Consider the following 72,089-nt stretch of genomic DNA (forward strand, 5'->3'; position numbering starts at 1 on the left):
TGCAGTATAGGCCCAGGTGGGTCAATGGGATATTCCTGGCATGCTGCATCTTGCATAATATAGTAGTGCAACGCGGAATACCTGCAATGTATAGGAATTGGGAAGTACCCCTTTAATTAGTTGGGAAGCTATGTAGTGGGCCTCCCCATCTTCTATTTCAAAAGCTACTGAGTGCTTATGGTATGGAGCAACAATGTATATATATGTTAAAAACATTTATTTGGAACACAACTGTGTCTATGTGGTTTCCTCATAGTCTTAATGTTGTGTAGAGAGGGAAGACACATCCTCTATCTATAATGTTGGGAGAAGCCGGGTGCATTAGGGGATGTTCTCTGCAAACCACTGCTCATTTTTGTGTTTTAGATTTTTGGGCTGGTGGCAGTAATCACAGCATGTCTGGAGCACTGTGCCAGGGTGCAGGGCCTGCTTGGAAAGATGGGCTGGGACGGGGTCAGCCAACCCTGCTCTGACCTTGCATTTACGACTGGGTCATTACCATATAGAAGCAGGGCTGCCAGAGATAGATTGGTTCAACTGACCCTGAGTAGGCTGCTGGGAGGCGGTCAGGGTTACAGAGCCAGGGGTTAGATTTACAAAGGTGATTATGTTCCAGGGGGAGGAAATAGATACACAAGAGTGCTAGGATGTGGGTAAGGACTGGTAAAAGAGAAGGGATCAGGTGCTTTGGCATGGCCTGAGAAACAGAGGTACATGGGAGCTGAGGATAGGTATAGGTTCTTGGTGGGTTACCGGGCTGTGGCACATTGTAGGGAAGGATTGGTTTAGGGCATGTCCATACAGCAAGTTAGCACATGGCATCCTGGGGTGTAAATCTACAGCACTCCAAGATGCCACACACTAACCAGGGCCGGCTCCGGGCACCAGCTTCTCAAGCAGGTGCTTGGGGCGGCCGTTCCGGACAGGGGCAGCAGTTCCAGGTATTCGGCGGCAATTCGGCGGACGGTCCCTCACTCCGCCTGGGAGTGAAGGACCTCCCTCCGAATTGCCGCCGCAGATCGCGATCGCGTCTTTGTTTAGATCGCGATCACGGCTTTTTTTTTTTTTTTGTTTTGGCTGCTTGGGGCGGCCAAAACCCTGGAGCCGGCCCTGACACTAACTGTCCACGTGGACCTTGCTGCTGAGCACTAAAAACTCCCTAGTGTGCTTTGCATACTGCTGTTTCAAATCAGAGTAGCTCAAAGTGCACTAGGGAATTTTTAGTGTGCAGTATCTGGGTCCACAGGGACAGTTACTGCGCAGCCTGCTGGAGAGCTGTAGATTTACAATCCAGCTTGCAGTGCTCTAACTCTACCTATAAACAAATCCTTAGTCTGCAGGAGACGTTGAGCGGTGGTGACAGGCTGGTTCACTGATGGACTGTGTTGGGGGAAGAATGGGCCAAAGCAGGAGCATGTGCTTGATGCTGAATCTATGCATGGATGGGTGCCCCATCAGGAAAAACACACGACAATAGGTACAAGATGGTTAGTAGCGTGACTGGGTCTGTGATATCATCCAGAACCTCAGTCTGGCTCTCCTACTTATCATGCATAGCAGTAATGGCCTGTCACACCCCACACAGCTGACCACAGATCTGACCCTTGGTTGCATTAATAGTCCTGATTTTGATCTCACAGTGAGTTCTCATTTACACTGGTGTCTGAGCAGAATCAAGTCCAATGTTCTGAGTCCACAGAGAACACAACTGCCTTATAACAGAAAAGCAACCTGACTATAGGAAATATCCACTCTTCAGGACTGCAACATGATCTGATCATCATGAAAATCAAACTGAGACTGAAAAATGTGCCACATTGAGACAGCCATGGTCACCTGATTAAACATCTAGTGAACGTTATTTGCTTTAAATGAGTTTTCACACAATCTTTTTTTTTTCTATTCAAGATTCTTTTCTATCTAAGCAGAAGGGCTAACTTTTAAAACTGGAACGTGAGAACTTAGTTGCAAAACAACTTCCGTCTTAAATAGCAACACATCCTAGAGTCATGACCACAGGAAAAAACAGTACTTTGCCTTTAGCCTGCGGTATTCGGTTAGTCTATCCTCCCATTTCTGCATGCAGTCATTTCTCAAGTAGGCATTAACTCACGTTAAAGGTCTGTTGCAATATTGCCAGCCCCAGGTGTTCTAAAACCAGGCCCCCAACTCATGACAGTGGCTTAATAATCATGAGATTTTAAACAAATAATAAATTATGGGTTCTTTTTATTTGCCTTCTGCTTTCTGACCCTTTAAGGTTCATCTTTTTTGAGCTTTTCTCCATAACCAGCTGGGCTAGAAACTTACTTTTTAAAAATTAATAAATAAAAGCTGAGATTATCACGAGAAAATGATTCCCCAAGGCCTCGGCTTTAAGAAAGCCAGCAAATATTATGCGGGTTGGTAACATTTTGTTTGAATGGGCCTATAACAAGAGTTTAACTTTTTCCAACATATGAATGGATCGGGGACATACAATTCCCTTTGTATATTAACTCTGCTGTAAAAAGTCTCTGGCCAGCTGACTTCATTATCTTCAAAATGAAAATTTTCCAAAGGCTGAGAAATAGAGACACTATTACCACACAAATGATATTTACCCCTGTTACACTTACCTTCAGCATAGAAAACAGTTCCTTTGGTGGTCAATTACTGCACAACAGAGTCCACAATAATGTGAATTAAAGTAAGCTGTAATTTTATGGTACCAAATTTATAGTTTTTAGATAATGACAAATATGTGGTATATAGAAAAATACACATCAGAAAATGTGCCTGATTTACTATTGCATTACTGCAGTTTTACTGACATAATTCAAGTGAAATCAGTGGCCAGATCCATTGATATACTCTGGCTGCTTTGTGCCGAGCAGCAATGCAAAGCATTGCAATCATGCCAGTGAATCTGGCTCAGTGGAGTTACAACTGTATAAAGCTGGAGTATTGCAGTGGTAAATCAGGCCTCGGGTGTTTAACATGTTTGTACAAAGGGTTTATACACATTAAATACATGTAAGGGATACACAGTGTAAGTTGTAGTACGCAGGTTACGAAACCAACTTGGTTCATGTTAGCAGATATCTCAGGTGAAACTCTGGCTCCATTGAAATCAATGTGAATTTTACCATTGACTTCAACAGGGCCAGTATGTCACTCCTCATTTCTCCATCTCTACCTTATGTTGTTGCTTCAGCTGGAGCACGCCATTGTGAGATGTATCATATCCAAAGATGAGAAGGCACAACTAATTGTATCACATCCGTATAACTTCCATGCCTTGGAGGCAAACAACTTTTCTTTTGCAAGGGGTATTTTATTCTTTACTGAGCTAGTGGACCTAGTACCTCAAAAGCCCTGTCTGCTCTCTCAGATCCTCAGTACATGTAAATCAATGTAGCTCCATTGACTTCAATATGCCATTCCAGTTTACACAAGCTGAGAAACTGGCCCGCTGTATTTACTTCTATTAAATGTTTTTTAAGCTGACTGCAATCTAACACTGACCTCTATTTAATAATTCCACTCACCCACTAGATGGTGCTCTGACTCCTCTTCATTACAAACTGAAAAACTGATCAGTTCTCAGAGATGAATGTTTCTATTTTATTCCAACACATCTTTCTGAATATTCTAATGAAACACATACTTTGGGATACATACATGACAGATATCTGGGGCAGGATTCTCTATTTGGAAATAGATATTAAAGAAAAGGGGAGGGTAAATTTGCCAGGGATCCAATCAAACAGGCACAAACTCAGAGGAAATCTGATCTACAACCAGGCTGAATTTGTACATTTTCAGCTAAGGCAAATTAATGTCAAACATATTGTCAAATATAGTTGGTCGGGGGAAAATATTCCACCAAAAATTTTCACCAAAATAGCTGAAAATTTAGACTTTTTGTCAAAAAAAAACAAACAAAACAAAAAAAACCTGAAAACCCATGGTGAATTTTCGATTAGCTCTACTTAAAAAAGCAAGTAAACTATTATTTATAGATAGAAACAAGTGTGCTGTCTTTCCAACATTCTGACCATTCAAGAAAACCCATTCACACAAGAAAACCCTTCTTATCAATGCAGGGGGAAAAAAAAAAGGACTTTCAGGCTCTTCTGTGAAGAACCTTATAACAAACATGCTTTTTCAATCGCTTGTAAGAATTTTTCTCTTATTTTCTGCATAGCTTCCTCTTTCCCATGTTCACATGCAAGGACACACATAAGAGGCCCCTATCTTCTTGCAAGAGCTGAAAGAAGTCATTGCTTGATTTTCAATTAAGCAAACCCACAGATTCTTCTCTGAATTTTACAAGATCTTGCTGGATCAGAATCTGGAATTATTCTTGCAAACTCTCATGAACCTAAGAGAAAAAGATACCTGAAACAATCAAGCATACAAAATATCCCATTTTACTTCAGAATCCAATATCAAGCACAGCCACAATATTTAACTATTTGCAATGAATTTTGTTGATTATTTTGAAAATGTAGCAATTTTCATTAAAATCATCTTTGTGTAAATTTAGCTTTAAAATTTTAATTTTTAAAACATGTTTACAATACAATGAAAGTACACTGGAGTGATATTTTCATTTCTTTTTTGACATTACAGAGATAATAAATTCACTTCCTATATAAAGAATGTATTTTTATTCACATTTCAAATTTTTTATTCCAAGTATTCAAAAATACATAAGCAGCAGCATCTAAAGCATTTCTTAATTATTACTAGTATGTTGATATAATTTTATTTATAATGGCATCTCATTGTGTTATAGGAGCCTCCCAAAACCAGAAGAGTCCCAGTCCCTGAGCTGAAGAGCTTACAAACTAAGCCTCTGATCCTGCTATCAGATACAAGTCAATGTAGCGCCACAAAGATAGTAGAACCTAGAATTAGAACCAGTATTAGATATGATATAGTGAGATAAGACAAGAAGGAGCATTTAGGGGATGAAGATTAGAGGGACCACCAGTTAGACCACATGATTACTTCACAAAATGATGGAGTAAGGAAGAGGATTTTAGTTTGTTGCCATTCTTTTAAATTTTATGTAGAGTAAGAAGGATCTATATCAGGGGTCTCAAACACGCGGCCCTCGGGGTGATTTTCTGCGGCCCGCGAGCCTCTCGCAGCCCCCCTGCCCTCCCCCAGTGTTTACCAGAGCGGCTCCGGCCGGACATGCACCGGGAGCAGGGCAGGCTCCGTGCCTGCCTGCTCTGCCCTGCTCCGGGAAGAGGCTGGAACATGGGGAAGGGGGGGCGGAGGGGCTGTGTGTGGCTGTTGCTTCAGACAGCGCCCCCAGCAGCTCCAATTGGCTGGGAACGGGGAACCGCGGCCAATGGGAGCTGCTGGTGGCGGTGCCTGAAGCAACACACAGCCCCTCTGCCCCCCCCTTCCAGCCTCTTCCCGGAGCGGGGTGGGGGCAGGGGCAGGGCAGACAGGCAGGTAGGGAGGGAGCCTGCCCTGCCCCCGGTACGCGCCGGACCAGATCCTGCCCCCCGAAGCCCTCCTGCAGCCGAACCCCCTGCCCTGAGCCCCCTGCTGCACCCTGCACCCCGACCCCCTGCCATACCCTGCATCCCTCCTGCACCCCGACCCCCTGCCTCACCCCACACCCCTCCTGCATCCCAACCCACTGCCGTACCCTGACCTCTGCCCTGAGCCCCCTGCCGCACCCTGCACCTCACCCCCTGCCCTGAACCCCCTGCCGCACCCCGCACTCCTCTTGCACCCCAACCCACTGCCCTGATCCCCCTGCTGCACCCTGCACCCCTCTCGCACCCCAACCCCCTGCCCTGAGTTCCCTGCCGCACCCTGCACCCTGACCCCTTGCTGTACCCCTCACCCCTCCTGCACCCAACACCCCAACTCCCTGCCCTGAGCCCCCACCACACCCCACACCTCTCCTGCCCCCCCCGGGGGCAGGGAGGGGGCAGAGTTGGGGTGGGGATTTCGGGGAAGGGGTTGGAATGGGGGCAGGGAAGGGGTGGGAAGTGGCGGGGTAGGGGTGGGGCCTCATGGAAGGGGTGGAGTGGGGCGGGGCCGAGGGCGGCAGGGGTGGGAGGTGTTAGTAATGCGGCCCTCGGGCCAATGTACTAGTCCTCATGTGGCCCTCATGGTCATTTGAGTTTGAGACCCCCGATCTATATCCTGATATTTACAGAAAGCAAACCAGAGCAGACAATTCAAACAGACAAAGTAACAGTGTTTAAGAAAACTACCTATTTACACTGCATGGTTGAGTTGTGAAGGCTTGTGTCTCAGTGGCATATGGTACCTCACAAGTTTCCAGAATTTAGAGTTGGATGCATGTGGGCATTCTTTGTGCTTCTCTTTCCATTTTATGGTACCTTGCTGCTTGATGATGTACCTGAGGGATTCTTGCAAGCCCGCATAGTTCCCAATTGTCTCCATTTCAAGGAGGATCACCTTTATGTTGTTCTGAATGAGGACACTGTATAAGGCAATCTGATGTTCATAACCAATTTCCTCACACTGAATTAGCTGTGGTGTTAGAATGATTATCAGTCTCCTGCTCTTCTGTATTCTCATTTCTAATGCATTGGCTGCATCTAATAATGTGCAAAAAAAAAAAATCACAAGATTGTGAGATTTCTTTTACAGACTCCTCTCTCCGCTCAATATATATTTTCACTGAAAATAACCTCTGTCTCACTTTAATCTGAATTAGTCTCTCATTATGAATAGAAGCTGAAAAACATACAGTAATCAAGGGTTTTATTTCAAATGCTCTCTTTATTTGAAACCTTCATACACTGAGGATTCTTAACTACTGGTGCCCACTATTTAGAGGGCATTTCTAATTTTGGTGCTTTACATAGTTTTGAAAAGCTAAGGTAAAATTCAATGGATAATTGAGAATTATATCAGAGGTTCTCAAACTGATTCTCATGGAGAACTGGCTGGCTATATGCAGCTCTGAACTGCATAATCAGCTTCTCACATATTTCTTTTCGGGAATGCAGACATATGGTACAGTCAGATTAATAGGCTCTCACTCCTTTGCTACTCACTCCTGGGATTCTGGGAATGATACAAGGATGTTGCAGCATTGGATATGTGATCCATATCATACCAGTCATTTCTATGCAGAACTCTCCACAATCTATGGGAAATTCTGTTTAAAAATAGATGGAACAATATGATCCAGTTTTATGAAGAAAGAAAAAAAATTGGTAAATGATCCAGTACACACACATAGAGCCATACTTTGCTCCTAATCTGTGTGTGTAATTTCAGTAGAAGTTGTGTACAGAGTTCAAGGACATGGTGTGGGCTTTTGTGAATATTATCAGAATTGGGCTGACAAAATGAACACAGACAAATCCATATTAGTGCAAGAAGCATGCTGTCTAGTCTACAAACATATGCAAATCCTAAGGAGACATGCAATAGCTGTGTTTTTTATTAACAAAATCACAGCTAAACTACTGTAGATCTGAGAGCTGAAATTTCATTTTGGAACATAGGATTTGTCAAACCAGATCTGACCATTGATTCACAAAGTCCAGGATCCTGTTATTATCAGAGATCAATATTTGACATTTCACAGGAAGACAATATTCCCCTGTCATCGGCTGGGGTCATCCATGTGTGCCCTCAGCTGGCCGAATATGGACCTATTGGTCCAGTCATGACTATACTTCTCTTCAAGTTCTCTTCAATTACTGCACAGAAACCTTTTTTCTGTTAAATAACCCCACTGCTGGTTTATTTATTAACATTAGAGATAACTCAATCCATCATCTTTAAAGCAGACCTTTGTCATCTCCTACTTCTCCACACCTACTTCTTCAGCCACTCAATTACCTTTTCTGGGATGCAGTCCTCAGTTTCCTTCCCAACAGTCAACTGGAAATAATGTTCTCCAATCACAGGAGAGGTGTACTCTTTTTTCCCCCCCACTATTTGAATCTCTGCCCTCTCTGGGCCTACCTTCTTTCCTGAAGGGTTTTCAAACAGCTCCCCACTGTTCTTTTTCTGGCCCCTTCTTGGAGTTCATCTTTCCATACAGCCTTTTAAAAGGGGCCAGACACCCTGTGGCACTCCCTATGCATTTGACCAATTATTCAACAGTATACTGTACTTGGATAAATAATTTCTTCTCCATACCTACAGAAAATGCCTTATAGAGTGCGATTTTATTGCCCTTATTTTATCAATCATATCTGTCTAAGATTACCAGCCAACAATTATCCAATCCTTGTTTTAAATCTAGTCATGGCATTTGACTTTTCCTATGCAACTGTATTTCAGTGATAGAGAGTGCCAATGAGGAAGGGATTGAAATCAACTGGAGTCTTACCTCAAAGTTTTCCAAAGACTAGTGATTACATCAGTCCTTTATTACATGGCCAATGAGTATTTGATTAGTGATTGATAGCCAGATCCTGCTACCCTACTCATGCAAGTTATCCCTCAGGAAACATCAGTGTGCATACAATTATGAGAAAGAGCAGCAGGATTGAATCCTAAACTGTTAGTCTGTGATTTTTCCCTTTTCGGTTTCTTGTAAAGCTGCTCACATTGGATTTAGCTGTGGCTTTGCCACAAGTCCTGAGTCTGCTTGTGAGGCACTGTCCCACAAGCAGACCATGAACCAGATTGTGCCTTTGAGTATTTCTACACTAGAGCTGGTGGTATAATTTCTGGTTTGGCTGACAAACCCGCACAAGCTGTGAGTGAGCTAGAGTGCTAAAAATAGAAGTGTAGCTGCTGTGGTATGAGCACCAGGAGAGGTTAGCCAACACAAGTACAATCCCATCCGAGACCCCAGGTATGCACTCTAGGCAGCTCATCCTGCCACCTGTGCAGCCATGGCTACACTGTTATTTTTAGCACGCTAGCTCAATCAGAACTAGTGTGAGTATGTCTGCCCAAACTGGAATTATACCTCTAGCTCCAATGTAGACACACCTAAAAGAGTCAAAATCTAGTTCATGGTTCCCCGTTTCTTCAGAAAGGTGGTAAATAATTTGTGCCTCTAATCTGCAGATTACTGTCCCTGGCACACCAGCCAGCAAAAGCTACATCCTGCGGCTCTGCCCATGTGCTCCTCACCCACCTGTGCAGAGGGAGAGTAGCAGCTCCACAGAGGCTACTCTCACACACTGCTGCCCACGATGTGAGTAACCTGCATAAGAACATAAAGAGACTCCTTACTCCCCAGTGTGGGCTAATAGCTAGGATCACAAACCGCCCCCAAACCACAAGTCATTCACCGCAAAATGGCTTTTGATCCTTACCTTCCCCAGGCAACATGTCTCGCCCATAAATACACAGTTTATATCCGTGTTTATTTTCTAGAACATCTGGCAAAATCTGGTGAACAAAATATTCCACAAAATTAGCTTCATTAGTGCGATTTTTGGGATAGATAACATATGCATCGTATATCTTCCCATCTGCAAGTTGAAACAAGGGGAAAGCACATTGCTGTTAGTGTGGATGAAAAGTAGTTATTTCAAGAGTTAGAAAAGAAAAAGAATCTTTTGAAATAGATTTAATTAGACCTTTCTGTTAAGCAGAAGCTTGTAAATCAACATATGGATATTTGTAAACTAAAAAAAATGTGCAGCAATATCATTGGTGTTTTACCATTATGGGTGTCATGATTTAGGCCCTGGTCCTGCAAACACTGACGCACATGTGGAAATTTACAGCGCAAAAGACTGTCTCCCTAAATTCAACAATCCAGACTAGTCATATAGTAAGAATTAAACAAACCAACACATGTCAGCATGAATCCAATATAATTTTCTGCATTTGTTCCTTTGGTGGCATCATAAGCCAGTAACATCCTTTGACATGCTGGGACCAACAGTACATTTGAAGTCTTTCTGCTTGTGGAAATTACCCCTCACTCCCATGATACCTCATGTATCTGTGTGAAGGTCCTGTTCACTCAAGATATGGTGTCGCAAACACAGCCAAGGCCTACTTCAAATTCTCCATTGTCTCTGTTATGCCAAGGGTGACTAGATGTCCTGATTTTATAGGGACAGTCCCGATTTTGGGGTCTTTTTCTTAGATGGGATCCTATTACCCCCCACCCCCTGTCCCGATTTTTCACACTTGCTGTCTGGTCACCCTAGTTATGCCCTTCATCTCCTTCAAACATCTCTCCCTTCATCTCCTTCTCCCCTCTAATCTTAGTCATGTTTGGTTTGTTGCCATCTCCTCAATCTGTCATCTACTTCCTCTCCTGGACTGGTCTTTCCTCCTTTGACTTCCTCCTAAACAGGGACTCTGTTTCCTCCATTTTCTTTTTTCCATTTTTAAGTCTCCCACCTGTATTTAACTGTAAATGTACTTAATGAACTCTGTATAGTGCTTTGGGATATAAAGGAAAGTGTCAAGCAAAAGAAAAGTGAATTGCCTTAAATAAAATAAAATTAGATAGAAAAGAAGGTGCATGAAATAAATGAAGACTTGCCAGAATTAACTCAGTGCATATTAACAGGTTGGTTTTACACAAATTTTCATTATGTTTTGCCATAGAGCAGCAATGACTATATCCTGAAGTTCTTCACTTACATTGCCTGTTAAATAAAAAGTGCTTTCTCAAAGGAACCTTTTAAAAACCAGTTACCTGTCTATTATTTATGTATATATTTTTGCTTTGATTTATAAAAGCTGTTCTTCTATTAACAGGTGCCCATTGTATGCTCTGGGCACGCTTACAACAATTAATATTGATAGTCTTATTTATCATATTTGCACTGTCCCTCTAGAGTATTAAACAAGGATTTTCTTTGGGTTGAAATGCTTTTTTTCATACTACACTAATAGTACTTACACAGAGCCCATGAGAACAAAGGGCTTTACACAGGGACTGCAGATGGTTAGGGAGCCTATCTAAATCTAACTGACCTCGATGTAGTATTTGTACATCAAAATACACCCCCCATACTAAATTTAGGAAACAGCCTTCATATTTTATAAAGGGCCTGGTTCTCTACTGCCTTGCCAATTAGATGGCCTTTCACACTTGTGCAAAGTGAGCATGCAACACTGTGAGATCAGAATGTTACCACTTTACCCTTATGTTGCCTGGGTATAAATGACTTCACAAGGAGTAACGGAGTGGAGAATCAGGCCCAAAGTATATGGGATGCAATAAACAGTTATGCAATTAAGCCATTTCAGAGCAATTTACCTCTTCTGCTTCCCCCTTCCCCCTTATCTTTTGCATAATTCTTACTCACCATCCTGGGTTTTGTAGGGTTTACATATTTGCTGACACAGTAGGACAATATCAATTCGGAAAAACTGGTAAAGTATGAGCAAGAGGGCTATTATACTTAACAAAACAAGAATCCCTATTGTTGTGTAGGTGCTGTGATTATCTCCTGCCAAGAAAAGAAAAAAGACAGTATTAGTATTAAAGATGCTAGTAGCTGGGCCCTGTCCTCTGCCTCTCACACAGACCCTGGATAGGATGTTAAGGAGTAAAGGGATTAAAAGAACCTCCCCCAGTGAGTGGTAGCTGATGCGTCCAGAAGACCCCACCTTCAGCTCCATTCCTGGAGGTTATGTCAGGGACTGTGTGGTGGGAGTATTATAGTCACTGCATTGAGGGGGCTCCCCACACTGGCCTGCCTCCCATATGCCATTTCAAGGCTGGGTGAGGTTTATAAGCTTTTATCTCCAAGGTATAAAGCAGCTACCATACTAAGAAGGCCCCCAACATTTGCCCTTTCCCATCAGAGGTGAGATCGGGGGTGGAGTGATTGTAGCTGCTTTGCAGAGAGGACCTCACCATCAGCCGCATCCCCCTCAGTTGACATCAGGGGACATGGAGTGGGGAGTGTGGGATGAGGAGACAGCAGCTGTGCTAAGAGAGATCCTGCCTTAGATTAATGTATTTTTTGCTATATCTCCCCTCAATACAAGCAGAATAACAATGCTGAGCTGCATCTAGCAGGGGTTCTCAAACTTCATTGCACCGCGACCCCCTTCTGACAACAAAAATTACTACACAACCCTGGAGGGGGACTGAAGCCTGAGCCTGCCCGAGCCTCACCGTCCTAGGTGGGGAGGGGACCAATGCCAAAGCCCTAGGGCTTCAGCCCCAGGCAAGGGGCCTGTAACCTGAGCCCCACAGGACTGAAGCCCTTGGGTTTGGCTTCAGCTGCGGGCCCCAACAAGTCTAATGCCAGCCCTGGCGACCCCATTAAAAAGGAGTAGGGTTGCCAACCCTCCAGGATTGTCCTGGAGTCTCCAGGAATTAAAGATTAATCTTTAGTTAAAGATAATGTCATGTGATGAAACCTCCAGTAATTCATCCAACCAAACTTAGCAACCCTAAAACGCGGTCACAATCCAGTGTGGGGTCCCGACCCACAGTTTGAGAACCACTGATCTATACACTCCATGAATCTGAAGAAGTGAGGTTTTTTTACCCACAAAAGCTTATGCCCAAATAAATCTGTTAGTTTTTGTTTATAGAATTTAAACTATTTTCTTGCTTTCTCTTTCATGAGCCTATGCTCTTCTGTTACATTTTAAGCTATAGACAAGGCAAATTTTAGTAGAACATCTTAGCCTTCTCCAAGGACATTGAGCCATAACTTTGATCCTAAGTCTTTCCAATCTTAGGCAGCATTCTGATTGCACTGAAAAAGGAGTGCTAGCTCAGTAAAGATTGAAGATTTGGCCCTTGGTATACAAGTTGCCAGCACAGATATATTTCTGCCAAAATAATAATAATAAAACAGACAGAAATTGTTAAACCACTTTCTAGTTCCAAATATTTAAAATAGTTTCCAATGCTATTTATGATCCACCATTTTTCATTATAACAAACATTCACTGGCTAATTTATATCGCTGTCAAGTTTTGTTTGTACTTAAATCTAATATCTTCATGCAGCAAATTGACCACGTTGTATCTAGCCAGTACTAAGTACCTGATTCTTCAAGAAACGTTGCACAGAGCGAGCGCCACAGCAGTCAATGGGGCTCCATGTGGGCACAGGGATCCATCCACCTGGCGCCATTGGGAGGACTGAGGCTTAGGGATTCACTTTCACCCCACCAGTCTCATGTACATTTTAAAAAATGATGGAAGAAACACTGTCATTTCCGAGGGCACAGTTACAGTTATAGTGTGTTTTGGGGGAGCAAATCTAGCCCCCCGGTTCATGTAGCAGAACTGGATGTACCTCATCTGCATGTCATGGAGCCCTAGCTCTACGGCAGTGCATAGGGGTGGTAGGTAGGAGAAAAATATAGGTCGGCTTTCCCATCCTACTTGCCACCCAGGGATTTGAAGGGATCTTGAGAATAAATATCTGGCACAGACTGATACAGCAATTAGGCTGACGTAGCCTTCCTGGAGCAGCTCCTCAGCCTGGAGCAGATTTGGTAGGCCGCTGGATCTGGATTTGGCTCTGAATTAATTAGCTAAAAATAAACATTTGAAATGGAAGAGCTTGTTTTATTCCTATTTACAGTTTCATGGTTTCTTCAGAAGAACGTGAGCCAGAGAAAGACAATGCACTAAGGGGCCATTTAGAGCAGGAAAGCAACCTAAAAGCATGAGCCCCTGAGAAAAACCATTCAAAAGCCAGAAAAATAAAGGGGCTGAAAGTACGTCATCCTTTGTCCCTATAAGGCTGGGATTTAGAGAAATCTGACATGGATTCTACACTCTTGATTTTGTTTTTAAGATTCCTACTGGGTACAAGGGACATGAAACAATCAGGCATCTAATGGCAACGATCCTTCTCATTAGTCAACAACAATACATAAAGATATCATATAAACAATATTATATACAAATATAAAGACTGTTCTGCCCTGAAGTCTAAATGTCTAAAAGACAGCTAATAAAAAAATTGGGCCCTAGCATCCCAGTTCAGCAAATACAGGGGCCTTATAAAGAGCTGTTGACATCTGTATTTGTGCTGGATACACAAGGACTGTTAAAAAGGTCATAAACTTCCTGTGTTTATGAAGTATACGTATCAGACAAATCTCCACATTGGGCTTCCTGGAACTATGGGTTCAATTCTCAACAGGGCTGATTCAGCTGATTCTTGTCCTTGTGGGAGAGAGAAACTGAGTTACGTGCAATTTCTGGGCAGGGTACTTGTGAAGACCTTGTACAAGACTATTTAGGTGTTTCTCATTACTGAATTATTACTTTACTTCATCCTGCTAAAAACAGCACATTAATAGGTTTTTGTTGTTGTTGGGCTTTTTTAAGTAACAGCTAAAAGCTGTGGGAACGTGGCATTGCTGTCTCTTTACAAAACAACACTAGGAGACAGGAGGTGATAAGAAGATAGATCAGGGGACTGGAGAGGGACAGCATAATGGAAACCAGCCAGAAGTTATTTTATAACGGCTTTTGCCTCAAAATTAGAAAGAGATCCAAGTAGCAAAGTTTGGATCCATGTCTGCAATTCACTTCCAAATCTATCTTCCAGAGATAAACCTGAGTGCCAGATTCAGTCCTGAACTTTCCCAAGAATTTGAGAAAAAATGAAGCTGGTGTTCTGGAAGTAGGCCCACTTCCACTCAGCATGATTTTGGTGTCTACAGAAGTAAATATTTTCTATAGCAGAGAGTGCACAGGGGAAAAGATTTTTTTTCCACATTATGGGCCTGTCTGTGAATGAGGATAAGAAGACACCAGATCAAGATGAAGGGAGAAATGGAAGATATCACTGAGGGCTGTCTATGACGGTAAAGCCAGAAATGTCCGGGGTTGAACATCTCTGAATGGGCGTGAGGGACAGAGAGATGCCAGAGGCAACCAGTCTGTGAAGAGACAGGGCATTCAGGTATTCAGGCACCCAGTCTGCAAACAGGAAGAGAGACTGAGATTGGCCTAACTGTGGAAGAGGAGCAGGAAAAGGGGATTAAGAGATGTGAGGAATAACCTACCATTGTAGGTGCTCAGAGACCAACACTCCATAAACAGACATATAGACCAGATAAAACATGTCTGTGAATTGACCTCAGAGGACATCAGAGATGGCTTGTCTGGGAATGGGGAGAACATAAGAACGGCCACACTAGGTCAGATCAATCGTCTAGCCCAGTATCCCGTCTTCCGACAGTGGCTAATGCCAGATGCTTCAAAGGGAATGAACAGAACCTTGCAATCACTGAGTGATCCAACCCCTGTCATCCACTCCCAGCTTCTGACAGTCAGATACTGCCAGAGGGAATCCTGAGGATGTGGTGATTGCCCTGTCTGGGACAAAGGAGAGGAAGATGGGAGCATCTGGAGGCAGTGGAGCAGCCTGTTGTTCCTGTGAAAAGGGGTCAGGAGACATCAGGAACGTCTTTTTCATAACCTGGGCTTGAGAGAGGAGGAATCAGAAGATATCAGGGACAAACCGTGAATGTGGAGTATGGAATGAGACTTGGTGTTGTAGTAGAAGTGTTTGGGCCTGTTGATTGCATGAGAAAGGAGTCTGGTGTTTGTGGGGTAAAGGAAGTAGGAGAGAGTGGGATGGAGGAAGGGAGCAATATTCTCGTGGGAGAAAGAACAGTGTGTATGGGGTGGATTAGAGATAGTGATGGAAGGGGAAGGCTAGCTTGGGAGGAAGAGTCACTTAGAGGAGTAGTAGTGGTAGAAGATACAGTGTACGCTGGAAGAGCCATACCACATAAGTAGAGGCAGATGGTGGTGAAGGCGGGGGGAGGAGGGTAGAGGAGTAGGAGGCAGAGAGGTGGTTGAAGGGACTCAAGATTCCCAGGAGCTCCTCATTAAAATTCTGGTACTAAAGTGGAAGGGCGGTATGGGCAATTTCCCTGCCACTGAAAGAGTTCACCCCCTTCTGGATACTTCCAAATCATCCCAGACAGAGCTGACTGCATGGTTTTATGTCTGTAGTGTTGTTGTAGCTGTGTTGGTCCCAGGATATTAGAGACAAGGTGGGTGGGGTAATATGTTTTACTGGACCAACTTCTGTGTAAGTTCAAAAGATTGTCTCTCGCACCAACAGAAGTTGGTCACCTTGTCTCTCTTACATGATTGTATGGTATTTGTAATACTATTATGTATAGCACCAGCAGTATGCAAGGATCTTTGGTGACATAAGAGGTGTCTGAAAAGCTGATTTATTGCTTTTGGAAGGCACTGGGTTGCACCATGCCCCGGCCATTAAACAAACTAAAAAAGAAAAATCTTTGGGACAGACACCCCAGACCCTCCTACAATTCTTCACATACACTTCAAATCTACATACATTGTGTATATTCCAAGGGAAGGAAATGCAAACATTTCCACTGAAATGAACTTAATCTAAGCATGTTTGCCAAGAGGTGTCAGCTCCTTCCTTGGCAGTGATAATGAGAAAGCACTTCTGTTTTACCTGGGGGGGGGGGGGCGGCAGCTGGAAGAATAGATTTCCCGATCCCTCCCCACTCCTGTTTGTGAGCACAACCCTAACCCCTTTGTCACCCTTCCACCTGCTAATGCAAATTAAGGGGGACATTGTATTTAAAGATAGTCTCGTAGTTAAGGCAATTGACTGGGACCGAGGAGATCTGGGCTCAGTTCCAGCTCTGCCACAGACTTCCTGTGTGACTTTGGGCAAGTCACTTAATCCCTCTATACCTCAGTTCTCTTTTTGTAAAATAGCACTTCTTTCCATCTTGTTCTCTGAGGCAGGGACTGTTTCTATGTGTTTGTACAGTGCCTAGCACAATGAGGGTCTAATCCTCCACAGAGTCTCTCAGCACTCCTGTGATACAAATAATAATTGTGAAAATGGCAGCACATCACCGGCAGAAGGGGACTGTGCAGATGGGTGGGAAGAGCCACTAACAATGGGGTAGCAGAGGGCACTGGGAGGCCTGCGCAGTGTTGTGGACAGTGGAAGAAAATGGTGAAGGAGGGTGATATTGGATTTGTTTAAAAGTCTGCTTGTTTCAGGAAAAAACAACAAGGGAGACATTTTACATGACTTTTATTGCAAGGTTATAATTCATCTGGTATAAGAAATCCCTACTGTATCAATGATTAGATTTAAATGCCAGCTACTGTCATTTCACCATAAATATTTTTGAGCCATATTAGGAAGGAGGGGAGGCAGCTACAGCAGAGGATAAGCACTCCTGGAGGTGGTACCAGCAGTCAAGACTGACAGAAGTAGGGATCTTGGCGATAGCAGCAATAGACAGAGGGGGACAGACATCACACACACTGGCAGCAGCAAAGTGGGCACATTCAAGAGCCTTTCATGAACTATTATTGATGACCTACGGATAAAAACAAAATAGGATTTGTCTACAGCAAGGACCAGATACTTAATGATTACATTGCCCAGAATTCAGAGAGACAAAAATTGTTCTTACACTGAAAGTCAGATACACAGCTAGTCATTGTTTCCTTCATCCAGCTGTATATGAACCACAACAAGAGACATATATTACCAAACCTATGGTTAGCAACATTACTGCAGGGGCTGCCCCACTGGCTTTACTTTCCTTTGATTGAAGGTACACCCCCACAAGAGTTCAATCCAGTCCATAGCTTAGGAGTGAATTCCTCATTGGCACTAAGCTCACACACAGCAGTATCTCCGAGTAACACTTCCTACCATCTCTGGATGGCTAGGAGATTCCATCCCATCCTGATGGAAGATGGCCTTGCCTCAGTTTCATCACCGTATGTCTTGGCTTCATCACCGTATGTCTTGGACTACCGCAATGCAATATATCTGAGCATGAAGCCATCAGCCCTTTGGAAATGCCAATGACACTGAAGTACATCTCCTCAGCAACATGGGATATTTGAGCATTTCAAACCTGCTTCCCATAGATTATCAAGTCAAGGCCAAGGTCCGATCTCCAAGGCACTCAATGACCTGCGCTTAGCATATCTAAGGGTGTGTCTACACTGCACTCTTCTTCTGGTGGGGTGTAGTGTACATACACGCATAGTCCCCAGAGCACAGCTATAAATAGCAGTGTAGATGGTGAAGCACAGCTTAGGTGAATAAAGACAAACCTGAAGGGTGTGGGTACGTACCTGAATGCATACTCTACACAGCTCTCTACTTGTTCAACCCATGCCTCCCCAGCTACACTGCTATTTTTAGCTGTGTAGTGCCCACTGCCTCCCCACTTCTGGAGCCTTTCTCCAACCCAGGAAAATACTCCAGCAGTGGGTATGGGGTCCAGCAGTGGGGAAAGGCTCCAGCAGTTCCATGCCATGAGGAAAGACTCCAGGCAGCAGGAAAAGTCTCTGACATTGCCCCGCTGCCGGAGCCTTTGCCCCACCACAGGGAAAAACTCTGGCAGCGGGGAAAGGCTCTGGCGGGGGGAGGTGCCTCTCTGCAGTGAAAAGCTCTTGTAGTGCAGAGTTGCTAAAGGCTTTTCCCACTACCTCCGCTCTACCAGAGCCTTTCACTGACATATGTAGCTACACACCAGAGTGTGGACATGGTGTGCTTTTCAATGCGATGTGTAGCTACGCACACTCTACATGTCGCCGCCAGTGATGTCCAATGTAGATGTAGCCTAAAAGACCACCCAAAGCTCTGGACTGGAGACCATAATTAAAAGCTTTGCTCCTCAGGCACAATGGAACTTTCTATTATAAAAGTGAAGCTCACCTGTTCAGGACATAGAACTTTCTTGGGGGTTGGTCTGGGACTGTGGAACAAACTCCACCAGGAGCTAAGGACCATCCCAAACCTCACTACCTTCTGCTCCAAGTGCATGGTGCACTGTTTCAACCTGCCTTCTCTCACATACACATTTAGCAGCATGGACACGAAAATAACAACAACCCCCAAAGTAGCACCCTACAAAAGCAAACCACTGCACACACAATTCTCCCTTGGGGAGAGAATGCAAGTCACATGGCTTAATTCACTTCTGGAAGGTGTGCAGTTACTAGGGTGATGAGGGTGATATAAGAACCTGACTAGAATAGAAGAGAGGGAAAGGGCAGTCCTTTGTCTCTACAAGAACTGGCAACTCAACCTTCAACTTTTTTTTTTCTTAAAGATTTTGTGTTTCCTGACTTTGTCTTGTACGAGCAGCAATAGTTTCTTTTCAAAAAGCGATAGAAAGAGTATTTGAACATTGCTGATAACAGAAACGGAGACTTGTATCAGAGCTATGCCACACACTGATCTATGACTCAGATCTTGATCCTGGGGTCCTTCTGTGGTGAACAGCAGGCTGCAAGGGGCTGTTGTGCTCAGCACATGGGCAAGTGGTTGCTTTGCATAGATTCAAGGAAGGTTAATCTTGCCACAAGGAAAGAGTGATTTGGCAGCGACATTCTCATGAATGCAGAATTGGATCCCCTGCATGTAGGGTGACCAGACAGCAAGTGTGAAAAATCGGGACAGGGGGTGGGGGATAATAGGAGCCTATATAAGAAAAAGACCCAAAAATCGGGATTGTCCCTATAGAACCAGGACATCTGGTCACCATACCTGCATGTCATTTTGAATCTGTCATTTACACTATACATGCAACACTCCACACTTACACTGAGCAGAATTCTGTCCCTCAGAGCAGTGGTTCTCAACCAGGGGTCCAGGGCCCTCTGGGGGGCCGCAAGCAGGTTTCAGGGGGTCCACCAAGCAGGGACAGTGTTAGACTCGCTAGGGTCCAGGGCAGAAAGCCAAAACTCCACTGCATGGGGCTGAAGCCCAGGGCCCTGAGCCCTGCCACCCGGGGCTGAAGCAAAGCCTGAGCAAAGTAGCTTTGTGGGAGGCCTTGTGGCATTGGGCCCCAGGCAATTGCCCTGCTCGTTACCCCCTAATGCCGGCCCTTGCTTTTATATGCAGAAAACCGGTTATTATGACACAACTGGGCCTTGAGAGTTTTTATAGCATGTGGGGGGGGGGGGGGGGCTCAGAAAGAAAAAGGTTGAGAACCCCTGCCTCAGAGCACTAGACTCTGAGGGTGAAATCCTGACCCTAGCAAAGTCAATGGGAATTTTGCCAGGATTTTATCCTAAAGCTTCAAGACCAGATCTCCACAAATCCACCAACAAAACTCTCCATATTATAGTGTGTGTATATATAGTTGTATACTATATATATGTTGTATAGTTTGACAATATGGGGTGGCAGTGGGAGGGATGGTACTTTTTTATTTTACTTTTGCCAGCTGAAACAAACAACCACATGTTTCTGATTCTTCAAACTGTATAAAAATTGAAAGGTACCTTACCCTTACAAGGCACTTTGAGCTGTAATGTCACCGTCAACATTACATGATCTATTTCATTTAGTGCTATACATGTGAAATTCGACAGAAGATCCTCTTCCTTTACTTCCTCAATAGTTAAAATGGACTCTCCATAATATTCCCGATCTCGTCCCATACAACTAGTAGAGAAAGTTGTTACTGTTAGTTGTTAATGGATAGGCACAGCTTGCAAAATATGAAAACTATTTCACATGGTGCTGTGCTTACAATTGATGGTCTTCATGAAACCTTGAAGTATTGAGATATTCAGCTTTGATTCCATTAACCTCCCATGTAACAACGGCTATATTTTGCTTCCCAATCCCCAGAAGGGCTCCACAGCTAATGTTCACAGGAGAACCTAAACAAAAGTCAATGGGATTTTGTAAATAATCCTTGACACAAGCAAAATTCCAAAATAAGAGTTGTACTGACTTGCACCAAAATAATGGAAGATGTGAATTAAAACTGATTTAATTATATCTGTGAAAGTTTGTGTTGGCAAGGCCTAAAATAAGGTTAACAAATCTTATACTTCATGGCATAAACTGGTAATGTGCAAGGGAGAGAGAGGAATTCTAACATTCCTGCAAATAGGGAATGATAGATTCATTATAGCAAAGAGTTTAGAATATTTTATTGCTTTAAGTAAATTAAGTGCTTGCAAAAGGTCTATCTGATGTCCTGGAAAGGTGGACAGAACCCACCTAGAACTAAAGGTCCATCCCCTTAATCAAGGGAGCAGCCACAGGAACTGGGATCAACTAAATCCAGGGGACAAATAGTAAGGGGGGGACAGGAATCGGAGTGTAGATCATAGGTTTAAAACAAGGGAACCAAATGGGGACACTGAGCAGAAAACCCAGACAGAACCCACTGCTCTGCACAAAAGGTGCTAAACTGACAACCCGGGAGAATGAAATCCTTTAGCACAGAAGGCAATACAAGCTATCCTCACACTCTGCCCAATGCACCCAAACTATGATTAGGAAGCAATATGTCTAGTGGTGAGAGGAGAGCTTAGTTTACATGATCTTTCCTTGGCCTCTCTCCTGAGAATGGCCCCAAGAGTGTTAATTAATGCCCAAATAACCCACTAAATGGAAATAACTTTCTGTCACTATGGAAGTCTAGTAACCTCAAGGTGAAGAATTCTATCACTAATTCTGTTATCAATCCCGAGTTAGGCAACCCACTGCGGAACGTAATTTAAAAATGATTAAGATAAGAAGTTGATACATACCAAACTCCACTTGTATTACAGCATTGTCTGCTGGATATTGAATCTGGGGAGGTATAGGTGAAGAAACTTCTTCTGAAATTAAGGCAAAAGGAAAGCAAGTATCAGACAGGCTTACCACATTCTCGTTATAGTTTACTGTGCTAATCTTTTAGCACTGCAGAGGCAGAAATGCAAGCTAACACCAGAACACCAGTGGTCCATATATTTACTAGAATTATCTGACTTTGCTCCCATGACAACATACTTTAGAAAATCTGCATATTTGTATTACGTGCAAAGGTTGTTTATTAATTTTTGTTGCATTTTTACATCAATATTCATAAATAAGGGGAAAGAAGAAAGAGAATCTTTCTAAAGCATCCGATGAAGTGGGCATTCACCCACGAAAGCTTATGCTCCAATACATTTGTTAGTCTTAAAGGTGCCACAGGACTCTCTGTTGCTTTTTACAGATCCAGACTAACATGGCTACCCCTCTGATACTTTCTAAAGCATGTTGCTTTAGCTACTTGATGAAGAAGAAAAATTACTTATGCACCATCATGCTTTCTCACCTGTTTACATTGCTCATTAGTAACATTTAAATCTTTTTTAAAGACAGGATGGGGAATTCCCTCAGGCAGTTGAGCAAGGGACTATTGCCCATCACTTCAGCTTGGTAGACTCCTTTTCCTTGACCTTTTAGCAGTGATGGCACTTTTCCTTTGGGGTAGGTGGCAATTCAGATCTCCAGTAATAATGCTACTGACATATTTATAGGTCCACATTTTCCAGTGTGCAGGCACAACCTGTGCACAGCTGCAAACCCTTGACTCCAGCTTTCACAGAGTCAGAGTTTAAGGCCAAAGATCATCTAGTCTGACCTCCTATATATCACAGGCCACCAACGCCACCCAGCTACCCCTACACCAAGCCCAACAACTAGAATTAGATGAGCACACTAAGGCCTCAAGCAGTGGTGTAGCTACAATGATGCAATGCATGTTGTGCAGTCGTGCTAGGGCCCTTAAGGTTATGGGGGCCCAACCAGCAGAGGCCGCTGTACCTTAGGTACCATTGTAGTTATGCCATAGTCTACACATGGGCAGACTAGGCAGCTGCCTACCAGTTGGTGGGGGCTCTGAGGTGTAGTAAGCAGCCCCTAGCTGAGTCACTAGAGAAGCATTCCCACCTCCTCCCCCTGAGCTCCCCATCCCCAGTGTGGGTAAGACTGCGGCTGCGGCCAGGCTCAGATGCTGAGCAGCTTGGAGCTAATCCTGGTGGCACCGCAAGCACTGCTGAAGCTTCACATTGCACCCAGTCCACACCTGCTGCTCAGTGCCCATCCCCCATAGGGCCTGTTGCCCAGGCAGAGGCCACGGTGGTGGCTACTTCAACAATGAGGAGCTCAACCGGGAAGGTATGGGAGAGTGAACTGGAGGTTGCTGGGGGCCAGGCAGCGGGTGCAGGCTGGGATGGGATGGGGGTGTGGAGGTTCCCACTGCGGCTGAGCTGAGCGGCTCCAGGGCAAGGGTTTCGAGGGACGGGGCACCCCTGCCCCAGGGGTGGAGGCTGGGGAAGGGGTTTCAGGGGGGAGATGAGGAGCGAGCCCTGATCAGAATTAATCGGTTTTCACTGTTAGAATGTGTGTTTCTCCTAACCAGGCTAGATTCACTGGTGCACTCCAGCTCCTGTTCAACATTTTGACAATGGAAACCCATCGTCAAACTGGTTTGACCAGCCAGCTAAACTGGGTTTCTGGAGTGGCCCTAAAGTAGCTGAAGCATACCAGTAAATCTTGCCCTATCGGGGATAGGATCAAACCCTATCTGATTAGTGAGTGTATCTTTGAAGTACGTAGAAGATGTTACAGATATTGGTGGGAGCTGACTTTTTATCTAGGTCAGGTAACACTTCTGTTGTATGGAAGCAGCTAGACCTTAAGGGCCTGACTTAGACAGTAATGGAAAATGGAGTAGGGATCATGAACTTTGAAAAGTGCTGAAGAGGCAGTTATTTTAATACTAGGTTTTGGTTTTCTAACTGAATGGCAGCATGGATCCTGGTGTTTGGTTTCTGGGACACAGAGACCACAAAATTTCCTGAGTGGTCTGTAAATTGGTGATAACTCTTGTTTGCATTTGATGCCCAGCTATGTGATTGGTGAATGCAAAGCAAATGCTATTAGTGTGCAAATTGCCAAGTGTTTCCTTGGCAAAACTGTGGGTTCAGGATTTGGGGCTTAATTCCCCATTGCATTCCTTCCCTTTAACAGCAGTATAACAACTCCATTCCTTTAGTTCCAGTAGAGCTGCACCAACTTGAATCTGGAGTAACACAATATTGACTCAAGCTCTTGGGCTTTTTGACTAACTAGATGCCTGCTTTGGATGTGGTTTGTTAGTTTAAATTTTGGCATATCAAAACTGAGTTATGTGTGGTTTATGTTGATACAATATGTGTATTTATTACTAATGTGGGAAGTCTCAGAATTGTTCTTGCACAGATCTCTGTAGCGGGGTGGACACCCCGCTCCTGCCCGGAGGGGTTAGAACAGCCCAGGAGTGGGCTGCAGCTAGGAAAAGAGAGGCTGATCGGGAAAGCAGACACAGCTGTAGCCAGTGTAATCAGGGCCCAATCATAGCGGTGGGCCAGAAGAGCACACACTCTCTATCTAACCTCTTGAGAGAGAAGGACCTGGCTGTCTGGGAAGCTGAGGAGAGTACCTGAGGTAGAGCAGTGCTGGGGAAGGGCAAAGGGAGCTGGGGAGCTCCAGCCTAGCGAAGCCCCAGGCTGCAGGCCTAGTTAGGGGCCCACAAAGGGTACTAGCAGGGTACCTGAGGTTGAGCAGTGCTGGGGAAGGGCAGAGGGAGCTGGGGAGCTCCAGCCTAATAAAACCCCAGGCTGTAGGCCTTGTTAAGGGCCTATAAACGGGTACTGGGGTTGCAGAGGTGCAGCCCAGAGTAAGCAGAGGCAGCAGGTCCAAATCCCCCTTGCCAATGATGAGTGGTCTTTACAGACTGCAGTCTGCCCCAGTGAGCAGGGGCTAGCTGATGACTGGCAGTAGCCACTGAGGCGAGGTGGGCATAGAGGGTTGGGGGTTCCCCTGGGAGGGGAGACCCAGCAAGGGGGTACTGCTGGGGGCAGAACCCCCAGGAAAAGGGGCACCGGGGTCCGGGGGGGACACGGGGGCCAGTGACAGGTGAGACACCGGTCTGCAGAGGGCGCTCTGGGCTGGAAGAGCTCATTCCCAGAATGACCAGCAGGAGGCGCTGTGCCGGTGAGTCTTCACCTCGCTACAATCTCCCATTAGCCTCTATTTACTGGTAAAATGTTAGGTTTAAAATATGGATGCTGTATCTTATGGTGACATCACACACAAGAACTACCAACATGAGATCATCTCTGCAGGGCTCCTGCACTATAAAATTTTAGCACTGTACTGCCAGTAAGAATTTTGTACAAATGTGTAAATAATGTGTAGATAACTTGCAAAAATGTGTAGACATAGCCTGCATATTGTGTTTGTGTATTTATGGATAAGATGGATATGTTTTGATTTTCCATGAGGGTAAAAGTAAGCAAAATTTTAGATTTCAGAATTAGGAAGGGGTCCCTACTCTATTCTTGCACCAGGACCATCTGGGGCCTTGCTACGCCCTAAAGGATTGTGGGTATGTAGTGAATGTACCTGGAATGGTCCCTCAGAATAGGTGCTAACTACTTATACTAAATAATCTGTTCCACCTTGCATTTTGCTGAAGCTGGGAGTACCTTTCCCAGACCTGAAGAAGAGCTCTGTGTGGCTCAAAAGCTTGTCTCTCTCACCAACAGAAGTTGGTCCAATACAATATATTACCTTATCTACCTCAACTCTCTAAATGATTGTGTGTCATAATCAGAAAATACGAGGAACTGAGGTGCACCGGTGCCAGAAACCCCTGCAGTGGCAGGGAATTAGTTAAGTGAGATATGCCCAGATGATCATAGCAAGTGAACCAGGCCTGGTGCTGGAGAAGGAATATGCCAATTTGTGCTGCCATGCTGACCTGGGGGAAAATTCTTTTCAGACCCTATATATGACAATCAGTTAGACCTTGAGTATGTGAGCAAGACCCACCAGCCAAGCACCGGAGAGAGGAGAGAATGCTTGGTACCATCTCAGAGCACCTATCCTCCCGCTCCAGTGTCCCATCCTCAGCTGTGGCCATCTTTTATGCTTCAGAGGAAGAAGACCCCCCCCCCCACCATGCCACATTCCAATGAGGATCAAAAACAAAACAAATTCAAAACTTCAAATGTGGCTGCAAAATGGAATGGTTGTCCAGTCAGCTCTGTCCTTGACCATGATCACAATGATGGGCCCCCTTGATAAGACAACAATCAAAAGTGTACCCCAAATTCCACTCCTGTCTCATGAGAGGCCCCCACACTTTCAAAATAATGAAGACTCACGCATCTACTAAACTCAAAATGCATCTACAAAACTCAAAACGTTTCCCTCTGTGCATATTCATCACCTCAATCTTGTCTGAGTTGTCTGTCATATACTCACCAAACAGCAAAGGGGACAGAATGGAACCTTGTGGCACTCCACTGAGGGAACCAAGCAAGCAAGTTCTCGCCTCCAGAAATGAGCACAACCAGAATAGCCCCAAGAACAGCAACGTTGTCATCACATCCAACAGCCAGTGTTATCAGAGGCTGCTGCTGGGAGATTTAACGTGGTCAGAAAGCACAATTCAGGGCTAAGGCAGTGTTGGAAGGCAGAGAAATTATTATGAGATAGAGCCCAACCTGGCTCTGTATCTCAACTTTCTCCATCCACAAAAGTCTGTTGTAAGCAGCTGGTCAAAAGCTTCATCATCAAGGAGCAACGAATTAGTGGATAACCTTCTTCTCTCTAATTATACACATAATTCACTTTGTAGCAAGGCAGGTAGTGATCCTTATCTTATTAAGGAGCAATATGAACATCTTACCTTTAACTATAAAGGGTCTTGTCGCCGATACATTATATACATTTCCACTGTGTATACAGGTAAAATAGCAAGTATAATGTCCTTCGTCAGTTTTTTGTGGACGTTTAATAAAAAGATACCTCTCTCCCATTGAATATTTTTCACGTGGTCCTTGGAGAGGTTTGCAGTCCTGAAAAATAAGACACTTTCGTCATTTGGCTATACGTAACTTAGAATAATAATCTGATTTTCATTGATGTGGTTAGTGTTTTTATTTACCTTATACCACTTGACAATAGTAGCCTTCTCATAATTGTCAATCGTAGGGCAAACAATTCTTCCAGAAGTTAATGTTCCGGTGTCATTTGGATAACGTATCTGACTTGGGAAACAAATACCTTGTTTGTGTAGATACACCATCACACTCACAGTGGACTGTTTTGTATAATTAGAACTTTAAAAAAAATAAAATAAAAACAGATCAGACACAGAGGGCTGTGGAATATTTCTAAGGATTAGCTAGAAATAACCTACAATTTCTACGGAATGTTATTTTTGCTTTATACATATGCACATGATACTATATTTCTCTTGCAGTTAGATGTTGGGAAAATGACCACATAAAAATAGCAATTGGTGTATATAAAAGATTCAGGGATTCAGCTGGATACCATGAAAATAAGTGAGATTATACAGTTTGGGATTATAACTATCCATCTATGCTTATTATAGCCTTAAAACTTGCATTTTTCAATGTTCTGCTTACTAGTGTGTAACACAAGTGTAGTTTCCCGAGTCCTCTTTTGATGTTGGCAGAAACCAAAGAAATCGACCAGAGGAATGTATCCGTCCACCCTCTTCTGCAGGAATGAGCTGGTTAGTTTGTGTGTGATACCATTTGACAGTCCTATTTTGACAGTTTTGGGGACACTTTACAACCAAAGCCTCGTCTTCCATTGCATGAACTGGAAAAGAAGAAAATAAAAAGTTCCCAATGCTGGCTGGAGAAAAACTACATGGCAAAACTATGGGTAAAATCATGGCCCCATTAAAGTCAATAGGAGCTTAGACATTGACTTCAAAGGGACCAGAATTTCACCCTGTGAGTATCTGACATTTTACATGTTTAATAGGAAAATGCAATAAAATTTCAGAAGGAGCCATGCTGTTGTATGATCATTAATGCATTATATCTTGGGACACTCATCATGGGACAGTATGATGAGGTATAATTTAGACCATGTCTACACACAAAACTGTACCTGTTTAACTAAAGGTGGAATTTTAAACCAAGTTAGGTAAACTGGTGCAATTTGGGGACGGGGGAGCTCCAATATCAGTTGATACCTGGCTTTTGTCAGTTGTACCAAGTGGAAACTAAACTGTTATAAACCAGGTTTAAGGTGATATAAGAGTAACCACACTCATAGACTCATAAACTTTAAGGTCAGAAGGGACCATTATGATCATCTAGTCTGACCTCCTGCACAACACAGGCCACAGAATCTCACCCACCCACTCCTGTAACAAACCCCTAACCTATGCCTGAGTTATTGAAGTCCTCAAATCGTGGTTTAAAGACCTCAAGGTGCAGAGAATCCTCCAGCAAGTGACCTGTGCCCCATGCTGCAGAGGAAGGCGAAAAACCTACAGGGCCTCTACCAATCTGCCCTGGAGGAAAATTCCTTCCCGACCCCAAATATGGTGATCAGTTAAACCCTGAACATGTGGGCAAGACTCACCAGCCAGCACCCAGGAAAGAATTCTCTGTAGTAACTCAGATCCCACCCCATTTACACAGGGAGTTGCATCAGTTTAACTAAATCAGTATTAAGTTGAATTAATGAAATTTTCAGGTGTGGACTAGCTTTTAATACATAAGTGCAAATCCAAAGTGACATACTCTTCTCATTAACACATGAGCATACAGCATAGCCATTGCTACAAATGCTTCACTTCAAGTTCAGATTGCATTTGTGAGTACAACATGTTTCCTGTGAGCTAGAAAAAGGAATTTAGGCTGGATTTGGTATGAAACTAAATTACCAGAGCACATTATAGTGGACAATAGGATTGCTTTATGGTTTTAGTTAATTGATTAGCAGCTCCATGAAGTAACAAACACACAAGGAAACTGATTCTTACTCTCATATTTAAATTATGGAACACTAGCAACAGCAGACTTTCTGGAGTCAGCACAGGGGTTAATTTAGCCCCATTCGATTTTTAATTCCTTCTAAATTTTTCTTATCATGAATGATGTAATAAGTTATTTATAGAACTATGTGAGACAGAGAGAAGTCCAGAATTATATCAGAATCAAATAGTCAAAAGTATGGTCAGGAATTGTTCACCAGAAAATTCAGTGAAATTGAAAATTTTCGTGGCAATATATTGGTTTTCAGGTTAAAATCCCTGCTCTGCCTGATTCAGAGCAGGGACTTAACCTGGGTTTCCCACATCCCAGGTGAGTGCCCTAACCACCAAGTTCTACATTCACACTCTCACTCTTTGGCCCAAGGAATATTTAATTATTTATACAAACTGGAACATCTCTAAGAGGAGCTCTGTTTTTCACAAATAATTTTTGAGACGGCTCAGTTTTGTTCCAATGTGGAATGAAGCCACTTGTGAAACTTACAACATTTTTCACAAAATGGAATTCCAGTTCAGCAAAGCACTTAAGCATATGCTTGACTTCAGTGAAACTTAACCATGTGCTTAGGTGATTTTGTTGAACTGGGGCCCACAATACCAGTTATCCATTCATAAAGCACCTTTATCTTCCAACTGCATAGCTACCACAAGCAGATGAAGGAAGCTTAGGCCTTGTCTACACTGGCACTTTACAGCGCTGCATCTTTCTCGCTCAGGGGTGTGAAAAAACAAACACCCTGAGCGCTGCAAGTTTCAGCGCTGTAAAGTGGCAGTCTAGACAGTGCCCCAGCACTGGGAGCCACGCTCCCAGCGCTGATAGCTACTCTCCTCGTGAGGGTGGGTATTTTATAGCGCTGGGAGAGCTCTCTCTGAGCACTGGTGCCACAGCTACACAGCCACGTTAAAGCGCTGCTGGTGAAGACATACCCTTAGTTTAATATCTCAGAGACGGGCAGTGGTAGATGTATTTCAATAACCTTAGGCAATACTATCTGGGACTAATTATAAACTGTGTTTGGTGGCTTAAGCTAAAGCAGCTAGTTTTAAGTAAAGTGTCCATTACTTAGTGACATTCAAGCTATTTCTGTAGAACAGACAGTCACATATTGGTAACATGAAACTTACATGATTCTGGTGTCACGGAAACTGAGAGGAAAGTAGATAGCAGGATCAACTGCAAAAGGCCCATCACGATTCTAAATCAAGAAATAAAAAGAAAGAGTGGGATTTTGCAGAGTGCTCTCTTCCTGCATCCACAGTACTATCGCTGGAGTGCAGATAAAGATACACATCAATTAAGAGATAACAGTATAGGGGGATGATAAACTGAGTCATACAGGCTGCTGACTGTATAGTATGCTAGTTCTGCAGCTTGATTTATAGCATTTGCCTCATAAGCTAATATGAGAGTTAGATTATGTTGACACTGCCATTACAGTGTTAGTTGCTCACAGCAGCGTTCCTAGCCTCTGTTTGCCAGAAGCTGGGAGTGAACGACAGGGAATGGATCACTTGATGATTACCTGTTCTGTTCATTCCCTCTGAAGCACCTGGCATTGGCCACTGTCAGAAGACAGGATACTGGGATAGATGGACCTTTGGTCTGACCCAGTATGGCTGTTCTTATGTTTATGAAAAAATTATTCTTTTTTGCTGATGTTTCCCGAGATTGGTCTCTGCTAAAAGGTGAATTTGTTCCAAAATTTTGAGCAAAAGCTGTTTAACAGTTCTTGGCTTATCCAAGCATGAAAAATATCTCTATTCTAATGAAGGCCAAGATTGCACCCAACCCCATGCGCTGATGCATAACAGCGGGTAAGGCATAAGGACCCTCCAACTCTTGTGCTTTTCATGCAGGGTGGTGTCAGCCTCAGCCCTTGCAATTACCTAAGCACAAGAACTGTGCAGGATTAGTGCCATTAATGACATTAAGGAATCCAAACAGGAGGTGAAGACATGGCACAAACAGATGTGCAATCAAGGGAGTGCACACTGCACCCTCTTAATGGGTGTAGCAGCAGACATACTCCCATTACATACAGTACCAGAAAGTTCCAGAGACTTCACAATGCCTGCTAGAATTCAAAATGAGCAGCATGGCTCAGCACTTCCCCAACAAAATACTTTATTAGGGGGGAAATGGTGTAATTGGTATACATTTGTGGAGATTTGCAAATATAGCCTTATCCTAGCTCAATCCAGACAAGGAGGGCATGGATCAGCATTTACGTCGCACTCCCCGTCAGTGCCTGGCTCGGTGCCTGGAAGCTGATGAGCCAACCAGTGGACCAAATTCGGTGATGAATCCTGGTCACATGCCACCAGAGGCACATTATGCATATGCTAGGAAGAAGAATCCAGACAACATCTCAGAAGAGAGAATAAGTACAATCCAACTAAACTAAGCAGCCATAACAGCTTACCGTACCATTAGAGCTGGTCAAAATTCAGCATTTCTGTTTTGTAAGAAAATTTGACATTTCAAAACATTTTTGAAATTTCCTACGAAACGAATATGCCAAAAAAAAAAAAAACCCTCTGTTTGGGAAAATTTAAAAACTTCATTTCAAAATAAAATTTTGTCTGTCTGTTGCTGTTCTCCGGGGAGAGGCGGACAGGACAGAGTGATGCTGTAAGAGCTTGGGCCAGGTATGAAAAAATCATCAGTATCATACCTAGAAACTACTCATTTAAAAACCCCAGATAAGTAAGTAGATCAGGAAATGTCTATGGCTAGTGGATTCCTCTGTGCTAACCCCAGGTACTTTTTGTTTTGTTCATAACCTTTAAGCTGGAGCTCAAGAAAACTATTCTTGGTGCTTAATCCTTGTAGATGCTTTTTTAAAACCTAGCAGTAGCCTGAGTTCCCAGATGTATTTTCTTTCTTTTTTTTATTAATAAAATTTACCTTTTTTAAGAACAGAATTGGATTTGTGTGTCTTAAGAGGTTTGTGCACATGTTGTTTAATTAGCTGGTGGCAACAGCTGATTTTTTTTTCCTTTCTCAGCTCTTCCCTGGAGGGGGGGTGAAAGGGCTTGAGGGTACCCCACAGGAAGGAATTCCCAGGTGAGCCTTCCTGGTCTCTCAAAGGGGTTCTGCACTTGGGTGGTGGCAGCATCTGCCCATCCAAGGTGAGAGAAAAGCTGTAACCTTGGGAGTTTAATACAAGCCTGGAGTGGCAAGTATTAATTTGTAGAGTCCTTGCGAGCCCCCCACCTTCTGCACTCGAAGTGCCAGAGTGGGGAATCAGCCTTGACTGTGTCAAATATCTTCAAACTCAGCTACTGCATTTTTTTCTTCATCTAGTGCTATGCACATGCCAAGCCTGAAGTGTAAATCAAAGTTGGTTTTGATTTTTCAGAGCACATCGAAAAGCACCATTTGTATATTTAGCTATCTTGCTAGACTTTTTTCCCCCTTGTTCCAAATTTAGTAAGCTCAATAGCAGCCAGGGGATTTTTCTCAGACTTTTTAAATGTGATCACGAAAATCACTTCTGAAATGAGAGCAAATATGAGAGTTTCCATTTATACGATGCTTTTTAGGGAGTTTCAGAAGTGACAGAAAATATAAGATTTTAGAACTAAAGCGTCATCTCAGTCTTAACTTTATAGCATCACTGCCATCACGCTGTAATAAAAGCAAATAATTTGTGGGGAATTTTTAAAGACCATTTAGATTAGTGGTTTTCAACTTTTTTCATGTGTGGACCCCTAAAAAACTTCAAATAGAGGTGTGGACCCCTTTGGAAATTTTAGGCATAGTCTGTGGACCCCCAGGAGTCAGCGGACCACAGGTTGAAAACCACTGATTTAGATCATTAGCTGAACATTTTCAGCCAATTTTAATTAGATTCAAAAGAGGAAAGCAATCTCTTCTCAGGCAATTTTAGGCAAATTTCATAGATTTTTCAAAATCTGCTTTTTCTACACAATAAATATCAAAACACTTCTCTTTGTTCCTCATATTTTGTTTGTTTGTTTGTTTGAAATCTTATTTTTAAAGGCCTCAGGTTGACAGCTGGATAATTCGGGGGACTGGTAAGGGAACGTAGAGCTTTCCACCTCCAGGTTACTTCAAGTCTGAATCCAACTGGGGGCCCTGATCCTGAAAACACTTATGCATGTAAGTAGTGCCATTGACTTCATTCCACAACTGAGGTCCAGTTTGGTAATAATTTAAAACTGTTGCCATTTGTGGGTTCTTCCTAAATAGGGAAACATAGCCCCATATTCTCCAGGGAAAGAAGAGATACAAATATTATACCCATTAGTCATTATAGCCCAGATTTTTAAAGCTATTTAGGCATTGCTGCACTCATTGTTGCAATGCCTAACTGATTTAGGGACCTAAATTTCACTTTCAAATGGGTATGTCATAGACTACTGAGTGCCTAAATCCCTTTTACAAATGAGTTAGGTTTTGTGACATTGAGCACAGTAGCAACTAAATAGTTCTTAAAATCTGGACCTATTTGTTCATCGTTTGAGACTAAGAGTCAGATAGGTGAAAAAACACCCTCTGATCTAGTAATGAAATGGAAGGCTATCAAGAACATTGGAAATTACATAGGCATGAAGCAGTTCAGAACAACTTTCCTTCTCCTCCAAATCCGGAAATGTTTTCTTCCAAGTGAGTTTTTGTGAAACTGCTGGTGCTGTGTCCATAGCGCATTTATCCCAATGAAAATGACAATTGTTTTACTACTTATTTTAGAGATATTTTGTTAAGCAAGTGTAAACCTAAACAAGATGACAAAAAATAAAGGTAGCAATCTGCTTTCTAAGAACTGTACATATTACCTGGATTAAGAAATTGTCCAAACTCAAACTCTCTTTCCAATTTCGGAGCGGGAGAGAGAGAGACACACACACACACACACACACACACGAGGGTGATGTGTGTGTGCGCGAGCGACAAGAGGGTGATATGGCAGCAGGTAGAAGGTAGGGTTTGAAGCTTAATGGAAAATCATGAGCACTCACAACTCTCTTAATTTTTTAGAGGTAGCATTGGCCAATTACTAAAAGATCTAAGCTTTCATCTTTAGAGAATGAAGTTTATATCCCTTAACATAGATTCTTCCTTATATAAATTAAGGAAGATTTGCCTTGCAAAAATACTGTCTCTGGACACATAATACTGTAACAGAAAAGGATTAACTAGGACCTGGTCTACACTTCAAAGTTTTGCTTCCATAACTATGTTGGGTAGGAGTGTGGAAAAAAACCACTCACCCCAGCCAATATAGCTATACCAGCAAAACTCCCGGTGGAGATGCAGTTATACTCATAGAATAGTATATGCCTTTGTAGGCATAGCTAATGTCATTTGGGCAGGTGGTAAAGCTTTGACAGCAAAAGATCTTCTTTTGCCAGCATATACTGCATCTACACTAGGGTGTTTTGCTGACATTACTGTACTGGCAAAGACTCTGTAGTGCAGACAAGTCCATAGGCTTGATGCACTTCCTTGTTCACATTAAGAGTTTAACTTCAAAGCCTACTTCACACTACTTGAATACCAACATTTTCCAAATAAAAGATAACCAAGCTAGAGTCAACAGGACTGAGAGGGGAGAGAATGCACAACTAGCAGTTGCCCTAATTTGTGCACTGGCCAGGACTTGGAACTGGCAAACCACCTACGTCAGGGGTCCCATGGAACCAGATGTGACAACTAGATTGCAAAGGAGGCTCCTTGTTCCAAGGGTATTTCCTGGAGGGGCTTTTAGGTTTGTGATCAATTTGCACCAGCAGAGTGGGTGCAAAATAGTCGCATTGCAAGGGCAAATTCTCCCCAAATAATTTTAGCCACTGTGTTGCTTTTCACTGCACCATATCACTGCATTCTTAAAACTCATTGTATGTGCCTTGGCATCAGTTTTCAGTGGGGTCTTGATTCACATACAGCACACGTTGAGTTATAATTAGAGAAGTATGTTTTTCAAACACAATTTTCAGGAATTAAAAAAAAAAAAAAAACTTGATTCTGCTTCCATTTTCCATTGAAGTCAATGGCAAATCTACAAATGACCTCAATAAAAGCTGGATCAGATTAGCACTGTCTAGACAAACCGATGGACCTGGCAATATGGACTCGGTTCTCCAATACCTTATACCTTGTGCTATCATTTACGCTCATGCAAAATGTGAGAACAAAGCAAATGTAAAATGCTACCATTTTCATTTAGCAGCATATTACATCCACTGGGCACAAGTGTTTGCACAAGGTGTAAGGTGCGAAGAGTCAAGCCCATGGTTCCAGAACATCAAGAATGGGCAAATGACTCCTATATCTTGGCTGAGGGACAGAGTCAGCCTGACTTTGGACCCTCAAACATTTGTGGAATCTCTTAAAATAGTGTGATGTAGGATTCAGGCTATGTGACAGGATTGTATATTTACAGGGGAATATGATTTTCCCCACACACACACTTTTGCAGATATATTTGGAATGTACAATATGTTTAAAGTAAAAACTACCTAACAGTTTCCTGGAAAACCACTTGCGCAATAGATTTATTTCCATAATATCCTTCCAAAAACGTCACTTTTCTAGATAAAATAGCTTTTCCTGTAATTCTCCAACAGCTTTGCTGCAACTTTCCGTTGACCCTGATAATAAGTTCCATGGTCTGAGGGAAGAGATATACCTTTGTGGGCTCAGTTCTCCAAAACTTTACCCATGTGAAGGAGACTTTGTATATCCAATGTCTGAACATACAGGAATGCCTCCAATGTAGCATAGTTCTCTGAAAAGACATGTTAAGTGTCAGACCCTGTAAGATGCCAAGTGGTCTCAGCTGCCTTTGATTTCAAAGACAGTGAGAGTGCTCAGGATCTAGTTGTTATGTTACTTTGGTAGACAACTACTCTTTTATAGTTTTGCCTCCCCAACACAGCTGTGTTAAACACAATTGTCAGCTGTTTTCCAGACTTGCATATTGGCAATACATATGGATATTACTTATAATATTGTTTACAAATATGACTAAACATAAAATGCATACACTTCATACTAGCAAAAACTGACAATTAATATTATAGGAATTTACTCATTCACAATGTTTTGACTCTTTGAATATAATACCAGATGATACCCATAATGTGAAGAAATCTTAGAAGCCTTCATAATGAGCACCCATTCATCTTTCAGATGTTATTTTCACACCTTTATCAATACACAAAGCTTTCACTCTGACAGAAAATGATGCTTTAAAATAATGAGCATAGCGTTGGACTTAGAGCTAGGAATAGCTCTCAAGGGAATCAGTACCTTCCACATTAGTCAAAACTGTAACCGTATAGTTCAGCAAGCCCAACATTAAAATATAACAGTGTTGGCACAAATGCCGTACATATTGTAGTAATGCAGTGTTTTGAAACAGGCAGGTACATCAATGTGGAAAATGCAGTGCTGCAAAAACCAGTTGCACACAAGAAGCATCTATCATATCTTTGAATTGTAAATAAATAAATGTTCAGCTTAGGAAACTGAGAGACAAATGTTAGTTTCAAACTGCACCTCATTTCAAGGGAGGTCATTCATTTTAATTCCAAAGTTACCTGTACTCCACACAAACTTGGAGTCCCTCCCTTTTCTTTCACTCAACATTGTTTACATCAGAAATAAAGAATCATGTAAATGAGATTATACAATTATTCATGCCAAAGGAATGGATCCCACAGAATGTTCAGTTTCCTACATGAATTATTTTTTGTGTAATCTTTATTTTGGCTCTCCATCACACACTGAATTACATTTAAATTATAATATAGAAATTGAACCTACCAGTTGGACAATTCAGAATGGAGAGAATCAGCTGAGTCTGTGTGTCTTGTCCTCTGCACTGATTCCTCTATTACAGCACATGCCAGAGATTAGTAGAACCTTTATAAACTTGCTTCTGCAATTCATGCCTGTAGGAACAAGATATGTAACCTCATTTCAAGGCACCTCCCACTGCATAGGGCTTATCAGGTGGTAGACACAGAAATTGCTTTGGTAACCAGTGCCTATCAGATGTGGTCTCTGCTAACTAGAAATAAATATACTTCTTAAACAACACTGCATTGGTTATTAATGTGCAACTATGTGCAACACTTAAATCAACTTTTTAAAGCCTTTGGATTACAATGTAATAAGCCTGCTGGCTAATTCCAGTGCACCCTTTCCCACAAACATCTGGCAGAAAAGGACAGAGCTGCACTTGGACAATAAAAAGAATTGTATGATTCACTTTGATTAACAACCAAAAAGAAGTGACATATAAAGAACACTGGGGACCAAAAACATGAACTGAAAGAGGGTGGAGGGAGCACAGAAGAGGAACTTGAGAATGGCTGGCCAGGCAGCAAGGCCAAAGAAATGACCAGAGAGAGAGCTGGAGTAGCGGGAGCAGCTTTTTTAGTGAGGGAAGCAGCCATGAGGTAGCCTACAGCAAAGATGAGAAAGGAGAGCAGCTGTGCAGCCATATGGTTGGGCTAGAAGATGCCGAAGGGAGCCCCTGAGCAGCAGTTTCTGCTGCAGGAAAGAGCAGTCTAGAAGGTAGCCTGAGGAGCTGGACCAACAATAACTGAGAGAGAGCAGGGAACAAGGTTTGTGGGAGCAGCTGGAGGATGGAAGTGGGATGGTGTTATACTATGTTACCCAAGGAGAAGATGCAGGCCACCAAAGCAGTGAAACAGCAATGAGACAATGCTGAGAGCCCTCTGCATGAGTGTTGAGCAGCTTCCAAAATACCAGAACCACACCCAGGGCTGTCAGACCAAGGCCCCAGGACTATCTCCCTCTCAGAGAGGGGCAAAGTTGAAGGCACATCTTGGGTACGAGATCTTACAAACCCTGAGGGAAAAGATACCTTGTACTTTCCTACTGGACTGCCTTCTAAAGGACTTATTCAGGAATTATGCTGTACTTTCTTTCTCACTACCAAACAAACAATCCAACAACACAGGACGTGTATACACCAGAAAGTTTTGACATTGCAACCACTGCGGAAGTAACACACCATATGTACACTGCCATTATTACACCTGTTACCACCACTGCTGGCATTGTTGCTCTGGCTCTGAACAAGGCTAAACATCACACCGTCCACCCTGGCTCTCTGCGTCATTGCACTGCTACTACAGGCAGTAAGTGCTGGTGTAACAGCTACAACTGAACAATTAATCCTCCTAATCCAATCCCACAACGCTTCAGCCCAACCCTTTAGTGATGGCTTTAAAAGCTCAGATCACTGTCTCTGTCACTTGTCAAGCCACTCAGACTGACTGACTACAGGCAGCCCCAAGAGCAGCCAAAACAGAGGTCTGCTGGACTCATCTCCACGTGCCTCCCTCCCATCATGAAACCATTCCATGCAGGCCCAAGCACAGCCAACATAGGACTTGGTTGGTCCCTGCTCTGCCAGGCAGCCTCTGAACTAATTCCATAAAGGCCTGAGAGCATTCTAGGTGGTATATAGCTGGGTTCAGCTCTACCCATTCTCTTCTACATACAGCCTGACTCCATAAGCAGCAAGACAATCCAAAATACAGTTTTATTAAAACTTTGCAGAAACATGGAAAAAAAATCTCATAGAGCTTTATGCTGATGTTAGATCTGTCAGCTGCCTTCAGTACCATTGATTATGAAGTATTATTGTGTCACTTAAGCACTGTAACAAGAGTGAATTGGCCTGCGTATGGGTGGTTTCATTCCTTTCTTTCTGAACACACTCAAAGGATAGCCTTGGATGGTTGTTCATTAGCCCAGAAGGCAGCCACATGTGGAGCTCCATAAGCTTCCATCTTGTTTGCTTTTCTGATCAATGTGTGTACATGAGAGAAGCCACTGAGAGAGTTAGTGAGGAAGTGTGGCTGTGATGCTTTCTGTGTTCTGATCACCCTCAGCTCTGTATCTCTATTTCATCCCATCCAGTCACTGTTGTTGAATGCTTTACCCAAGGTCTGAGACTCATGGGAACTAGTGAGTTGAGGCTCAATGCAGATAAAACAAAGGTGATGCTAGTAGGCTGGAGGCAGGTGTGTTGTGATAATTGGGCCTACAAATTGGTCCTACCGTAAGACATACATGAAAGTTCATAAGATGTCACAAGAACCTATAAAAACAAATGTTGATGGGAAAAGGTATGAAAGGGAGACAGAAAGACTGAATTAGTCCAACCAAAAAGGCCTACTGAGGTAACTCAAGGACTGTGTAGAGCTCATGCTTGGTAAACAAGAAAAGTGTGGAACCAGAAATCAGTGACCCAAAATTGGTGAGTGAGAAAGTTGGCCTAATTGGTGGGCAAAATAAAGACAGGATGGGCTATTCCTTTGGGGAAGAACATTGGCTACTAGAACAAGCTTCACCATCATGGCTGCCACCCCGACCATCTCCTGGGACCCTGGACCTTCTCCATCTGAATCCTGAAGGATGTCCTGACCTGACCAGGCCAGAGAGAGGGACGCAGATGACTCCACCACCTCTACTGGCTGAATCCCGAACACCGCGTGGAATGTAAGACTGTCCCACTACCCCTCCCATGTGTCCTTTTCCTGCCCCACTTTATTTCTTCTCTTTCCTGTCTCTCTCCTTTTTCCCTTCTATCTAATAAGAGTCTGGCTTAGCTGGCCAAGAATACATATTTTTCAATACTGCTGCAAGCCAGTGACCAGAAACAGGCAACTAAAAGCAAAGCCCTTAACAGCCTGATGCTGGTACAAATGTACCAGATCTCACAGTGGCTGATAAGACCATGTGCTATGCCTGTGTTTCTCCAGCAGTGAGACTGCAACTCAGGGCAGGTCTACACTACAGCCAGGATCAACGCTCTGAGATTGATCCACCGGTGGTCGATTTAGCAGGTCTAGTGAAGACCCGCCAAATAGACAGCAGATTGCTCTCCAGTCGATCACTGTACTCAACCCCCGACAAGAAGAGTAAGGTAAGTTGATGGGAGAGTTTCTCCCGTCGACCCCCCGTGGTGTAGACCCCACGGTAACTCGACCTAAGGTACATCGAATCCAGCTACATTATTCATGTACCTGGAGTTGCGTAGGTCAACTTACCACGGTAGTGTAGACATAGCCTTAGAGTCAACACCAGAGACAAAAGCTACATTTCTGTCTTTGCTGTTCATTTCTCTCCCCCTTTGTGTGTGTCTGTCTCGTTTTGTCTTCTAGGAAACAGGATCAGACTTTAACAGTACCAGTGACTGCTCCAGCCAATCTCTACTCACTTATCTTTACCATGCTATCTAAGAGATGGTGAAATGGGGGGGTGTCCTTCTATAACACCCCCCAAAAGGGAAAGGGAACAAGGGATGTTGTTAAAATGAAAGCCTTATTTAGTACTTTACATTTAAAATGTTGTAACTGTTTTTCCTTCTTTTCTGTATCTTTAATAGAAGGTTTAAAAGGACGTTTAATGGTGTGTTTGCCATGGCATTAAGCAGGCTGCAGTCTGTGTATGCCAAACCCCAAAACTTGTATAAAACTGTTTAATGTTGAACAGTGACTAGGTTACATTAACACCTTTGACCCATATAGTCCATCGTACAACATGTGTGCCTCCCTTTTTCCTACAAGAGTCCACAGCTGGGGAATATTGTTTGATCGCCAGCTGTTAGTAAATGTTCCTACCCCAGCAATGACCAGGAACATTTCTGTCCATCTCCCTCTGGCTAGGAGAGTACAGCCATTTCTTTCTACTCTCATCCATGCTTTGTCACCACAAAGCTAAGCTACTGCAATGCACTCTGCATGGGCCTACACCAGTTGTGATGAATTTGCTAAGCAGGTAACTACTATTCCCCCGTCAATGCCTTCTCTGCTGACCTATGACCCTCCAGAGCAGATGCACAGGCACATCCCCCACCTGGAGCCAATAGGGCATGGGGCAGAAACGATTGCAAAAACCCTGACCCAGGAAGTGACCTTGCTGTGGGAGAAGGCCAGGGCTGCACAGTGAGCTGGCAGCAGAGCAGAGAAGCTGACTGCATGGGAAGCTGCTTTGAGGAGCTACATGGCAAGCAGGAGGCCAAGCAGGGGCACAGACTGCAGCAGGAGACAGAAAGCCACAAGTGTAGCATGGCTGCGATGGCTGACACTCACAGCCAAATTCAGAACTGTGCAGAACTTGTTGGAAGCAACAGGGACTGGGCAGGGGTCCTGCAGTCACAAGTCAGAGCAAACAGTGAGCAGCTAGCTCAGGCTCCTAAAGGCCTGGAGCCTGAAGAAGGCTATTGCAAACTGCCCTACACACTGGGAATTAGTCTGAGAAGTGGTCAGCGTGCTCTGACCAGGTCTTAGGCCCAAGAGAAGGGACTACTGTCTGGGGACTATTGCGAAGGACAACTGTACACAGACAGAGACTAGATGTCTTTTAGACTAGCTTCCATTAGCTATCACTGTCACTGACATGTTACTAGGGACTTTACAAGTGCTGATGCACCTCAGCACTGGGCAGATGTATCAGTTACATCAATGATCAGAAACTGAAGCTCATGGCTTACTTATCAAGCAGGTCATCTTGCTGGGAGAATATGACATCAGTGCTTCATTATCTGCACTGCCTGTTGATTTCTCGGTAGTTTAGGGCATTGGTTTTGGCCTATACAACATTAAATTACTTAGAACCTGTCTATCTCGCCATACTACCACAGTGATGGGGGCCTCAGCGCTGGAACATATTATCCACCTTGAACTGCAGTAGCCTGAATTTGTTGACCTACAAGGTGTAGTTCATGGTCTATTAACTTGGGCCTTATGGAGAGGTATATGCTAAAGGTTTCCATTTGTGGGTGAAGTTGGGTATTGCTTAGGCTTATTTTCCTCATTAGCTAGCTATTTTTTAGTTTGGAGGGAAAATAAACAGTTGGATTGGTTTATTATGTGATTGTATTTTTCATGTATGCCTAGAGACTAGGACTGGTGATTGTTTTTTAGATACAAGTCAAAATAACCTGTGGGAATCGCACACGTCGGAGCTTGTGAGGACCAGGCTCCTTGCACACAGCAGGGCCTCCTTCCTTTCCACCCCCAACCTCCTTGTGTGCCCCTCTCCCAACTCCTCTATTACAGGGACTCCCTGCAACTCCCCCATCTCCTCCCTCCTGCCTGCAGCTCTGTACCTCCCATTCCCCTTTTCTCTCCATGCCAGGGTCTCTTTGTGCCCCCCCCATCCCTTTTCCTTATACTAGGATTCCCCATGGTCCTCCTCATACCAGTGTGCACCCCATTCCCACTTCCCTCCATGCTCTCCATTCCCTTCTTCTCCCCATGGCAGGGGCTCTATGTGTTCCCCATTCCCTTCTTTCCTCCCATTTCTCCCTTCTCCCCATACCAGGGTCCCCCAGTCTCTCTCCTTTTGCCAGGGGCTATGTGTGTACCCCTTCATCCCCATTTGCCCTTCCCCCATATTCTCCACACCCCATTTCTCCAAACACACCATTATTGTTTGTCAGGGCGATAAATCATTCAGGGGGTCAACATGTTAAATTCTACTGAGAGGATGAGCAGAGAAGAGATGGGACACTGTTATGCTGGAAGGTGTTTGAGTAGTAGACTATTGCAGAAGAGCCTGAAGCCAGGGCTTGGCTAAACAGATGACAAGGCCTCCATATGTCCCCCATTTTCCCCGCTTTAGGTTTTCCAGTTTCCCCCCAAAGTAATAGAGTTCTGCCCATTGATGCCTAGAACATTCCCTGACATTTTGGAATTGATCAGAGGTGACATTTAAAAGTAATTGCATTACAGACAGACAGAGAAATGCCATCAAGTTGAGTGCACGGCCTCACCAGCTGGGTCAATGCATACACATAGTAAATTAGCTGTCTTATAACAATTGAACAACAATTAGCTTTATTATTTCTGAACTACTGCACTCTAGAGCTGCAGCGGGCTTACTAGTTACAGACTACAAGGTTAGCTCAGCCAGCTCCCTGACATCTTTTATAGAACAACCAGGGCCGGCTCTAGGCACCAGCCCTCCAAGCATGTGCTTGGGGCGGCACTTTCTAAGGGGTGGCACTCCGCCGCCGCCCCCCCCCCTTTTTTTTTCTGCTTGGGACGGCAGAGTGCAAAAAGCCACTGGCCCTGTCAGCGCACGAGCCGGGATCCGCGCCCCCTGCACAGCCCGGCAGCGCCCTGCACAGCCCACTCGGGCGGGGAAACGCCGCGCCGCCCTGGGGAGTCTCGGAGCGGCAGCCGGACCCCTCCTCCCCCCTGCATCCCGGGCCCCGCTTCCCTCCCTCTCCGGCTCCTCACACACTCCAGGAGCCCCTCTCACCACCGCAGCCTGGGCTCAGCTCCAGGACCCGGGCTGCGGCGGAGAGAGGGGCTCCCGGAGTGTGTGAGGAGCGGGGAGGGAAGGAAGCAGGGTCCCCTGGAGCCTAGCCCAGGCTGCAGCAGCGAGGGGCTCCTGGAGTGTGTGAGGAGGTGAGTGGCCGGCTGGGCTCGTCGGTGCTGAGCAGGTAGCACCACAGCTGGAGATCCTCGCCTTCCCACCCACCAGGGCTGGGCCAGGGCGCGGTGAGGCTGAAGAGCAGCAGGTCCGGGGGCTCTCCAGGTCCTGGGCTGCCAGCACGTCAGGGGTGAGGGTGGTGAGCACGAACTGATCCACCTCGGCCACCAGCAGTGCCACAAATCCCAGGGAGGGGGCCGTATCCTCCGCGCCGCCCCACAGCCGCACCGCCACCTGGAAGTACTCCCGCTCCGTGCCGCCCAGCAGTTCCACCCGCATGGGGACAGAGTCGCGACTGGGCCAGGGCTCGGCTGCCATATTCTGGTAGCGGATCCCACGTTTGGGGGTGGGGAGCCCAATGCTGGGGCGGCAGGGGGGTGTGGGTGGGTGGGGGAAGAGAGAACCCACTGCCGGGGAGGCAGGGGGTGTAGGCACTGGTGGGCTGGGCGGGGGGAGCCCAGGGCTGGGGTGCGGGGCAGCCAAAAAATTTTTTGCTTGGGGCGGCAAAAAAACCTAGAGCCGGCCCTGAGAACAACCCTGTAGTTACATGTGTAACCCTTCTGCCCATCTGAGTTGGCAGCAACAAGGGCCGGGTTCTGTATCTAGGGGTTCTGTTTCAATAACGCAATGCAAAACCGGCTCGAGCCCCCACCCAGTGACCTGGGACAATTACATACCACCCCCTGGGTGCCTCTAAGAGGGAATACTTCCCCTCTCGCAAGCACGGAGTCTGAGTATAGCAGAAAATGTTTAATAACATGAGGTAAACGACATCAGCATTAAATTGGAAAAACACCACAAACAGGATTCATAACATAAACCATGAGCAAAAGACCCACCCCAGAAATTTGGGCCGTGTCCTTTCCCTTTGGTTCTTGAATCCAGCAACCCAAAAATCACCCAGAGTCCCCAAAGTCCAACACCCCAAAAGTTTCTTGAGTCCAGCAACCCAAGAATCCCAAAAGTCCAGCAACCCAAAGTCCCAAAAGTCCAACAACCCAAAAGTCTCTGCCCCTGGTCAGTGCAGCCCCAGAGTTCAAAAGTTTATCTGCAGGGTTTTACCCCCCCCCCCCAGCCTGGGTGGAAAGGGGGGGGAGAAAAGGGGACATGCAGGGTGTTAAGGGGCACCTAACGTGATCCGAGGCCGACTGCCTGCCTCTCCATAGGGTTCCGCTGCAGCCTTCACCACGAGCCGCTCCACTCCGCCAGCTGTCCCGTGAGCCGCTCCTGCCGCCCCACAAATGGCTCCGCTCTACCAGCCACTCCACTCTGCTCCTCCAGCACCCCGCAAACTGCTCAGCTCGCCGTTCCGTGGGCCGCTCCAACCATCCCACAAACTGCGCCGCTCCACCAGCCATCCCGCAAACTGCTCCACTCACCATTCCGTGGGCCGCAAACTGCTCCGCTCTGCTCCGCCAGCCGCTTAGCAATATAGCTTCAGGCTCCCCCCACTGGTTAACACAGCACTCAGTGATCTCAGCTCTTAGTAACTTTAGTGATTTCAGCTTGTAGTAGGAGAGCCCCAGTGCTGGTGCACCGTTGGCCCAAAGCGAATTCCGCATAGCAGCCTGTAAATAGACTCCCAATAGAATCAAAATTAGCTCTGCTATTCAACAGTGGAGAGAGGAGGTGGTGCAATTGGTGTTTCAGGCCCTCAAGGGGGAGGGGAGGGGACCATACTATACCATAAGGTGCAAATACCTATCCCCATCCCCTCTCTCAATTCACTGGGTTTTGGAAGCCATGTCCCTTGTCTAGCGAGTGCTACTTAGGTGATGGTGAGACCCTCTGTCATAAAACAGTTTCATTGTCCTTGATTCACATAATCAGGGTAACAACACTTTATTCCTCCTGCCCCAATAACAGAGAAACTGGGGATCCCACCCCATCCAAAGTAACCACTTTCAGTTGCTGTTGTCTCATGCCAGGCGGGTGGGTGTGCCTACGCAAACAAGATCAGCCCCTGGAGTACTTTTCCACACTCGCCATAATTCACCACCAGATGTCAGGGTAGAGCTCATCCTGACTCTGCTTACACATGTTTAACATTAGCGGCATATAACTGACAAACAAATGTGAACCTGCAAACTCCTGCTTGGGGATAGTTCCTTAGGGATAGGGTCTGTCATCTCGAATGCAATAAACATTGCAGAAAAGAAATCAAAAAGTCAGCAACAAAACTCTGGCTGGTTCCTTGTTCACAAAAGCCTTGTCTTGCTGCTCCAGGGCTGCCTCCAGAGGGGAGGCTGCAAGGCCATAGGTCTGCTGTAAGGCCACAGGCCCACAGCTGGTGGATGCAGGACAGTCAAAATGAAAATGAGAGCAACTACTCTGTCCAGAAGAAACTGGGCCAGCCTGTCGCTGCCATCCCAACAGGTTAGACAGCAAGGAGGAGTGGAGGGAGGTGAGAGTTAGGACCAGGGTGGAGTATCTGTCCTTCCATCCCCCCATAAGGTGTTCTATTATGTTGGCTGATGCCAGATTTGGATTGAATGGGTCCCCATGAAAAAGAGGTGGAGGTGAGACTGAATTCCTAGAGCGGAGAGACCACACATGGAACCTGCACAATGCACATCCACAGGAGAGAGTCTGAACAAGCCACTGAATAAGCACACAAGTACTCACCTCCCTGGCAAGAGAAAGACTGATCAGGAACAAACTGAAGGTAGGAGACCAAGACCACAGAAAGGAGGCTGCTGACTGAAACCTCTAAAAAAATTAAATCAGAGACCATCAAATCTGAAAAGCTTTTTTCTATGTGCAACAGTTTGGGACTTCTTTCTGTGAGCCCAATCCTCCAGTGACACCAAAGCCTCCTCGCAGAGTGCCTTGGAGATTGTTCTTGTATCCTACCATGAAGTTCTCCCTCAGTTTCCTGTTCTCTTCTTACTAGGAATTATTAATTCAAGTACCTCTTGGGCTGTTTATGCTATTTATATCTGACCCTCTCACCATGAATTAGTTAATCAAGGCTTTTCATACATTGTTTATTTAAAGAAATTCTATAAATAAATAAAGCAAACATTTAAGTGCCACAGATGGGATATATTAAAGATAAAGTTCCTATTAAATGACAGGACTAGCATAAGCTTGAATTTCCAGGAACTCGTTCCTGACAAAGCATAATGACTTGTTACTAAGGCGTCTTAGCAGTTCCTTAATGTAGATTAATTACTGGAAATGAATTTGTTGCTGATCTATGTGTATTAAGGGGCAGACCCTGATCTGTAAATTTCCTTTGGCCTGGATTTCTCTTCCTCCACCCTTCAGGGGGTTTTAGTAGCAAAACTGAAGAAAATATGGAAGAATGGTATTATTCCCTGCATTTTATTCAGATATAAAGAAAATGCCCGAATGTTAAGCTATTTAACAAAAATCACCAATTATGCATCTAGAAATACTTCGGCCTCTAGAATTAAGCTTGGATTCTTCACAAAGTAGGTTCATTAAAATGTCTAGTGACCCTTTTGTTTTGAAGAAAATAACACTTCTACCTTTGCTATATTCACATGGTGGGTTAGAAATTGAGTTTGCAGCAGAATTGCTTACGTTGGAAATAGGGCAACATAGTGGCATTTACTATATACAGGTATGTTCTGAGTTTGGTCAGCCACAAGGAATTTTGGGGCCGTTCTGCAGTCAGCCAATACAATCACTAAAAGGAATGTCTCAACGTCACCTCCTTTAGCCTAAATGGTGCCAAGGAACAAAGACCCTGAGTCTTGGGTCCCACCAAGCTGTGTGCTATGTAAGACCCAGGAACAAGGAGGCAGAGTTGGCTGTTTTATTTGTTTTTTGTGTGTGTGTGTGTTTCTTTTTTTAATTTAAGTCCTAATCCTTTTTTCAGTGACTATTTTTATTCTCCTGCTTGTACGTGGTGACTGGATTGCCCTGCTAACAACAGAAAGATCATGCTTCCCCACACTGATGAGCTGGAGGAGGCCCATCAACGCTTGTGATTTGCTCCCACAAAGGAGAACCTCGGGTTTTAATTTTGAAAGAGTCAGTTTCTGACCCTGTTCCTTGAGCAGGCGGCTTTGGAAATGTAAACCAGCTCAGCTTCTCAACATTCATTGCCCTCTCCAAGGCTGGAGTGAGCCAGATGCTGCTCAGTCGGGCAACTGCTGAGTCACAAGTTACACCCATTATTGCTACAGATATTGCAGCTGCTACAAGTGACCACCCATAGGTGCCAACTCTGTGGGTGCTCCAGGGCTGGAGCACCCATGGAAAAAAAATTAGTGGGTGCTTAGCATCCAGCAGCAACCAGCTCCCCCCTTCCAGCGTCTCCTGCCCACCGCAGATCAGCTGTTCCGCGGTGTGCAGGAAGCACGGGGGAGGAGGCGGGAGGAGCGGGGACAGGGCACTCCTGGGGGAGGGGACGGAACTGGATGGGAAGAGGTGAGGCAGGAGTGGAGCAGGGGCGGGAAGAGGTGGGGCGGGAGTGGGGGCTTGAGGGAAGGGGGGGGTGGGGCCTGGGGCCGAGCAGGGGTGGGAAGAGGCAGGGCTGAGGGCGGAGCGGGGGGTTGAGCACCCCCAGAGAAAGACGGCGCCTGTGTGACCACCCTTCCTCCATCCTGCACCTGCCTCACTAGGAGCACAAGGAATGCACCATGTAGTCAAGCTGCTGCTGCACTAAGCGAGTCTTACAATCACTGCATACCCAGGCCTCCTCTCAGTGGTGCCTGCCTACACAGCCCCAGCCTGGAGCTTAAAGAGCCAAAGTAGTGAGAGGGAGCTTGGATCCCTGTTTTCCTCCTTGCCTCCCATCACCCAGCTAGGCAAGATTTGCTTCTCTTCCTGACCCCAGCCCCCCAGGGAAATCTGCCAATAATCAGGGGTTCACCTGCTCACCTAAAGAGCCAAAGGAGATCCATGTCCCAACTGACCACTCAACCCATCCCATTACACACCTGCCCAACTACCCCACAGTTGTAAGAATGGCCATACTGGGACAGACAATGGCCCAGCTACAGTAGCCTGTCTTCCAACAGTGGCCAGTGTGAGATGCCTCAGAGGGAATGAACAGATCAGGGCAATTATCAAGTGATCCATCCCCTGTGGTACAGTCCCCAGCTTCTGGCAGTCAGAGGTTAGGGAGACACAAACACCTGCCTGCTGCCATCTTGCCAACTCCAGGGATTGAAACAAGGATCTCCAGAGCTAAAAAAACCCCATGAATTTCTACAGTGTGAGCTAAGGTTCTAGGCTTGAGGGCTGGGGGCTGTAACAGATGCACATCGTCTGCAGATCAGAAACAGAGGGGACACATAACACACATTGACCATTGGGTTACAAAGCATTGCTGGGTTAGGAAGGAAAGAATACAGAATGAATGAGTACAGAATTTGCAGGATGTTTAACCTTTTCTGGCCATATGTCACAGCAGATCACTAAACAAATATATGGAGATATACCTATCTCATAGAGCTGGAAGGGACCCCAAAAGGTCATCGAGTCCAGCCCCCTGCCTTCACTAGCAGGACCAAGTACTGATTTTTGCCCCAGATCCCTAAGTGGCCCCCTCAAGGATTGAACTCACAACCCTGAGTTTAGCAGGCCAATGCTCAAACCACTGAGCTATCCCTCCCACCTGAAAACAAAACACGCAAACTAAGCTTGTTTCACTAAAGAAATTGGTTACAAATAGTAATTTATCACCCTAGATATTGTTGCAGGCAGATTACAGAACATCTTGAAAAGCAGCTGCACTAGTCTGCAACTTGAGACCTCGGGTATTGTTACTCACGAGCCAGATGCCCTTCCAGCTTGGGTTCACCCCTTCTCCCCTGAGTTCAGTTCTTGCTTCCAGGTGTTTTTCAGTGTCTCTTTGGGTGGGGAGGCAGAGGATAACCATGATGATGTCACTCCCCTGCCTTATGTAGCTCTTGTATATGGCGGGAACCCTTTGTCTCCCAGTGGAAAAACACTGGCATTCCAAAAGTGAGGGAGGGGTATCCAGTACCAGGTGACTCGGACCCATGCTCTACAGGGCTGTGGTAGCCATTACTTGTAGGCCATCTTGAGCGTCCACAGGAAAACTAAGTTCTTTTAGAGTCCATTGTCTTTGCTAATGGGCCATTAGCACTGTCTGGCTTTCTCATTGTTGTACCTGAAGGGCTAGTTGGGGGTGATGCCCAAAGTAACCCATTTGAAATACAGATACATAGTCAATATCCCTAACTTCAGATACAGAAATGATACAGGTATACAAATTGGATAATCACATTCAGTAAATCATAACCTTTCTAGTGATATCTTACATAAGCCATCTTGCATAAAGTACATCTCAGTTATGTCATATCCATATCATAAGCATATTCTCATAAAGAATATAGAGTATGATGTCACAACTGCGTTACCATAATGGGACACTTACATCAATTGCAGACAAAGTTAAGTGTAGACATATGCACAACTAGGCAGTGGCGCTGGAACATTTTTAATAGTGGGGGAGCTGAAAGCCAGCCCCCTTACCCCTGTCCACCCCTCCAATCCCCAGAGCTGAAGCTGGGAGCAGAGCCCTGGGCGCGAGGTAGCCTCAGAGCCTTGAGCGTGGAGTGGCAGCCAGGACCCCAGGGGTGCTGAAGCACCCTCCATACCCCTAGTTCCCACACCTATGCAACTATGTCAATGCAAGCAGTTTACGTTGACCTAACGCTGTAGTATGGACCAGGCCTTGGTCTAGTTGATATGGTGATAAGAACATCGGCGCTCTGTCTACACTAGTGCTCCAACAGTTAGAGTGGTACCAGTACTGGTGTAATGGTGGGAGAGTTTAAGAAAAAGTTCAGTGTAGACACAGTTCTAGTGAGTGGGCCAAGCCAGAAGGAAAACCAGGGAACAAGGGAGAAAAAGGCATAACAAAGAAAAAACAAAAGGAGAAAAGAAAAAGTAGAACAGAGACAGAAAATCTTGGGATAAGAGAGAGATGGTGGCAAGTAGGCCAGGGCATTGTGAAGCAGGGAATGGAGAGGGTGATAACTTTCTCTGTCCTGCACCAGTGGGGTAGGGGTTTTATAAGCTTACATTGCTGCAACCACCACCTCTTCCAGGTGTACTCACTATTAAACCTGCACTCTGGGTTCTATTAGCAGCATGAATCTGGTCAGCTTTTCTGTTTGAGTAGTTTATGGACATCGTTCGCATTTTAGACAGCATAGTGGTTAGAAAATTAGATATGACAGAGTTTATTCTGCCATGGACACATATAGGATTATCAACAAGAGGGCTCAAGTCTCTCATTGACAGTCGGGGGCAGAGGGATTTACCTCTCTTAGATCTGGAAATTGATACTAGTACCAAAACAGATGGTAGGAGGAAGCATAATTTAAACTAATTACTACACCTCTACCCCAATATAACGCTGTCCTCGGGAGCCAAAAAATCTTACCGCGTTATAGGTGAAACCGCGTTATATCAAACTTGTTTTGATTCGCTGGAGGGCGCAGCCCCGCTCCCCCCTGGAGCGCTGCTTTACCGCTTTATATCCGAATTCGTGTTATATCGGGTCACGTTATATCGAGGTAGAGGTGTATATCTGAGTGCATCTCTAGGGCATCTATCAATACAATATCTAGTTGCCAAATATAAACTTTAAAAAATGTATTACACAGAGTCCATAAAAACCCTACTCTGAACCACTCCTTATTTCAACCATAGTTGTTTTTTAAATGGCTAGGTCTTCCACCAAATGTGCTGAGATACCATGGCAATGGGAGAGGCATGAGAACCTAAATACACCAGAAGGAAGTTCCACAGTTGCAGTTCCTTTGTCACGCTGGTCTCCACCACTTTTAGCATTCCTATTGAGGCCACTTGATGCAAGTCTCAGATGGAGACCACAATTTTCAATATGGGTATCCATATTAAAGCCGTATTTAGGCACCTAAGTAAGTGGCCTAATTGTCAGACATTTAAGCCATTCAGGTGTCTTAATATGGATTTAAGTGCCTAGTTTTTGGCATCCAAGATTGCAAGTTTGGTAGTGGTTTCCAAGAGAGCTTAGGATCTAGCCCAGCTGACTTCTTAAAAAAAGGGTTCGGTAGGACCAGGACTATTTCCAGTCTTCAGTGTATTAAAGGGAGGGATCTCATAAGGGTAGTTCTGGAATCAATGATGCACCATCTCTCTAGTACGAACTAGTTTATTCAAATGAAATTAATGTGGATAACCAAAAGTTCTTATAAATGAAAGCATCTAGGGACAGGGGCCTGTTTGTTTGTTTGTTTTTTATTATTATTTTTACTCAGAGCTTATCCTCTCCGCTGATTTAACAGATTCAGCACAAATTTTTCTACCAAGATAACTTTTTGCTGAAGTCAAACCTCAGGTGTCATATCTGACCTTTGGTTAACCATAGATTTCACCAAATTCACAGAATTGACATTCTACTGACTATAATAAAACCCTTTAAGATAATCTAATCTCTCTCTGAAGCACTGATACAAACTTTTTTCTGCACCTTCCTGTGCCATAAGATGAAAAATGCAGTTTTAAAGTAGTTATATGTAAAATAGTAACTTCCATCAAAGGAAATATGTATTAAAAATATCTATTATGCTGCATACTCTTTTTAAAGAGCTAAAGGGAAGGTGTGATAAATGAAGTGGGGGGTTAGCTCCCTTTGATGGACACCCAGCCAGCTGTAAAATCCCTCTTGGTAGCTGTTCTCTACTTGCTTTACCTGTAAAGGGTTAAAAATTCCCCCAGGTAAAGAAAAAAAGTGGCACCTGACCAAAAGAGCCAATGGGAAGGTAGAACTTTTTAAAATTGGGAAAGAAACTTTCCCTTTGTCTGTTGTTCTCCGGAGAAGGAGACACGGAGCAGCAATGCTGTGTAAGGCTTGAACCAGGTATCAAAAGTCATCTTCCATATGTAGAAGAAATCACTGGACAGGGCATGTTTAAATAGATGTGATTAGGTTTATTTTTTAAGGCTTGTGGACTCCTCTGTGCTAACCCCAGATGCTTGTGTTTGCTTGTAACCTTTAAGCTAACCCCCAAGAAAGCTATTTTGGGAGCTTAATTTTTGGAATTGCTCTTTTAAAATCTAGCACAAGCCTTAGTTCCAGATGTATTTTCTTCCTTTTTTGTTTTTAATAAAATTTACCTTTAAGAACAGGATTGGATTTTTGGTGTCCTAAGAGGTTTGTACATGTTGTTTGATTGGCTGGTAGCAACTGCTAATTTCCTTTGTTTTCTTTCTCAGCTCTTCCCTGGAGGGGGGTGAAAGGGCTTGAGGGTACCCCACAGGGAGGAATTCTCAAGTGCACCTTCCTGGTTCAAAGGTGTGTGTTTGTTTGTTTGTTGTTTTTTTGCATTTGGGTGGTGGAAGCGTTTACCAAGCCAAGGTCAGAGAAAAGCTGAAACCTTGGGAGTTTAATACAAGCCTGGAGTGGCAAGTATTAATTTTTAAAATCTTTGCGCGCCCCCACTTCTGCACTCAGTGACAGAGTGGGGATTCAGCCTTGACAGAAGGTCAGAATACAAATCTACACAGTGTATTTTTTGCAGTCATCCAACATATTCTGTTCAGTTTTGATCATCTTTTCACTGGAAAAATAATGTGAAACTTGAGAGGATGTGACATAGAGCAACAAGAATGCGTTCTAAGAAAAACTGAAAAAGGGCAGGATTTACCCTTTTCTTTAAATATTTTATTTAGTTTTCAGTTCTGGGTGCAAGCAAGCCAAAAAGAGCAAAAGAAAAAGAAGTAGAACAACAACAACAACAAATACAGTCAAACAGGAAAATTAGGAAATGAAACAGAAAAAGGAAAGACTGTAATAAATCTTCCACAGCACCTCATAGCAGGCCACGGAAGGAAAGCCATCCGCCAGCCCATCACAAGGGATGGCTCCAACTAAGCAATGACTGGAAATCATTGACATACAGTCTCAACCTTGAGTATGTTTTTCAGAATAAAGCAATGCCAAAACTGTGGGCACATCTCTGGCAGGCAGGCCTCAGAGAAGGCACCATTTATTCCTGCAATAAATTATACAAATACATTCACCCTCTCTGAGCTCGTGAGGGGGGGGGAAAAGAGATGGTATGCCAAAAAAATGTGGATTGCATGCTTCAACATTCCACTCTAACCTCCCTTTTCAATTATGTTCCTTTTTATCAATCAGCAACCCACCTGCACTCCCTTCTGTCCTCTTCCCACGCGCCACTCCTAGCTAGCTACAGGAAATGTTGGTAACCACATAGACCAGAAAACGTTTTATTTTTCTTTTCTAATCTAATGCAAGTTCCTGATGCTGTGACCCACTCCTTTGACTTTGCACAGGTGGATGAGCTGAGAAGCTAAAGTTGCCTCCTAACACCAAATGACTCTACGTTATCTATCATTTCATATTTGTGCAGGGGCTTTGGCACCCCCTGGAAGTCTCCTCAAAGCCCTGCAGCATTCATTCCAGTGCAGCTGCCGGGAGAAAGCCATGCTGAGCTAGCCAATGACCTGGGGATTCAGGGGTTAATTGTCAGCCACAATTCAGAAGTTCTGCCATCAGAGAGCTAATTAAATGCAGCTGAGCCTATTTAGGCTCAATCCCTTAAAAAAGGTGTTGCTCTTGGAGGAAAGATCATGTTGAACCAGAGCAGGTTGCTCGGGGAAAGACAGAAGCTATACTACACAGTTAGTGAGCTTCATAAAAAAATACAACTAGTAAAGCTGCATGGAAGGAAATGCAGGTAGAGACTTGGCAAACTCCAGTAGATCTTAACTTCTGCTGCAGACCCTTATGCAGAGAAAGGCGGGGGGTTTCAAACTTGAGCCTCTCATGAACTTCTCTCTCATTGTGCCACTCTGGCTCTGACCCATATCTGGGCTGCCTGGGATCTATGCTCAGTAGCTTGCAAGAAAACCATTTAAAGGATTGGTCAGGTGGTGGTAGCTCCTCCATTAAATAAGCAACCACCCAGCCAAGACAGAGTGTTGGCAGATTGTGGTGGTGTTTTCTCTATTGTCGTTTTAGTGTCCTAAAGGAAGAATGGTCTTGTGGGCATTGGACTAGGACTCAGGAGATCTGGGTATAATTCATAGCTCTGCCACAGATTGTGTGTGACCTTGGGCACATCACTCAATCTGTCTCAGTTCCTCCTCAGTAAAATGGAGTTAATATGTCCCTACTTCCCATGTACTTAAGGCTTCGCCCAGACATCAGTGCTGGTATCACAATGAGCAGCTGGTGCCTCACTCACATGAGAAAGCAGTGATGCTGTTATAGGGGCAGTCTATGTGCTACTGGAGGGGCAGGCTTAAACACCGAACCAAATCCTCAGTCTACTTTAAAGTAATAGGTAAGGAAAGATTCACTGCAATAACTCCCCGTCAGGCAGACAAGTCAAACATGAGGTACAGGGATACAGGGAGGGAAGTTACTTGTACAAGTGGCTCTACAGATGAATTGTCTGTATTCATATCAGCCAGGAGGAATAATAAAGGTGTAAAGAAGATACAGTAATAATAATACTTTACAAAAAGGTATTCTTGAACTAGAGATGACATTTTTGCAATAGAGGACTCTGAACTTGGTTTGGAGGTAAAAAAAAAAAACAGCTCATTGTAGGCCTCCCTTCTAAACCTCCTGCACTAGGCCACCAAAAGCAATGATAACATTCTGAACATTTGCCAAAGAGGTGGACTTAATGACCTACAAGTGGAAAAAGAATGCTCTTCCTTGAAAGCTGCACTGCCATTCAGAGGGATAGCTCAGTGGTTTGAGCATTGGCCTGCTAAATCCAGCGTTGTGAGCTCAATCCTTGAGGGGGCCACTTAGGGATCTGGGGCAAAAATCAGTACTTGGTCCTGCTAGTGAAGGCAGGGGGCTGGACTTGATGACCTTTCAACATCCCTTCCAGTTCTAGAAGATAGGAGATCTTTACTTATAGTCCTTTTCTAATCTCTACCATTAGCATCAAAATAGCACTTAGTTTCTGTTTGGTAGCATCCATAATAACGGAACATTAGTCTCCAGGTCTTTTTCTATAGGATCACTCATATTGATTTTGAGTTGAGTTACAATCATTGTATAGTCTGTCCATATGACAGGAGAATAATCTCTGGTTCCTGTAGATTTATCAAAGTCATTTCTGAATCTCTTGGACAAACAAAATGTATCTAAACAACTAATGGATGAGAATTGCAGATCTCTTGCAAAGAGAAGCCAGAGGAGAGGAACAAAAACTTTGAAAAGCTCTAAAAGTTCTGTCATAACTGAATTTTTTTTTCTTTTCAAAAAGAAAAATTGGTGGTAGTGATGGATTTGGGGAGCAAAGGGGAGGTTATTAAAGAAAATGTAGACAATGATATTGAAAGTTGTTATATTCAGGGGTCGGCAACCTTTCAGAAGTGGTGTGCTGAGTCTTCATTTATTCACTCTAGTTTAAGTTTTCGCATGCCAGTAATACATTTGAACGTTTTTAGAAGGTCTCTTTCTATAAGTCTATAATATATAACTAAACTATTGTTGTATGTAAAGTAAATAAGGTTTTTTAAATGTTTAAGAAGCTTCATTTAAAATTAAATTAAAATGCAGAGCCCCTCGGACTGGTGGCCAGGACCCGGGCAGTGTGAGTGCCACTGAAAATCAGCTCACGTGCCACCTTTGGCACATGTGCCATAGGTTGCCTACCCCTGTTATATTGAACTTGGGGCCTCAGGAGCTAAGCTGGACATTATAGTTCTCATGGTCTCTACATAGCCAGCTACCAATATTTCTAATGATTAAATCCCCTATCACAGACAGTGTCTCTTAACCATATTAATCTCCTGGAGTGACAACCTTGGGGCATACGAATGATTACCTTCCCTCAACTCTATCAGAAGATGGATCCTATCTAAGGGCGTTTGTCCTTCCATTTCACCCTAGTCCCCTCCTCACAAGAGACCAGTTTTCTCAGTTGGAGAATTAGGGCAGCCAGTTCTGATTTAGACCCTCATTCTTCTATGCTTATGCAATCTCTATAAATAATTCCTTCTCCCTTTGCTTCTCCCATCCATCAAAGGTTATACTTGGGCTCTGAGGGCCCCCTGTACACAAAAACTGGATAACCACCACCCTGATTAATTAGTCTCTAATCTCTTACCTCCAGTAAGATTAGGGTTTTTAATTCTGTGATTGGGTGCTGGATTGATTTAGGTTTGCTCCTTAAGAAACTAAAGTTTCTTTTACAGTTGTTGATTTAGTCTACTGAGCAACTTAACTCCCCTGAGGGCTAGACCCTCATGCAATCCAAGCTCCCCCCGCAGGTGCCTCATTCTGTAGAAGGATTTAATAGATTGCAGACCAGAAAGGACCATTGTGATCATCTAGTCTGACCTGCTGCATAACACAGGCCACCGAACTTCCCTGAACTAATTTCTGCTTGAAATAGAGCATATCTTTTAGAAAAACATCCAATCTTCGTATAAAAATTGCCAGTGACAGAATCCACCACAACCCTTGGCAATTTGCTCCAATGGTTAAATTACCTTCATGGTTAAAATTTTATGCCTTATTTCCAATTTGAATTTATCTAGCTTCAATTTTATGCCATTGGATCTTGTTAGATCATTAGCTACTAGACTGGAAAAAAAAATCTATCAAATATTTCTACCTCATGTAGGTACTTACAGACGTCCCAACTGCTCAGTTACATTCATTCAAACATCACACAAGACAGTCACAGCAGGTCTTACTAGGACTCACTTCACATATTCAAATTTAAAAGATTTCAGAGAGATTAGTTCAGGATGTTTTGTTTTATTATCTTCAAAGACACTAGTTAAGAGTTTAGTTTTATGAACTTCAAATAACTAAATCAGTGATTTGATTTATTTTGTGCCTCAAAGAACCCCAGCTGTAATACATGGGTAAAGTGAGAAAAAGGTGGATTCTAGTGCATCTGAAGTGAGGTGTCCTGTTTATTATTGTGGGAGAAAATAGTAACAAAAGGTTAGGTCTTAACTAAACACCAAACATATAAAGTCAGTCCAACCTAGCCTGGCCTTACAGGGACAGGAGAGGTGCTGCAAATAATCCAATGAGTTTCAGCTGCAGCCTACAAAAATGTCTCACTACTTCCACAGAAAGCCAGAACAGTCAATAGAAGATGGATGGGCTAGATCCTGAACTGGTGTAAATGGTATAGCTCCACTTTCAGCCAATTTATATCAGCTCGGGATCTCACCACACATGTATTGCATTGAACATCGTCCCAAATAGAACACACACATACTTTTAGGGCTTGATTACAGTGCCGATGTTTTATTAAATAAGAACCACAGAATAATGCTAACATTACAGTTTTCTTCCAGAAAAAAGCTGAACTTGCTAGAAATGCTTTTCAGCTTATGAATACCCACTGTTAGTGGAGGAAAGTGCTTTTGTACACTTCTTTCCTGTGGAGGATGTGGCTAATCTCATTATGTAACAAGTTTTACCAAGAACTCTGTACCATTACACTCCTATTCACAGGAGTGCTGCACTGTGTAGCTTTGAAGACTCTGACAGCTATCGAGCTAGACTAGCATCTCAATTCTAGCCAGGCATGGTGTGGCTGGAACTGAGAATCACCAAGAACAAAAGACTTTGTAGTAGACAAAGTAACCTCTTCTACACATTAGAGTAAACACACAGATCTTTATTTCAAGCATCCGTCTTTTGACCTTACCTGTATATGCACCTTCAAAACTTTGTAAAATAACTGAAAGACACAAGCAGAACAGGAGAGGCAAACATTGCAGAGCCATTCTTTTGTTTCAGGGGCAAAAGACGTAAAGCATGAATGAAACAGCATGGTTTAGACACGTTGAGTGAAATCCTGACCCCATTGAAGTGAATGCAAAATTTCCATTGACTTTCATGGAGCCAGAATTTCATGTTAAATGCGAGTGGCAGGGTCTGTGTTCCTTACATTAACATTCTATTCTTAAGGAACTGAGCTGCTATAACAGGTTTTGATCAGGGAGTTCACATTTAAAAAAAAAAAAAAAAAAAACACTTTTGTCTGAAGAATGCCTGAAGCCACAATATTATTTTACAATAAGCTTTTTCCATAAGCTTGGCAAAAGACTTTATTAGCTTCTGCAGGAATATGTTTTATGCCCAATTACAATACTCAAGTTGAGATTTTTCAAAGCAGGTCAAAGAATTAAGCCATGCATTTTCTATGGTTATTGGCCTATACTCTTTTGAAAATCAGACCCATATTGTTTTTACTCCCAGAAATGTGCTCTACAAGAGGTTTAAATGTATACAGCATAAGAAAACCAAACACCTTTTTTCAGCTAACAATAAAACTGAAGGATTTTATTATGATACACAGAAGTTTGGAAAAGTGTCTGTAACGGGGTGCGATCACCACTGTGGCGCCTCCTTCTGGTTGTCTTGGGAATTAGCTCTGCATGTTAGTGCATCCTCTTCAGATGTTGCCTCACCACTATCATTCCTGCTCTAGGACCCACCTCTCTCCAAGGACCACAGCATCCTCTTCAGCAACACAGCCCTCCGACCGTGCCACACACTGTGCTTCCCCCTTTAGGGGGCCTGGCAGCCCACTGTTCAGCCACTTCCCTTAGTGGCTACTGCAGCGAATTGTCTGGCCACTTCCTTATGGCCCCAGCATCCTCTTTGCCCCGGCCTCAGGGCCTCCACCTGCAAACCCCAACAGCTGTCTCTCACTCCCCCAGTCCCTGCTCACAGCACTGCTCTGTCCAGGGGGCTGGCTGTTCTCTCAGCCCTCCAGAGACACAGTCCTTCCTCCCTGGACTCCCAGCAGATAACTGCCCTCCTCTGCCCTGCAATTTCTTTTTTATATGGGCCTGCTTGGCCGCCTCTTGTGCAGCCTTCCTAGGGCTCTATTAACCCCTGGGAGCCCAGTGTGGGGCAGGCGCTCCATCACAGTGTCTGTTTTGCATCTGAACCAAGGAAAGTTTCATGTCAGTAGGTCTTGTGTGAGGATCATAGTGATCCATTAGGTGACCTCATTGCTGAAACAGAAAGAGGTTTGATAAGAAGCTGGGAGCAAATGAAACACGCCTATAGATGCTACACTTCTGTGGTTAGATTGATATACATGACAAGGTTACACTTGTATTTTGCTGCTACACACACTCTGAAGACTGTGTAGATCAGGGGTGGCCAACCTGCAGCTCTTCAGAAGTTAATATGCGCCTCCTTGTATAAGCACCGACTCCAGGGCTGGAGCTACAGGCGCCAACTTTCCAATGTGCCAGGGGGTGCTCACTGCTCAACCCTCGGCTTTGCCACAGGCCCTGACCCCACTCCACCCCTTCCCACCCCCTTCCCTGAGCCTGCCATGTCCTTGCTCCTCCCCCTCCCACCTCCTACCCAGAGCCTCCTGCATGCCATGAAACACCTGATCGGGAGGTGCAGGGAGGGAGAGGCGCTGATCGGCAGGGCTGCTGGTGGGTGGGCGGTGCTGGGAGCGGGGGGGAGGAGGAGGAGCTGATGGGGGGCTGCTGACGTATTACTGTGGCTCTTTGGCAATGTACATTGGTAAATTCTGGCTCCTTCTCAGGCTGGCCACCCCTGGTATAGATGATTTTAAACTATGTAACTATGTATTGCCCCCTTAGGGTTGGATCCTGCAAATGCTTGCTGTACCCCACCTCTTAGGCCACATGGTCCTTGAAAAACACATTGTAATGATGCAGTTCTGGCGGGACCCAACTGAGAGTGCCAATTCAGGATAAATTGCTAAAACAGGGCAGTTACAGCCCAAGGCTGGGGTTTTTCCACCTCTAAGGCAAACCAAACCAGCCAGACTAAGAGGACTTTGGTCTCACCCCACTGGCTAACCACAAGTCACACAAGCAATTCCCTTAGACACTCCAGTTTCCCAATGTCACCACCAGTGCCACTCGTTATGGGGACAAATGGTTATGAAAACCAATACCCCAATAAAAGAAAAAAGGTTATCTCGATCCCAAAGGACCAAGCTCCAGACCCAGGTCAATATACAAATTAGATCTTACCCACAAATTACACTGTTGCCAATCCTTTAGAATCTAAAATCTAAAGGTTTATTCATAAAAGGAAAAACGTAGAGAGCTAGAATTGGTTAAATGGAATCAATTACATACAGTAATGGCAAAGTTCTTGGTTCAGGCTTGCAGCAGCGATAGAATAAACTGCAGGTTCAAAATCAAGTCTCTGGAATACATCCCCAGCTGGGATGGGTCCTCAGTCCTTTGTTCAGAGCTTCAGTTAGTAGCAAAGTCCCTCCAGAGGTAAGAAGCAGGATTGAAGAGAAGATGGAGGAGCTGCAGCAGCCTTTTATAGTCTTTTCCAGGTGTAAGAACATCTTTGTCCTTACTGTGGAAAATTACAGTAAAATGGAGTCTGGAGTCACATGGGCCAGTTCCTGCATACTTTGCTGAGTTGCAAGGCATATCTGCCTTCTCTCAATAGGTCAATTGTATAGCTGATGGTCCTTAATGGGCCATCAAGCAGACTAGGAAGAACTAACACCAACTTGTCTGGGATGTCTCCCAGAAGCATAGCATAAGTTTGAAATACAGACAGTATAGAGCCAATATTCATAACTTCAACTACAAAATTGTTACACACATATAGACAGCATAATCATAACCAGCAAACCATAACCTTGTCTTAGACACCTCATTTGACCCCCTTTATATAAGATTTGGTGTCATAACAGGACCTTGGTTGCAACCAGGTTCTATATGGTCCCAGATTATATCAATAATGTCACACACATCAACACAATTTTTGTAAAACATTTTTTCTTAATTATAGTAGGGGTTTTTTTCAATTATTTTATTTTAATGGTATGTCAATGTATGTAAAGTTGGAAATCTTACAGTCATGCTGTATTCAGCTGGAGGAACCTAAACATTAGACAAAGGGATTTTCTAAAAAGTGTAATTTTTAAGTATGCATAACTTAAGTGGTTTGATCAACTGCCTTCAAACATTCCAACAATGCTTTAAAATGCCCTGAAAATAATCACAAAAATACTTTTACTGAGCAAAGCTATGAGGGGAGTGAGGACAGGGCTTGTAACAGAACACTGGTTGCAACCTTAACAATGGAGCTACTGAGAGTGCCTCCATATGCAGAGTAACTTTAATTACCTGGAGTCTTTGTGGCACCTTCAAGACTAATAGATTTATTTGGGCATAAGCTTTCATGGGCTAACTCAAAAGCAGCTTGTCTAATTTTCTCTTTGTTTTTCATCATTGGGTGATTTTCTACCATACATCAGGCTACATCAATATAATTATTAAAGAAACCACACAAACTTGAAAAGCCAAGACTAGAACTTAAACCCTCTGATGCCATAAACCTCAGGGCTCTACCACCAGAACTCAGGGAACACCCTCCATTAGATGCATCAGATGTACAACTGCTCATGTTTTCACTAAATTGCAAACTGATCTCACACAAACTAAAGGCATAATCCAAAGTCCATTGAAACCAATGGAAAGACTCTTATTGACTTCACCAGGCACTGGATCAAGCCCTGAAACCATTAATGCTAAACTGTGTTCAAATATACCCAATGTATGTATTTTCTAGATCTAACTGTTGAAAGCTTTAAGGGACAGTAGTAACAAGCCATTTTTGAGTAGTGACACACAAAGAGATTTCAGAAACAAGTCAGCATTTTCAATCACAGCAATATTGTAATGACCTGAAAGGAACTCAAAATCAACTCAACCCATTTACTCCAATTATACAAAAGACTTTAGACATAGTCTTCAGAGTAAGATTAATAATTTTCATGCCAGAGTTAGAGAATGCTAAATATACAGCTTGCAATGCTCAACGTGTTATTTTGGCTCCTACTGGAGTGATGCCAGAAGCTCCAGCCTTCATGTGATTTTCTGACCGCCAAGGGGAAAACCTTCTCAGATTGGTTTCTTTTTACCTGCTTTTCCACCTCCTTGGGAAGAAGAGACAATCAGAGCTGCTGCAGGTAAACAGAGCTCTCCCGCTCTCTCTTCTCCCACCCTGAGAGCCACAGAAGCTTTTGGACAGGGGAGGAAAGAGGGGAGAGAGCAGGAAGAGCTGCTTAGGAAGCCCTGCTCCCTCCACCCCTTCTGTGAAAAATAGATCAGCCTGCTGTCTGCTCCTTCCTGCCCGTTCTTTCTAATGCTGCACCATCTGGCCTGGGAAGGGGAAGAAGAACTTCCACGGATGCAGATGTGGGGTTGTGGCTTGGGGGGGGGGGGGGCAAAAGGGGATACAGAACTGTTTGGCTGAGTGGGCAGAGTTGATGTGGGGCTGGGGCAGATGTGAGGACTGGAAGGCACAAAATTAACTGATATGAGGCTGGGGGTGTAGAGCTGATTCCTTGTTGCTCAAAGAACCTCAGCCAAGACCTAGAATTGTCGCTTATCTAGAACAGTTCCTTGGGAGTACAGGATGTTGACAGGAGAGACTTCATCAGGCAATGTTCAAAGGTTTGCCTAGGCTCTCCACATTCACATTTTGGTTCATTCCTCAGCTTTCACTTGGTCATATTATCACCAGTCTTTGCCACCTGGCGCTCTCTCGATTTACAGTACACCAATGTTTTCATTTGAGTCAGTGCCTGGAGGGAATTGCTTTGAAGGAACCACCTTCTCCAAGGTCATGGGCATTTCTGGCCATTTTTTTTTTTTTAAACTCTGTAGCCTTCCACGGTGATATTTTGAGATCAGGGATTTTCAGAGGCAAAACACTTTCTGGACTACAGCTTCTCAGGTGGTGAAATGTGTCCGTTCAGTGGATGTCATGCACCTGTTTTTGTCTCTCCTTTTTACTGAAGGCATCCCACCTCACTGAGGGGTGATCCAATCCTCAACAAGGCAGTATAGTGACAGTCTGGGAGTCAGATTCAAAGTCCCTGTGATGACCTGACAGAGTTGAATGAGTTTAGTATCAATTTTGTGTGTGTAGCTTGAGCATCACCATAATGGAGCCCAGCACTCTGCAGCTGAGTAACACAAGGTGAGACTGGTTGCTTAAAGTGTTTTGGGGTCAGCTCCACATTTTGGGTTGGCCCATTTCTGTAGTTCACATTCTTTTTCAGCTTCTTAATGTGCTCTTTGAATGTTAGTGTTCGCTCTACTGTGACCCCAAGGTAGACTGGATGTTCATAGTGCTCAAGGATTGTACCATCCCACAACATCTGGAGTTTTCACTTTGTCTGATGGTGTTTCAAGTGGAAGGCACAAACTTGTGCTTTGCCAGGGTTGGCTTTCAGGAACTATGTGTGGTAGTATTTTCCAAGTATGTTCAGGGAGCCAGTTAAAACATGTTCAGTATCCTCAAATCTTTCTGATTGGGTGGCAATACAAATATCATCTGAATAAATTAATCTTCGCATGTTGGGAAATTCTGGTTGATCATTTGTGTAGCCATTAAATAACAAGGATGATAACATTGAATCTTGGGGCAATCCATTCCATTGAGTACATCATCAACTTTCTTGACTGTCCATCTTGACAAAGAAATGTTGATTCTCAAGCAAGGAGATGACCTGGGCCATCTTATCATTTCTCAAAATTATTGCCAATTTCAATAGATATGCACGATAATTCACAGTGTCATAAGCAGCCGACAGATCAACAAACACAGACCTTACAATATTGCAAGTTACACAGAGTCACAGACTTTAAGGTCAGAAGGGACCATCATGATTGTCTAGTCTGACCTCCTGCACAACGCAGGCCACAGAATCTCACTCACCCACTCTTGTAATAAACCCCTACCCTATGTCTGAGCTATTGAAGTCCTCAAATCATGGTTTAAAGACCTCAAGGTGCAGAGAATCCTCCAGCAAGTAACCCGTGCCCCACGCTGCAGAGGAAGGCGAAAAAACCCCAGGGCCTCTGCCAATCTGCCCTGGAGGAAAATTCCTTCCCGACCCCAAATATGGCGATCAGCTAAACCCTGAGCATGCAGGCAAGACTCACCAGCCAGACACCCAGGAAAGAATTCTCTGTAGTAACTCAGATCCCACCCCATCTAACATCCCATCACAGGCCATTGGGCATATTTACCGCTAATAATCAAAGATCAATTAATTGCCAAAATGAGGCTATCCCATCATACCATCCACAATATTGACGTATTGAGTTAGGTTTGCAACTTTGCCACAACATGAATGTCCTGAGTAGAAACTAGGTTAGTCATCAGTCAGCTGCCCTTCCACTATTGGTGCTATTCTACCCATTATCATCTTACAGCTTATAGGTTGAGCAGAGTAAAGATATTGGGTGGTAACTCTTTGCCGAGGTAGGTCTTTATGTAATTTGAGTAGTGTAAGTACTTTGGGATGTCTCCACAGCCTGGATATCTGCGTTGTGTCCATACAAGAATTGAAGAAGTCAAGCAGCCACCTCTGTGCTCTTGTCCCAAAATGTAGTAATAATTTATTAGCTATACCATTGAGCCCAGTTGCTTTCCCACATTTCAGGGTTTTCATGGCTATTGTCAGTTCATCAAAGTTGAGTTACTCATTTTGGACTTTGCTGTCGCTAAGGAGTGACCAAAGTTCCTGCTTCACTTGTTTCATTCTGCACTTTGTTTTGTGGGCTGGTTTACCATTTAGAATGAATAGGTGTACAGTTTGGATGGGGAGACTGCAGCAATGCGCTTTGTAGTGGTGATTTTCTAGACAATACTAATTCTCATACACACATTGGAGGTGAGCAGCCAAAGCTCAAAAGATTGGGCCAGAATGAGATTGTTTTTTAAAATCCCGTGTTTTATTCACATATATATCTGACTCATGGTTTTTGAATGTTTGGGGTTTGCATTACTGGTAATGGAACCTGGGTTTAACCAGACCTAAACAGAGACTATCACTTCTAAATTTTTAAGAGCCATAGTTCACCTGCTACATAGTTAAAATCATCACTAGATTGTGGCATTGTACCACCTAAATCATTTGCTGTTTTAAATGGTATTTGCTCTAAAAATATAGTTTAGTCTGTCACTATCTTCCACAGATTTTTGGGGTTGTGCAATTTCCCCCGCCCCCCCATCTTTGTCATTTTGACATATTTCAAAGAAAAAAGTCCCCCAAAGTTAAGCGTCTAAAATCGATATTTAAGCCCTTGAATTAGTGACCCAACTTTCAAAAGCACTGAACACCCAAACTTTTACTTCAGTGGGAGCTGTTGGATGCTCAGCACTCTTGAAAACCAAGCCACTCACTAAGATATAGACTTAGGAGCCTGTCTTTTAGAAAATCTTGATCTTGTTATTTTCATGAATTGACCTATGATCTATTCTCTTTAGTCTCTAAGAAAAATGAAGTCATATCTACTTTGGAAACATGGGGATCAAAGCCAAAGATCTAGCAGAACCAGATGTTATGACCCATAACAGAGAGTACACAGATGACGGGAGGACATATGGCATACACATTCTTCCCTAGTCTGATGGTCAGCATCAAGATAGCTATTTGGCTTTTTTCATTATTTGTTTCTGGATCCAGTCAGGGTGGGAGTTTGCTGCCTCTTTGATTTTTCTTTTTCTTTTTTTTAAGAAATGCATGGATCCCTTTTCTTTCTGCTGCTTTTTTCAGGCCTTCCTATCCACCCAGAGAAGGATCCAGCTACTCTCATAATTTATGGGGAAATTTCACATTTTTGGGAAAGGTTCTTTCCCAAACCTGCAGGGATGCACTTTTCCAGTTAATTCTTTTATAGACAAGATGGAATTCCATCATTTTTACACAGTCTCACCAAATGGGAAGAGATCTAGTAATTATAGTAAGAATTTTTAAAAAACAAAAACATTTTTTTCCTCCAAGTCCAAACACTTGATATTGGATTCCTGCAAGAGATACACCCTTGTGCTTCAAGAAGCACACTGAAAAGAACCATGTGCATCATTTCATACTCACTTGTTGTAGTCTATAGATTTTAAAAAACAAGGGACATGGCCATTAAGAATTGTACACATGAAGAGAGTGGAAATCCACTTTAACAGGTAAAAATTGGGTATGACTTTTCCACCCAAAGGGAATTCACATCTTTTCACATTACAATCCAAACGAGAAAAAGGAAGTAAGATGAGATCTCTAAAGGAGATAACAGCCATGCAACCTGGAGGAGAGAAGACACTGCATGTGGCTGCATTATCCTGTGTCCTACACATTGAAAGGGGAGCACTCCCTGGCACACAGTTTTGGTGAGATGATGAAAAAGGGAGAGCTTATGCTTTGGTACGTGCCTGCAAATAAGAAAAAAGACAAACTGAAAAATAGTCTGAGACTGTTTTAAAATTCCCCCTATGCCAGAATCAGCAGGCTTGATACCTTTCTCCAGTCTTACCTCCCCTAAAAATACCTGACTCCTAATAGCCACAGCTATTGTCAAACAGAACGTTAATTCTACTAGTCCTCAAGAACCAGACATTGGGTCCAAAAAGAAATCAATCTTTGTCTACATGGTCAATCAGTAGTTATCTGCCCTGCTGGACCCAGCAAATCTATTCAGGAATCTCTTGACCGCAGGAGATTCAATATGGGATTGTAACAGTGCGAGACTCACCGCCGCGGCGCCTCCTGCTGGTCGTCTCAGGGAATCAGTTTCCAGCCTCCGGAGCGCCCCTTGTTGGCCGGTGTCGCGCTACCGCTGGCCCCCGTGTCCCTCCCAGACCCTGGTGCCCCTTTCACTGGGTGCTGCCCCCTGGCAGTACCCCCACTGTTTCTCTGGGTCTCCCCACCCAGAGGGACCCCACCCACTATCCCCACCTCACCTCAATATTTGGCCACTGCCAGTCACCATCTAGCCCCCACTCACTGGGGGAGACTGCAGTGTCTCAGCCAGTCATCACAGGCAAGGGGGGTTTGGACCTGCTGCCTCTGCCTACCCGTGGGCTGCCCTCTGCAACCCCAGTACCCAATTGGCCTTAGACTAGCCTGCAGCCTGGGGTTTTCCAGGCCGGAGCTCCCCAGCTCCCTGGGCCTTCCCCCAGCCCTGCTCCACCCAGGTACCTTCTCAACTCCCTTGCAGCCAGGCCCGTCTCCCTCTACAAGCAGAGAGAGTGTGTCTATGCTCCTGGCGCAAAGCCTTTTTATAAGGGCCGGCTGTGGTCTGTTTGGGTCGTGGCTCCCAGCTGTGCCTACTTCCCCAATCAGCCTGGGAGCTGCGTGCCCCAGCCACAGCCCTCTGCTGGGCTGTTCCAAGCCCCTCAGGGCAGGAGCGGGTCACCACCCCACTACAGGGATCCATTTCTAGGCGGAGTTGGGGACACAATTAAATAGTCACTTTGTCATTGTTTGACTGTATTACTACTAAGGGTATGTCTACACTACAGGATTAATCCGAATTTAGATAATTCGAATTTGGGAAACAGGTTGTATAAATTCGATTGTGCGCGGCCACACTAAGCACATTAATTCGGTTTTTAACCACATTAATTCGGTGGTGTGCGGCCACACTACCTCATTACTTTAACCACAGTAATTCGGTGGTGTGCGGCCACACTAACCCTAATTCGAATTAACAAAATCGATTTAGGCGCTACTCCGCTCGTCGAGGTGGAGTACAGAAATCGATTTTAAGTGCCCTTTAATTCGAATTAACTGGCTCTGTAGTGTGGACGGGTGAAGGGTTAATTCGGATTAACGCAGCTAAATCCGAATTAAAGTCGTAGTGTAGACCAGGCCTTAGCTTCATTTTAGCAATCAGTATTCAGTTTGTCCCTACACTTCCATCAATACCTCAGCAATTAATACTGTCTCTGGAGATGGCATACATGCATATCAATGTATATGTTGGCAGCAGATGAATAAAGAGTGTGGAAATAAGGGGAAAAGCCTGGGCCGTAGGCAGGGGTTTTACTAGCATTGTGTTGATTTATCACTATATGTATCTAATGTGGTACCTGTGGGACAAAATCTGACAGGCACTTACCCTGGTGTGCAGGAATGGGGCTGTACAATGTGTCTCCTCTTTTGTGTACCCTGCCCAGAGCCCTGTCAGAATTATAGTACCTGTGCACTGGGACCTACATTACACTGAAAGGGTAGGTGGAGTCAAATCCTCAACCTCTTTCTGCATGGCCTGCAGAGTAAGGGGAAACGTGCTGCCCCTTGTGATGGAGTAAAGCAATGGTGCATTCCTCCTGCACTGAGGAGCTTGTAGAACTGATGAATGAAATTGTTTTTAATTGTTCACTTTATTAATGTAACTTCATAAGTAAAGTTTGATGAATGAAACAACATTCATTCATAAAACCGGTTACCCCAATAACTGGCTAATTGTCAATTAAGATGTTTGTTAAGAGCCATAGCTGTTCAGCCAGTTGCCTTTGTAAATTTCACTATCAATCCAATTCCTGCTTAAATCACTGAGGGTACATCTACACTTACCGGAGGGTCCGGCGGCAGGCAATCAATGTTCTGGGATCAACTTGTCGCGTCTAGTGAAGACGCGATAAAATCGATCCCTGATCGCTCTGCCGTCGACTCCGGAAATCCACCGCGGCAAGAGGCGGCAGCGGAGTCGATGGCAGCGCGGCAGCGGTCGACTTTCCCCTGTCCTCACAGCCAGGTAAGTCGACCTAAAATACGCAACTTCAGCTACGGTATTCACGTAGCTGAAGTTGCGTATCTTAGGTCGAGCCCCCGCTGTAGTGTAGACCCAGCCTAAGACTTGCACTGTTTCAGCATTGTAACTTCTGTTCACTGTTTGCCATCCACTACACTTGTCTATATTGTAACTTCTGTTCACTGTTTGCCATATTGTAATTCAAACCCCATTTTAAAACGCTTACTCCATTTTGCAAACCCTGCTGCAACCTTCACGTTTGCAAACCCTGCTGTAATCTTATTAGTTTAGTCTAGATGTGTGAATGAGGTATGTATGGATGATGGAATCAACCTCCAGCGCCAGCCTGTCCGATGAAACAGAGTTCAAACACCAATGGCTGAAGATGCAGACAAGAGCCCTAACAAAGTAAGAAGAGTCCACCCTAAAAAGAAAAGAACAAAGATACAATAGAAGGAAGATCAAAACCAGGTCCGAGGCTGAAAGTCACGTCTGCAATTGATGGGTGATCAATCACCAAACCCAGAGGCAGCGTGACACAGCAAGACCTATAGACTCTGGATTCAAACTAAAGCCTACAAAAAGGATGGGTGAGATGGAAGACTTTGGAGAGTAACATTCTGCTGCCAACATGGAAGGGCATCAGTGCATGCCCAACAGAGACCCAGCCCTTCCCTGTGCCTGGCTTTCCTGGCCAGTTAGCCGCCACAAGCTACGAACCCAAGCGACAAACTCAAGCTACATTCAGGACTGGTAACTATCTAGCAGCTGCAGAACATTTGATGTGTGTGTGTATATATATACATAGGTATTAGAGATTAGTTATTGGTCATAAATCAAATTGTGTTATCATAATAAATGTGGCATCTTTGTCTTGCCCCCTAAAACGATCCTGTGTAGTTTTGTCTGCATAACAAGCTCCCCCTGGGGCAGCACAACTTGGTCCACATCACCTCTAATGCTGGGCTGTGCCTTATATGTACCATTTAGCCCTGGGTGAATTAACGCAATCAAATCAATAACATCCCTAAATTAAAAATGCAGTATTATCTTACAAAATATGTTCAGGCAACAGGCCACACAATAGTGTGACAGAATGTTAGTTGACACTAGGCCGGGGTGTGGGGAAAGGAGAATGGGGGGAGAAGCGTGAATGAAAAGTCCCCTAAACAGAGCCATCCACATTCAGGCACCAGGATGGAGAACACAATTTAGAGAACTGAAGCGATGTTAAAAATATCCAATCAAACAGATCTCAGAACAAACAGGATGGTAAGAAAGGAGAAAGCCTGGAATACAGGATAAATGGTGAAGGTGACAAAGCCAAGAAAAGGTATATTCTTCCCATACTCCTCACCAAGTGCACAAGGACAAATCAAAAGCAGGGACAGGTAATACAAGTTCTGTATAGTTCTGGTGCCCAAGGCCTAAATTCCTAGAAGTGTCCCAATAATTTTGGATGCCCAACTTGAATTACCTAGTAGATAATTTTCTTACATGCATCAGAAAAAATGCTAATGTGCTATATGTAATAGAAACAAAGAAGGAAGGTCTGAAGTCAACCGGTGCCCACTTCCCAGCAACCACAGAAAATGAGTAGGTGGGATTAACCCATGTAACCAAAGATATGTAAAAATTAACAAGCAACATCCTTGCTAATATGCCTTTGAGACAATTCCCTCCCCATCATCCCAAATTCAGTGATCAGTTTAATCCTGTGTATGTGCACACACACAAAATTCCACAATTAGGAATCTTATTCCATTTAGACCCTGAGATGTTATGGATGTCCAGGTAATTGTCCATTTTTCCCACTGAATTCTAGTGATCTGGATTCTACTTCTAAGACAGAGAATTCCAAATGTTGATTACCCTGTGAAGAACAAAAAGCCCTTCCATCTAGTTAACCTGCCTTCAAGCAATCCCATTTGTTTTCATTGTAGGCATAAATACAATATTAAGTGAAAGTTGCCATCAGTTTTATGATTAACAAAGACTAATCAATGTTGCCGTCTGCATGGGCTAAGTTTTGTTTTTTCTTCAGACCCTAGCATACTTCCAGAAACTATGTTCTAGCTAGTTAAATTATTTTCCTCTCTAAAGACAGATGTGCAGATTAGCTAATTGAATCTCGGATATAGATTTTTGTATGTGTTGCTTTCACTGTACTGTGCAAAGATAATCTTTCTGTGGTTTTCAAGCAAAACCAGAGTAACGTAATGCCAGGAAACAAGATGCCAGAAATATGAGTTAGGACTGTTACCAAAAATTTCCAAGAGAAAAAAAAAAAGAATGAATTCAGCTTCAAAATCAGCTCCCCCAACAAGAAGAGTAAACTACTTTCCCGCTTGTCATTCTACCCTCAGACGATTAGCTGAGATTTAACCATAACTTAACCTCCCCCCACACCTATTTCTACATATAAAGACTTTAGAAAGGGTTTAAAACCTGCAGTTTCTCTTTTATATTAATAATGCTGGTGTATCTCATCCTGAATTTGGTTGATTTACCAGTTCAGTAGGAATAGTTCATCTTTGATTTAACATCTCTATGGAAATTATTCCCAAATTTTATAAGTGGAGAAGTTTTGTAGGAACATATTAATAGGCTTGGAAAGATTCTATTTTAATCAATAAATGTCAATAAACCTTGATTTTGCCATACACATACACACCAACAAAAATATTTTGATTGATAATAATCAAAATTTACAAATAGGCAAAGCAAGAAAAATGCTGCTTCAGAACTTATTAGAGTTTGATTTAAGAATATTCCCTTGTATATTTTCACCATGTAATGGTGACAATTTGTGTTTTAAAGTTTTAACTTTGAGTCTTAACCTCTATTGTCATTAAATTATTATCTGATCTCCATAATTTCCCACAACTGTGAACATTTAAATTGATAAAAATACTTAAAAATAAGCACTGATATCCATTGAAATTATTTTTAAAAAATTGAATTTTGCCAACCCTACATACTAAGCTTGACTCAAGAATTTCATCCTATTTCTGAAGCCACTTCCAGAAGGAGAAAAGTCACCAAAAGTTAAAAATACCACCAGAATTCCACAGCAAAAAAGGCAGTACAAATCAATGTATGCTTGCATTCCATAGAAATAAATCTCTTAGAACTGGTTGAAATACATGGATGAAAATGCAAAATTTGGAAAAAGTTAGTAGCATTTCAACATATTTCCCCTCATTTTCCAATCAACTATAGAGCTGCTTAAATTTTTTCAAGATTTCAAAAACAAATTTTCTTCACCCTTTGTGACCAACTCTAGAAATTTTTGGCATGATGAAAAAAATGGGCAAAAATCAATATCTGAATTGTACAGGGTGCTAAACTCATGTAAAGAAATTGCCAGCCTAAAAGTTATCTGTTTACTATGCAAATTAACCAGCATCTAGGAGAACAGTAATAAACCATGTGACAAGCCTATCCAGGCCTGCATTTGCATGGGACAGCCTAGGAGAAAGCTCACAGTCAATTGAGGCACTGAGGAGATTATGCAACTTTCTAACACATGTATTCAACAGGGAGTGCACTGCCTG

General features: G+C 43.9%; 1 protein-coding gene across 1 annotated transcript; it reads right to left on the bottom strand.

Moving 5' to 3' along the window:
* Positions 1-6,234: 6,234 nt before the first annotated feature.
* On the bottom strand, positions 6,235-36,418 carry IL1RL1 (interleukin 1 receptor like 1). Its single transcript, XM_024204216.2, has 11 exons — positions 36,343-36,418; positions 29,673-29,743; positions 27,157-27,355; positions 26,670-26,844; positions 26,412-26,580; positions 21,451-21,522; positions 20,436-20,568; positions 20,190-20,347; positions 11,238-11,381; positions 9,276-9,434; positions 6,235-6,581 (listed from the first exon to the last, which is right to left on the bottom strand). The coding sequence occupies exons 2-11, from the start codon at positions 29,734-29,736 to the stop codon at positions 6,235-6,237; spliced, it is 1,620 nt and encodes a 539-aa protein (XP_024059984.2). The 5' UTR covers positions 29,737-29,743; positions 36,343-36,418.
* Positions 36,419-72,089: the final 35,671 nt, after the last annotated feature.

Source organism: Terrapene carolina, unplaced genomic scaffold (genome assembly GCF_002925995.2).
Source record: "Terrapene carolina triunguis isolate 2854851 unplaced genomic scaffold, T_m_triunguis-2.0 Scaffold21, whole genome shotgun sequence".
In the NCBI taxonomy this organism is placed as follows: Eukaryota; Metazoa; Chordata; order Testudines; family Emydidae; genus Terrapene; species Terrapene triunguis.

What these genes read in the sequence shown, in the direction of transcription:
- IL1RL1 (XM_024204216.2), bottom strand. Translation starts at nt 29,736, where the DNA reads ATGGGCCTTTTGCAGTTGATCCTGCTATCTACTTTCCTCTCAGTTTCC. An exon ending in TTCCGTGACACCAGAATCAT is followed by an intron (nt 27,356 to 29,672) that starts GTAAGTTTCATG and finishes CTTCTTTTCCAG; the next exon opens with TTCATGCAATGGAAGACGAG. An exon ending in GCTCAAAGTGCCTTGTAAGG is followed by an intron (nt 11,382 to 20,189) that starts GTAAGGTACCTT and finishes TTTTCTTGGCAG; the next exon opens with GAGATAATCACAGCACCTAC.